General features: G+C 35.8%; 1 long non-coding RNA gene and 1 pseudogene across 1 annotated transcript; both read left to right on the top strand.

Annotated features, from left to right (window-relative positions):
* Positions 1-5,720: 5,720 nt before the first annotated feature.
* Positions 5,721-13,171, top strand: LOC107973724 (uncharacterized). Its single transcript, XR_001716118.3, has 3 exons — positions 5,721-5,883; positions 10,782-10,845; positions 11,156-13,171. It is a non-coding gene; the product is annotated as an uncharacterized LOC107973724 (long non-coding RNA).
* Positions 13,172-14,387: 1,216 nt separating this feature from the next.
* LOC134808033 (uncharacterized) lies at positions 14,388-50,853 on the top strand (annotated as a pseudogene).
* Positions 50,854-72,089: the final 21,236 nt, after the last annotated feature.

Here is a 72,089-nt window from a genome sequence, read left to right as displayed (position 1 = left end):
TTTTGTTGATTGTTTCCTTTGCTGTGAAAAATGTTTTTGGTTTGATATAGTCCTGCTTATTCATTTTTTCTTTTGTGGCCTGAACTTCTGATGTGATATTCAAAAAAATCATTGCCAAGGCCAATGTCTAGGAGCTTTTAATATGTTGCTTTCTAGGAGATTTTTTAGTTTTTGGTCTTATATTTAGGGCTTTTAAGCATTTTTATTTGATTTTTTAATGTAAGCTAAGGGCCCAATTTCATTCCTTTGCATGTGGAAATCCAATTTTCCTGGAACCATTTAGTGAAGATGCTGTTCTTTCCCCTTGTGTCCTCTTGACTCCCTTCTCAAAAATTAGTTGACTGTAAATGCTTGCATTTATTTCTGGGCTGTCTATTCTGTTCCACTGGTCTGTATATCTGTATTTATATCAGTATCATACTGTTTTCATTACTATAGCTTTGTAAAATAATTTTAAAACAGAAAGTGTGATGTCTCTAAGTTTGTTCTTTCTCAGAATTGGTTTAGCTGTTTGGGGTCTTTATGGTTCTATATGTATTTTAGGATTATTTTTCTGCTTATGTGAAGAATGCTACTGGGATTTTTATGGGGATTGTGTTGGATCTGTATATTGCTTTGGGTATTATGGACATTTTAACAATATTAAGTCTTCTCATTCAAAGTATGGGATATCTTTCTAATTGTTTGTATCCTCTTCAGTTTCTTTCATCAGTGTTTTGTGGATTTTCTTGTAGAGGTCTTTCACTGGCTTAGTTAAATTTATTCCTAGGTATTTTTTATAGCTATCATAAAAGGGATTGCTTTCTTGATTTCATTTTCAGCTAGATTATTGTTTGTATATAGAAACACTACTTATTTTTGTATGTTGATTTTGTATTCTGCAACTTTACTGAATTCATTTATTAATTCTAAGAGTTTTTGTGGAATTTGTGTGTGTGTGTGTGTGTGTGTGTGCGTGTGTTTTAAATATGGCACAATGCTATATGCAAATAGACATATGTTTCTTCCTTTCTGATTTGGATGCCTTTCATTTCTTGTCTGAGTGTTCTTGCTAGTACTTCCAGTACTATGTTAAATAGAAGTGGTGAGAGTGGGCATCCTTGCCTTGTACTGAATCTTAGTGGAAAAGCTTTCAGTTTTTTCCCATTGATTTTAATGGGAAATGATATCTGTGAACTTTTCACAAGTGGTCTTTATTACTTTGAGGAAATTTTCTTCCATACCTGACTACTGACGGTTTGTAACAAGAAACAATGCTGAACTTTGTAACATGTTTTTTCTGTGTCAATTAAGATGATCATGTAATTTTTACCTTTCATTCTGTTAATGTGATGAATCACATTGATTGATTTGGATGATTAAACCAGTCTTTAATGCCAAAAAGAAATCACACATGACCGTGATGTATAATTTTTTCTGACGTGTTGTTGGATTTGATTTGCTGATATTTTATTGGGGATTTCTACATAAATTTTCATCAGAAAAATTGGCCTATATTTTGTTTGTTTCTTATGACGTTTTTGGCTTAGGTATCAAAGCAATATTAGACTTATAAAATGTGTTTGGAAGTATTCCTTCTATCTCTATTTCTTGAAATAGTTTTAGATGCATTGATATTATTTTTTCTGAATGCTTGGTGGAATTCAGCTGTAAAGCTATAAAGCTATTGGTTCTGGTCTTTTCTTAGGAGGTTTTTGACTAGTTGTTCAGTCTATTTATTAATATTTGTTATTGGTCTATTTAGACTTTCTATTTATTCTTAACTTGATCTTGGTAGGTTGTATTTTTCTAGGAATTTCTCTCTTTCCTCTACATTTTTCAATTTGTTGGCATACAATTGTTCATAATAGTTTCTAATGATTCTTTTTATTTCTGAGACATCTATTGCAATGTCTTTACTTTCATTTATTTTATTTACTTAAGTCTATGTCTTGTTTCTTAGGCTAGTTAAGAGTTTGTCAATTTTTTAAAAACTATTAGTTTTATCGATTCTTTCTATGGTTTTTCTGTTCTTTATTTGACATAATTATCTCCTTATTTTTATCATTTATTTTCTTTTTCTGATTTTGGGCTTAGTTTATTCTTCTTATTGTAGTTCCTAGAGGTTTAATGTTAGACTATTTAACTGGGATCTCTCTTCATTTTTTGTTGTTGTTGTTGTTGTTGTTGTTTTCACTGCTTCAAGTTACAGATTACAAATGTATCTTTTCACTTATGGGTGGTTTTCTTGGTATAGTTTGGTTTTTAGCTATTTACCACTCTAAATTGGTCTGCTAAATAGAGAAAACATAGTTTCAACTCAAATCATAAGCAAAGGGATAATTTTCTTTTTTCCTTTTTTTTTTTTTTTTGAGACAGAGTCTTGCTCTGTCACCCAGGCTAGAGTATAGTGGCACAATCTCGGCTCACTGCAGTCTTTGCCTCCTGGTTCAAGTGATTCCTCTGACCCAGCCTCCTGAGTAGCTGGGATTACAGACACGTACCACCACGACCAGCTAATTTTTGTATTTTTAGTAGAGACAGGGTTTCTTCATGTTGGCCAGGCTGGTCTCAAACTCCTGACCTCAAGAGATCCCCCCAACTCGGCCTCCAAAGTGCTGGAATTACAGATGTGAGCCACTGTGCCTGGCTGATAATTTTCTTAATACATATAGAGCTTTTCCAAATCAATGAGAAAAAGAACAACGGCTATTTAGAAAAATGAGCAAAGAATATGAATAGATAGGTCACAGATAAGGAACTACAAATGACTCTTGTAAATGTGAAGACACACCCTAATTATTAGTGGAGAAACACATGTTGAAGTTATTATATAACTTTTTTCTATGACAAAAATGGATATTTGTCAATATTCACTTCTGTTTTTTCTTTCTTTTTTTAATTATACTTTAAGTTCTGGGATACATGTGCAGAAAATGCAGGTTTGTTACATAGGTATACATGTGCCATAATGGTTTGCTGCACCCATTAAACCATCATCTGCATTAGGCATTTCTCCTAATGCTATCCCTCCCCTAGACCTCTACCCGCCAACAGGCCCCAGTATGTGATGTTCCCTTCCTTGTGTCCATGTGTTCTCACTGTTCAACTCCTACTTACGAGTGATAACGTGGTGTTTAGTTTTCTATTCCTGTGTTAGTGTGCTGCGAATGATGGTTTCCAGCTTCATCCATGTCCCTGCAAAGGACATGAATGCATCCTTTTTTATGGCTGCACAGTATTCCATGGTGTATATGTGCCACATTTTCTTTATCCAGTCTATCATTGATGGGCATTTGGATTGGTTCTAACTCTTTGCTATTTTGAATAGTGCTGCAATAAATATACCTGTGCACGTGTCTTTATAATAGAATAATTTATAATCCTACTTCTGTCAATTCGTCAAGCTCATTCTCCATCCAGTTTTGTTCCCTTGCTGGCAAGGAGTCGTGATCCTTTGGAGGAGAAGAGGCATTTCCATTTTTAGAATTTTCAGCCTTTTTATGCTGTTTTTTCCTCATCTTGATGGATTTATCTACCTTCGGTCTTTGATGTTGGTGACCTTCAGATGAGGTTTTTGAGTGGACGTCCTTTTTGTTGATGTTGATGTGATTCCTTTCTGTTTGTTAGTTTCCCTTCTAACAGTCAGGCCCCTCTGCTGCAGTTCTGCTGGAGTTTGCTGCGAGTCCACTCCAGACGGTGTTTGCCTGGGTATCACCAGTGGAAGCTGCAGAACAGGAAAGAATTTTACCTGTTCCTTCCTCTGGAAGCTTCATCCCAGTGGGGCACCCACAAGATGCCAGCCGGAGCTCTCCTGTATGAGGTGTCTGTCGACCCCTGCTGGGAGGTGTCTCCCAGTCAGGTGGCCCAGGGTTAAGGGACCCACTTGAGGAGGGAGTCTGTCCCTTTGCAGAGCTTGAGCACTGCTTTGGGAGATCTGCTGCTCTCTTCAGAGCTGGCAGGCAGGAACATTTAAGTCTGCTGAAGCTGTGCCCACAGCCATCCCATCCCTTCCCCCAGGTGCTCTGTCTCAGGAAGATGGGAATTTTATCTATAAGCCCCTGACTGGGTCTGCTGCTTTTCTTTCAGAGATGCCCTGCCCAGAGGGAGGAATTTAGAGAGGCAGTCTGGCTATAGCAGCTTTGCTGAGCTGCAGTGGGCTCCACCCAATTCAAACTTCCTGGTGGGTTTGTTTACACTGTGAGGGGAAAACAGCTTACTTAAGCCTCAGTAATGGTAAATGCCCCTCCCACCACCAAGCTTGAGTGTCCCAGGTTGACTTCAGACTGCTGTACTGGCAGTGAGAATTTCAAACCAGTGGATCTTAGCTTGCTGGGCTCCATGGGAGTGGGATCTGCTGAGCTAGGCCACTTGGCTCCCTGGCTTCAGCTCCCTTTCTAGGGGAGTGAACGGCTCTGTCTCACTAATGTTCCAGGCATCATTGTGGTATGAAAAAAAACTCCTGCTGCTAGCTCGGTGTCTGCCCAAATGGCTGCCAACTTTTGTGCTTGAAATCCAGGGCCCTGGTGGTGTAAGCACCTGAGGCAATCTCCAGGCCTGTGGGTAGCAAAGACCATGGGAAAAGTATAGTATCTGGGCTGGAATGCACCATTTCACATGGCACAGTCCCTCAAGGCTTCCTTTGGCTAGATGATGGAGTTCCCCGACCTCTTGCGCTTCCCAGGTGAGGTGACACCCCATCCTACTTCAGCTCACCCTCTGTGGGCTACACCCACTGTCTAACCATTCCCAGTGAGATGAGCCAGGTACCTCAGTTGGAAATGCAGAAATTAACCCCCTTCTGCCTTAATCTCGCTGGGAGCTGCAGACCAGAGCTGTTCCTATTTGGCCATTTTGCCTACCACCTTCCTCTACATTTTTAATGTAGGCATTTGTTGTTATAAACTTTCTTTCTTTCTTTTTTTTTTCTTTTTTTTTTTTTTTGAGATGGAGTCTCACTCTGTTGCCCAAGCTGGAGTGCAGTGGCGAGATCTCAGCTCACTTCAAACTCTGCCTCCAAGGTTCAAGCAATTCTTGTGCCTTAGCCTCCTAAGTAGCTGGGATTACTGGCACCCACCATGATGCCCAGCTAATTTTTTGTATTTTTAGTACAGATGGCATTTCCCCATGTTGATCAGGCTGATCTTGAACTCCTGATCTTAGATTATCCACTCTCCTCAGCCTCCCAAAGTGCTGGGATTATAGGCATGAGCCACTGCGCTCAGCCTGTTGTTATAAACTTTCTTTTTAGGTCTGTTTTTGAAGCACATGATGGGTTTTGGAATGTTGTGTTTCCATTGCCATTTGTCTCATGACATTTGGCTCAATTTCCTCTTTGAGCCATTGGTTGTTTAGGAGCATGTTGTTTAATTTTCAAATATTTGTAATTTTCTAAGATTCCTACTGATATTGATTTCCAGTTTTATACTATTGTGTTCTGAAATGATACTAGACATTATTTTAATCTTCTTAAATATTCATGGTCTAACATATGGTCTATACTGGAGAATATTTCACATGTGCTAGAGAAAAATGTGCATTCTGCTGCTGTTGGGTGAAAAGTTATGTGTATGTCTGTGCTATGGATTAAATATGTTCTGCCAAAGTTTTTAAGATTTTGTGTTGAAAATCTAATTCCCAATGTAACAGTGTTGAGAGGTGGGACCTTTAAGTGATGATTAAGTCACAAAGGCTTTCCCCTCATGAATGGGTTAAGTTGTAATCAGGGGAGTCAGAGTCTTATTGTGGGATTGGGCTCCTGATGAAAGAATGAGTTCAGCCCCTTTCCTCTGTAATGTATGCACATGTTCTCTTGCCTTCTGCCTTCTGCCATGGAATGATGTAGCAAGAAGCCTCTCATCAGATGCACGCCCATCAGCCTTGTACTTTCCAGCCTCTAGAACTGTAAGAAATAGATCTCTGTTCTTTCTAAGTTACCCAGTCTCAGGTATTCAGTTATAGGAGCAAAAAAATGGACTAGGACATTCTGTTAGGTCCATTTGGTCAAAAGGGCAATTCAAAATTAGAATTTTCTTATTTTTTTTTGTCTTGTTGATTTATTTATTTTTAAAAGTGGGGTACTGAAACCCACTACTATTATTTTATTTCTATTTCTCCCTTCCATTAATATTTGTTTTATGTATTTAGGTGCTTCTCTGCTGGGTGCATAGATATTTATAATGGTTATTTCCTATTGACAAATTGACCCCTTTATCATTAAATAATGACCATTTGTCTCTTGCAATTTTTGACTTGAAGTCTTTTTATCAGATATAAGTATAGTCACCCCTGTTCTCTTTCAGTTACCATTTACATGGAATATCTTCTTTCATCCTTTTCCATTCAGCTCATGTGTACCTTTAAAGCTTAAGTTGGTCTCTTGTAGACAGCATATCGTTAGATTTTTTTTTTTTTTAATTCACTCAACCATTCTGTCTTTTGATTGGGGAATTTAATTCATTTCAACTCAAGGTTACCTTTGATAGGTGAGGACTTACTACTGCCATTTTATTATTGGTTTTCCAGTTGTTTTGTAGATCCTTTTTCCTTTCTTTCTCACTTGTTGTGTATGTTATGTTTGTGATGTGATAATTTTCTGTAGTGCTAACCTCTTATTCCCTCCTCTTTATTACTAGCTTTTGTAGGTTTTTGTTGTTGTTTTGTGATTAGCATGAAACTTCTATAATGCCTCATGATTATAATCTACTATTTTAAGCTGATAGCAACTTAACATCTGTCACATACAAAATCTCTAGGCTTTTACCCTACCCTTCCACAATGTATGATTTGATGCCACAATTTACATCTTTTTATATTATGTATTCCTTAACAAGTAATTGTAGCTTTAGTTATTTTTGGCCATTTCGACTCTACTAAGAGTCAAAACATATCTTCATACTAGAGATATATATGATCTATTCACCAACATTACAATATTTAAATATTCTGGATTTGATCACATGTTTACTGGTATTAGTTAGTTTCATACTTTGTGATAAACTCAAACATGTATTTAAGATTTAATTATGTATAATTCACATGTATTTATATGTATTTGTGATTATTATCCTTTTATTTCTACTTGAAGAACCCCCTTAAGCACTTCTTGTAAGGTAAGTCTAGTGGTAATGAATTTCCTCAGTTTTTGCTTGTCTGTGAAAAGCTTTATTTCTCCTTCATTTTGGATAATTTTGCTGGGCATGGTATTCTTGTCTGATAATTTTTTCTAACAGCACTTTGAATATTTATCTCATTCTCTCTTGACCTGTAAGGCTTCTGTTGAGAAATCTGTTGATAGTCCAATTGAAATTTCCTTATATGTGGAAAGGAAAAGCATTATTACTTAATTATTTTCCCTTGCTATGTTTAAAGCTCTGTCTTTGTCTTTGACTTTTGAAAATTTGAAAAAAATGGGCCTTGGAAATTGCATCTTTAGGATGAATCTATTTAGAAACTTTTGAGCTTCATGGACCTAAATATTCATTTATCTTTCAAGACTTGGAAAGTTTTCATCTTTTTTTATGTTAAATAAGCTTTCTGAACATTTATCTGTCTCTTCTCCTTCCATAATTTTCATAATGTGAATGAATATCTGTTTGCTCAATGGTGTCTCATAAGTCCTCTAGGATTTCTTCACTCTTTATCATTCTTTTTTCTTTTTATCCCTCTGACCAAGTCATTTCAAAAGACCTACCTTCAAGTTCACAACTTTTCCTTGCTTGATCTAGTCTGCTCTTGAAGCTCTCAACAGTATATTTGTTTTATTAATTAAATTATTTAGCTCCAAGATTTCTGCTTTTTTTATGGTATGTACCTCTTTGTTGAGTTTCTTATTCAGATGATGAGTTATTTTCCTGATTTTAATGCATTATCTATTTGTATCCTTTTATATCTCACTGAGTTTCCTTATGATTATTAATTTGAACTTTTTTTCAGGCAATTCATAAATTTCTATTTTTGGGAAGTATATTACTAAAGAGGTATGTGTTTCTTTGGTGGTGTCAGGTTTCTTTCCTTTTTATATTTCTTACATCCTTTTGTTGATGTTTGCACACCTGATGGTGCAGTCACCACCTCCTTTACAGAGTGGCTTTCATTGGAGAAGACTTTCACCTGTAGTTGGCCCTGAAGGTGCCAGTTGGGCAAGGTATGGTTGCTCTGGTTCCATGTGGACACAGTAGTATGTCTCTGTGTAGTTTCTTCCATTAGGATCAATGTTAACAATGCACATAAGTGCTTCAGTGACCTAGGCTTCAGGAGTTTGTGGCAGTGGCAGTGGCTGGATAGGTTATAAGGTCAGGGGCTTTAGGGATACTCCTGTTCTTGTCATCCTAACAGTGTGGCTTCTTAGCTGAGGGAGTCTTTCTTGGTATTGGATCTGACACAGCCTATAGGCAGCCATAATGGCACTGGGATCCCAGGCACAGGTGCTCAAAGCAGCTGTGGAGTGGGTTCCTAGGCTCAGTGTCTTGAAAATTACTATAGCACCTGTGACTTGAGGCACATATGTACTCTTTAAGGTATGAGGGGATGCAGTTCTTCCACTAAGCTAGGGGTCTATTGTTCTGAGGCCCACTTCAGCAGCTCAGGCCCAGGGGGGCTGGAATGTAGCTTTGGTTCTGACCTGCAGTGGGAGGCACAGCACTGCACAGTTCTGGGGAAGAAGGAGTACACTGGAGGCTAGGTCCCTGGGAGCAGGGTACAACTGCAATTTGGGACCCAGAGCCATCAGAACATAGTGGCAGCTCAGGCTCTGGGGGATGAGTGGTGACTTTGGATCCTGAGATGGTGGGACATGACAGTAGACATGCTACTGGTGGGACCAGGTTCAGGAGTAGCAAGGACCCAGGAATGACAAAATGCTACTGTGGCTTATGCTCTGGGAGTGTGGGGAGCAGCACAGCAATGGCTCCACTCCCTAAAAAGGCACAGTGCTTCAGTAGCTTAGCCTGTGAGGTACTAGTCTAGTTTTAGGTAGCCGGGGCACTGTGGCTATTCAGCCTGAGCTGAGTGTCATAGCTCAGCCTAGGCTCTGATTCTCTGAGGCATAAAGCACAATGTCTTCTCAGTCACCAGAAAGCACATCTACATGAGTCAGCAGAGCTTCTGGATCCCTGGAAGTGGGGCAGCTGTGGTGCTGGGAGGTGAAAGTGCTCCAGTGTGCCAGAGGCTCAGAGCTCCTGACGGGGAGGTGCTGCCCCACCTATGGTGTGGGAAGGTGTGACTACTCTGGTGTGCCAGAGGCCTGAGGTCTTTCAGGAGTGGGGCACTGCATCTGTTTTAACCTAGGGGGAGGATGTACCAGTGCCTGGAAGGATGGACTGGCTCTGCAGTATCTTGGCCCTAGGATGTAGGTGATAGTAGCAGCTACGCTTAGGGATAGCAGGCTACCAGGTGCATGTGGTGCAGTGGCGCTGAGCCTCAGGGATGGAGTGGTGCAAGCCTACTTGACCTGGAGCAGGACGCATTCTAACAGTGGCTCCAGTTCCAAAATGGTGCAGAACAGTAGCAACACGGGCCACAGCAGGGTGTGAGGGTGGGGGTAGTGAGGCAAGTCACAGTATCATCTCCTTCTCTGCGGCTAACTCAGAATGTAGACTCTGGAGATCTCCCTCAAGTGGGCCTCAGAACCTGTGAGGACTGCAGGTGTCTCCAGTAGCAAAGACTGTAAGTGTCCATGGTGGTGATTGGGTCTTCTTGCTTACCAGAAAGTCCCTCCTTGTTCTGAACTAATTCCAACTGGGAGAATGAGGTGGTGTAGGCAAGGTGTTTCATTTCTTCTCTGCGGAACTACTGTGGGTTTCTGTGCTCTACAGGATTTCTGCTGCTTCTTTGCTATTCTCTGGTGTTCTCCTTTAGTTCTTTTGGTAAAATGCAGTTTATTTGTTATTTGGGTTTTTTCATGGGGAGAAAGAGTACTAAAAAGTTCTAGTCAGCCATCTGGCTATTGTCACTCCTATGGGCCTTTTTAAATTTCTATGGAGATTTCTTTGACCCATGGGTTATTTACAAGTATGTTGTTTGACTTCCAAGCATTTAGGATTTTTCCAGTTACTTTTCTGTTACTGATTTCTAGTTTAATTCCATTGTGGTCAGAGAAAATAATTTGTATGATTTCAATTCTTTTTTTGTTCAGATGTGTTTTATTGTCTATGTGCAAGGAAGTTCTATGTGAGCTTGATGAAGAATATGTATCCTGCTATTGTTGAATAAAGCATTCTGTGAATGTCAAGTACATCAAGTTGATTAATGGTGCTATTCAGGTCACCTACATCTTACTAATTTTCTGCCTGCTGGTCTATCAATTACTGATAGAGGAATGCAGAAGTCTCCATCTATAATAGTACATTTGTCTGTTTCTCTTTTCAGCTCTATCATGTTTTGCCTCATATATTTGGGTCTGTTTTTAGATGTATACACGTTTTTATTGACCTTATCTTCAAGATCACTGATTTGTTTACTTAGTTTTGTCAAATCTATTGAGGAGTGCATCAAAGTCATTATTCATTTATGGTTTTGATTTCTGGTGTTTTCTTTTTTTTTTTTTTCTTAGCTATTCCAACTCTCTGCCTACATTATCCATCTATTCTGGCATATTGTCTACTTTTTCCAATCCAAAGGACATTAGAACTTTTAACATCCTGTGTCGGGACATTCTTGCATTGCTATAAAGAAATACCCTAGGATTAGTAACCCTCAAAGAAAAGAGATTTAATTGGTTGACAGTCCTGCAGGCTGTACAAGCATGGCACGGGTATCTGCTTGGTTTCTGGTGAGGCCTCAGAGATCTTTTCTCTTGGCAGAAGGTGAAGCAGGAACAGGCACAACACATGGTGAAGCCAGAAGCAAGAGAGAGCAAGGGGGAAGGTATTACATACTTTTAAACAACCAGATCTCATGAGAACAAACTATCATGAGGACAGCACCAAGGGGATGCTGCCAAGCCATTCATATGAATTCCATCCCCATTATCATATCACCTTCCACTGGGCCTCACCTCCAACATTGGAGATGACAATTCAACATGAAATTGGGGGGGCAAATATCCAAACTATATCACATCCTAATTATAATTCTTTAAAATTTCCTGTCTCATAATTCTAACAGCTGTGTCATATTGGAGTCTGTTTGGATAATTGCTTTGTCTCTTCAGAGTGTGTTTTCTTCTTTCCTTTAGGAATGACTTGCAAATTTTGTTGAACCTCTCACATGTTTATCAGGTAACAGAAACTGAATAAATAGATCTTTATAGTGACAATTTATATTAATCTAGCTGGTAATTTGACAGTGTTTAATGTTTGCTTCAGTTACAGTAGTATCTTAGTTTTTGCCTTATTTCTTGACTTTAGGCTTCCTTAAGTACTTCCCCTCAGAAAGTCTGCATTTTGCAGCTTTTACAATACTAATCACTGTGATTATGCTAGAGCCCTGTTGGCACAGTGGTAAGGTAAGGGTGAAGAAAACATTCTATAATCTTCCAATTAAATTTCAATCAAGATAGGCACATGACTTTCATAAATTGTTTCTACAATGACATACCTTTTCCTTTCTATTTTATCTTCTTTTTTAACTCCCTCCCTTAGCTGCAGCATTCTTGACCTCTTTACTCAAACCACTAACACCTGTGACTGTGACTATGTTTGTGTCACCATCACCACCACCCCAACCCTCCCCCCACCTGCCTAGAGAGGCAAAAATGCTAGAGGGAGATAGTGCAGAAGGAATTTTCTTCCCTCAGTTAGCATAAGACTCTGGCAAAGTACTTTTCCCTATAAAATAGGCCTTTGTTGTAGAGAAGGCTCAGTGCATTTCATAATTATTACTCTTCTTCTTCTCCTTCCAGAGCCCAGAGAGGATCTTTCTCTGGTGTTCACAATGTTCACAAAAGTGGGCTTCCTGGAGGTAAAGCCCACAAAATAGTGGAGACTGGCAGAAATTTCTCACTCTAACGCTATTCCTCACTCAGCCTCCAACAATTTACCAAATTTGCCATTGAAATGTTCCAACCAGCTTATGGCTCCTGTGGCTTCTACTCCAAGTAATCAGACCTTGGTCCTGATGTTCTGGCTTTGCCTGTGTTTTCGGATTGTGGCACAGTGGTTTTTCTTGCAACCCCAAATCTCTGAGGAGACAAAGAAAAGCCACTGATTGTCAGTTTGTCCAGCTTTTGCTTATAAGGATGGAAGTTACAATTTATAAGCTCTTTACATGTCAGAGCTGAAAGTAGAAGTCTAACGTGTATTTTTTATATAGATTAGATATATATCATTTGTTGATTAGATATGTATAGATATATTCTTTAATTATAGCTAAACATTTTATTTTTTAATGTACTTGGAATAAAGAGAACTGTCTAATGTTAATATCATACAATTAGTCTTTCCTTTATTAGTATTTTGTGCATTTTCTGTCTTTCTTTCTTTTTTTTTTTTTTTTTGAAACGGAGTTTTGCTCGTTGCCCAGGCTGGAGTGCAATGGCGCAATCTCGGCTCACCACAAACTCTGCCTCCCAGGTTCAAGGGATTCTCCTAACTCAGCCTTCCAAGTAGCTGAGATTACAGACATGCACCACCATACCAGGCTAATTTTGTGTTTTTAGTAGAGATGGGGCTTCTCCATGTTGGTTAGGCTGGTCTCGAACTCCTGACCTCAGGTGATCCACCTGCCTTGGCCTCTCAAAGTTCTAGGATTACAGACGTGAGCCACTGCACCCAGCTTGTGCCCTTTCTAATATGGCTAAATATTATGAAGATATTCTATGATCTCATCTACAAGCTTTATGGTTTAGCATTTCATATTTAAATTTACAATGCCCCCAAAATTGATATATGGCATGAGATAGGGTCAAGACTATTAATTTTTCCATAGGTTATGTAGTTGACTTGGCACCTTCATTGAAAGCACAGTGCTGTCCCCGTTGGTCTGGTCTTAACTTAATTGTCCATATAAGTGAGAGTGTCTTTCTGAACTCTATAATCTGTGATATTGATTTGACTATTTGTGTTTGTCTAGCATGTTATTTTAACTACTCTTATAATAAAGATAGTTAACTGCTTAGCTACTTTATAGTGTCTTGATATTCAGTAGTATATGTGTCCCCTAATTTTGTTCTCCTTTAAGATTGTCTAGGTCCAGAGTTGCCGAAGCTTTTCTGTAAAGGGACAAATAATAAATAAAGGTGATATTGTGGGGCACACAGTATAGTTATGCTGTCATAGTTATTCAACTCTGCCATTGTAGCTCAAAAGCAGCCATAGACAATATGCAAAAGATGGGTGTGATAGATTTACAAAATAAACAGCAGGTCCAAATTTGGCCCACAGACTGTGGTCTGCATAACCCTGGTCTAGACCTTTTTCAAATCTCTTGCTATTTTAAATGGGATTTTAATGAAGCCATTTAAAAAATATGAAGGAGAGGGTTGAATATTCCAATCCATGAGTATGGAATATCTCCATTTATTTACATATTTTTAAATTTAAATTTGCCATATACTATTTTATGGTTTTTCTGTCTAGATATTTTGCATATCTTTTATTGGATTTTTTGCTACAGATTTGAATAGGTACAAATAATTTTCTATATCTGTTGAGATTACTATAATTTTTCTCTTAATATATCAGACTATAATGACTGATTTAAGAAACGGGTTACCAATGGTGTTTGGAAATTTCTTTGAGGAAGATTTTTTAATTATAGAATTAATTTCCTTAATATCATATTGGTATATTTTCATGCTACTGATAAAGACACACCCAAGACTGGGCAATTTATACAGGAAAAAGGGCTTAATGGACTTACAGTTCCACATGACTGAGGACACCTCACAATCATGGCAGAAAGCAAGGAGGAGCAAGTCTCATCTTACATGGATGGCAGCAGGCAAAGAGCTTGTGCAGGGAAACCCCCATTTTTAAAACCATCACATTTCATGAGACTTATTCACTATCATGAGAACAGAACAGCACCCCCATGATTCAATTACCTCCCACTGGGTTCCTCCCATGAAACATGGGAATTGTCAGAGTTACAATTCAAGATGAGACTTGGGTGGGGACACAGTCAAACCATATCATTCTGCCCCTGGCTCCTCCAAAATCTCATGCCCTCACATTTCAAAATCAATCATGCCTTCTCAGCAGTCCCCAACATGAGTCCCCAACTCATTTCAACATTAACTCAAAAGTGCACACAGTCCAAAGTCTCATCTGAGACAAGGCAAGTCCCTTCTGCCTATGAGCCTGTAAAATTAAAAGCAAGTTAGTTACTTCCTGGATACAATGGGGGGGTGGTACAGGCATTGGATAAATATAGCCATTCCAAATGGGAGAAATTGACCAAAACAAAGGGGCTACAGGCCCCATGCAAGTCCAAAATTTAGCAGAGCAGTCAAATGTTAAAGCTCCAAAATGATCTCCTTTGACTCCTTGTGTCACATCCAGATCACACTGATGCAAGAGGTAGGCTCCCACAGCCTGCGGAAGCTCATACCTGTGGCTTTGCAGGGTATAACCCCCCTCCTGGCTGCTTTCATGGTCTGGTGTTCAGTGTCTGTGGCTTTTCCAGGTGCAAGCTGTTAGTGGATCTACCATTCTGGGGTCTGGAGGATGGTAGCCCTCTTCTCACAGCTCCACTAGGTGGTGCCCCAGTAGGGACTCTATGTCGGGGCTATGAGACTACATTTCCCTTCTGCACTGCTATAGCAGAGGTTCTCCATGAGGGCCCTGCCCCTGTAGCAAACATCTACCTGGACATCCAGGTGTTTCCATACATCCTTTGAAATCTAGGCAGAGGTTCCCAAATCCCAGTTCTTGACTTCTGTGCACTCGCAGGCTCAACACCATGTGGAAGATGCCAAGGCTTGAGGTTTGCATCCTTTAAGGCCGTGGCCCGAGTTCTCTGTTGGTTCCTTTCAGCCACAGCAGGAGTGGTGAGGATGCAGGGCACCAAGTCCCTAGGCTGCACCATTCAATATGGTAGCCACTCCCCACCTACATGCAGCCTAGGGACTCTGGGCCTGGCCTGCAAAACCACTTTTTCCTCCTAGGCCTCCAGGCCTGTAATGGGAGAAACTGCTGTGAAAACCTCTGACATGCCCTGGAGATATTTTCCTCATTGTCTTGGTGATTAACATTCAGCTCCTTGTTACTTATGCAAATTTCTGGAGTCTGCTTGTATTTCCCCTCAGAAAATGAGATTTTCTTTTCTATTGCATGGTCAGGCTGCAAATTTTCCAAACTTTTATGTGGTGTTTCCCTTTTAAAACTGAATGCTTTAACAGCACCCAAGTCACCTCCTGAATGCTTTGCTTCTTAGAAATTTCTTCTGCCAGATACTCTAAATAATCTCTCTCAAGTTCAAAGTTCCACAAATCTCTAGGGCAGGGGAAAAAAGTGCTGCCAATCTCTTTGCTAAAACATAACAAGAGTCACCTTTGCTCCAGCTCCCAACAAGTTCCTCATCTCTATGGGAGACCACCTCAGATTGGATTTCATTGTCCATATCATTATAAGCATTTTGGTCAAAGCCATTCAGCAAGTCTCTAGGAAGTTCCAAACTTTCCCACATTTTCCTGTTGTCTTCTGAGCTCTCTAAACCGTTCCAACCTCTGCCTGTTACCCAGTTCCAAAGTTGCTTCCACATTTTTGGGTATCTTTTCAGCAGTGCCATTTTAATGGTACCAATTTAAATACTTACAAGGCTATTCAAATTTTTTATTCCATCGTGTGTGCTATTTTTTTTTCATTCTGGAAATGTATACATTTCATGAAAACCTTCACTGTCCAATATGAAAGTATTAGCTATTTAAATATAAATTATTTAATAATTTAGAAATTGTGTTTTTTAGTCATGTTAGTCACATTTCAAGTGCTCATTAGCTAGCTACAGGTGGGGAGTGGCTACCATATTGAACGGTGTAAATTATATTTCTTCACTGTGGAAGTTTCCATTGGTTACTACTGATTTAACTGTTCAAATTCAATGACATTTAAGAAATAATACCTTCATCTTTTTTGGTGATATGAATCAGTTTAATTGAAAACTACTTTGGAGAACAATTTTTCTTTTGTATTTTCAAATTTCTATTGCTGAACCTTGTTAGGAAATTTCTGCGGAATGCAAGATACGTCATTATAGATATCACTGACTTTAAAATAGATAAGTGAGATATCGTCTTCTAAAAAGTCAATGGCATCTATGATGATATATCTTACATACTACTGATATTACTAATTTACTCATTATCACTTGTGTCAGGGTTGCTGTATATTCTAAGAATCAACTGTCAGCTTTTTTTTTTGGATCTCATGTATGTTTGTTTTCCTTAATCCTATTAACTTATCTTTATAATTATTGATCTCTCTATTTCTCTTGGGTTTCATTAGTGTTTGCTTCCTAACTTCTTTAGGATCAGCAATTAGATCATTATTTTTCAGTGTTTGTTATTTTCTAATATATGGATTTGAAGCTACCCTTTTTCCTCTAAAAACAGCCATATTCCACAAGTTATAACATACTGTATTTTTTCATAAGCATTTAGTTCTAAATATTTCCAATTTTGGTTGTGATTTGGTTTGTTATTTAGAATTATATTGTTTAATTTAACTATTTGTGTATCTTCTAGATTTTTTCTAATATTGTTTTCTAGATTAATCCAACAATGGTCAGAGGACATACTCTTATGTGATATGAGGCCTTTAAAATTTGTTGAGGCTTGCTTTCTAGAAAAGATAAAAGTCATTTTGATAGATGTTTTATATGTATTTAAAAGAGAATGTTTATTTTGCAATTTTTGGATACAGATTTGTATATTTTTATTAAGTCAAATCTATTAAATATTGTTATAATTTGTATATAAACCAACATTTTCACGAACATTGACATATTGATTCACATTAGTATGTCAGAAACAAATAGGAAATGAACCAGAGCATTACCCCTCTTCTTTCCTGAAATCTTGTATTTTCAGACTTACCACTTTTAGACTACATCTTAACTCAAAAAGTAAGTCTAATGATGGGAATTTCAGACACAATCTTGTAAGTGAAATGATAATTTTAGACTTATAATAGCTAAAACAGCTAATAATTGTGGCTGAAGGGAAACGTTGAGCATTTTTAATTTTTTAAGAATGATTCCCACTTGATCATGGTGGATAAGCTTTTTGATGTGCTGCTGGATTCGGTTTGCCAGTATTTTATTGAGGATTTTTGCATCAATGTTCATCAAGGATATTGGTCTAAAATTCTCTTTTTTGGTTGTGTCTCTGCCAGGCTTTGGTATCAGAATGATGCTGGCCTCATAAAATGAGTTAGGGAGGATTCCCTCTTTTTCTATTGATTGGAATAGTTTCAGAAGGAATGGTACCAGTTCCTCCTTGTACCTCTGGTAGAATTCGGCTGTGAATCCATCTGGTCCTGGACTCTTTTTGGTTGGTAAGCTATTGATTATTGCCACAATTTCAGCTCCTGTTGTTGGTCTATTCAGAGATTCAACTTCTTCCTGGTTTAGTCTTGGGAGAGTGTATGTGTCCAGGAATTTATCCATTTCTTCTAGATTTTCTAGTTTATTTGCGTAGAGGTGTTTGTAGTATTCTCTGATGGTAGTTTGTATTTCTGTGGGATCGGTGGTGATATCCCCTTTATCATTTTTTATTGTGTCTATTTGATTCATCTCTCTTTTTTTCTTTATTAGTCTTGCTAGCGGTCTATCAATTTTGTTGATCCTTTCAAAAAACCAGCTCCTGGATTCATTAATTTTTTGAAGGGTCTTTTGTGTCTCTATTTCCTTCAGTTCTGCTCTGATTTTAGTTATTTCTTGCCTTCTGCTAGCTTTTGAATGTGTTTGCTCTTGCTTTTCTAGTTCTTTTAATTGTGATGTTAGGGTGTCAATTTTAGATCTTTCCTGCTTTCTCTTGTGGGCATTTAGTGCTATAAATTTCCCTCTACACACTGCTTTGAATGCGTCCCAGAGATTCTGGTATGTTGTGTCTTTGTTCTCGTTGGTTTCAAAGAACATCTTTATTTCTGCCTTCATTTCGTTATGTACCCAGTAGTCATTCAGGAGCAGGTTGTTCAGTTTCCATGTAGTTGAGTGGTTTTGAGTGAGATTCTTAATCCTGAGTTCTAGTTTGATTGCACTGTGGTCTGAGAGATAGTTTGTTATAATTTCTGTTCTTTTACATTTGCTGAGGAGAGCTTTACTTCCCAGTATGTGGTCAATTTTGGAATAGGTGTGGTGTGGTGCTGAAAAAAATGTATATTCTGTTGATTTGGGGTGGAGAGTTCTGTAGATGTCTATTAGGTCCGCTTGGTGCAGAGCTGAGTTCAATCCCTGGGTATCCTTGTTGACTTTCTGTCTCGTTGATCTGTCTAATGTTGACAGTGGGGTGTTAAAGTCTCCCATTATTAATGTGTGGGAGTCTAAGTCTCTTTGTAGGTTACTCAGGACTTGCTTTATGAATCTTGGTGCTCCTGTATGGGTGCATATATATTTAGGATAGTTAGCTCTTCTTGTTGAATTGATCCCTTTCCCATTATGTAATGGTCTTCTTTGTCTCTTTTGATCTTTGTTGGTTTAAAGTCTGTTTTATCAGAGACTAGGATTGCAACCCCTGCCTTTTTTTGTTTTCCATTGGCTTGGTAGATCTTCCTCCATCCTTTTATTTTGAGCCTATGTGTGTCTCTGCACGTGAGATGGGTTTCCTGAATACAGCACACTGATGGGTGTTGACTCTTTATCCAATTTGCCAGTCTGTGTCTTTTAATTGGAGCATTTAGTCCATTTACATTTAAAGTTAATATTGTTATGTGTGAATTTGATCCTGTCATTATGATGTTAGCTGGTGATTTTGCTTGTTAGTTGCTGCAGTTTCTTCCTAGTCTCGATGGTCTTTACATTTTGGCATGATTTTGCAGTGGCTGGTACTGGTTGTTCCTGTCCATGTTTAGTGCTTCCTTCAGGAGCTCTTGTAAGGCAGGCCTGGTGGTGACAAAATCTCTCAGCATTTGCTTGTCTGTAAAGTATTTTATTTCTCCTTCACTTATGAAGCTTAGTTTGGCTGGATACGAAATTCTGGGTTGAAAATTCTTTTCTTTAAGAATGTTGAATATTGGCCCCCACTCTCTTCTGGCTTGTAGGGTTTCTGCCAAGAGATCTGCTGTTAGTCTGATGGGCTTCCCTTTGAGCAACCTACTCATCTGACAAAGGGCTAATATCCAGAATCTACAATGAACTCAAACAAATTTACAAGAAAAAAACAAACAACCCCATCAAAAAGTGGGCGAAGGAAATGAACAGACACTTCTCAAAAGAAGACATTTACGCAGCCAAAAAACACATGAAAAAATGCTCATCATCACTGGCCATCAGATAAATGCAAATCAAAACCACAATGAGATACCATCTCACACCAGTTAGAATGGCAATCATTAAACAGTCAGGAAACAACAGGTGCTGGAGAGGATGTGGAGAAATAGGAACACTTTTACACTGTTGGTGGGACTGTAAACTAGTTCAACCATTGTGGAAGTCAGTGTGGCGATTCCTCAGGGATCTAGAACTGGAAATACCATTTGACCCAGCCATCCCATTACTGGGTATATACCCAAAGGACTATAAATCATGCTGCTATAAAGACACATGCACACATATGTTTATTGCGGCATTATTCACAATAGCAAAGACTTGGAACCAACCCAAATGTCCAACAATGATAGACTGGATTAAGAAAATGTGGCACATATACACCATGGAATACTATGCAGCCATAAAAAATGATGAGTTCATGTCCTTTGTAGGGACATGGATGAAATTGGAAATCATCATTCTCAGTAAACTATCGCAAGAAAAAACCAAACACCCCATATTCTCACTCATAGGTGGAAATTGAACAATGAGATCACATGGACACAGGAAGGGGAATATCACACTCTGGGGACTGTTGTGGGGTGGGGGGAGGGGGGAGGGACAGCATCGGGAGATATACCTAATGCTAGATGACAAGTTAGTGGGTGCAGCGCACCAGCATGGCACATGTATACATATGTAACTAACCTGCACAATGTGCACATGTACCCTAAAACTTAAAGTATATAAAAAAAGAAACCTTTCTTTCTAGTTATAAGCATTCTACATAAAATGTAAATAAAAATAAAAGATTAAATTGTTAAAAAAAAAAGAAAAAGAATGATTATACTTCTAAAACCTATTCTGTGGTTGATATAACACATATATTACATATATTTGTGCTGTTAAATGCTATGAAATGCTTCATAATAATACATTCTTGCTTATATTCTGATTAAAATCAAGGTATTCTCTGAATAAGATTTTATTACATGACTGTTATTAATAATTCCATAAACACTAGTCAGTTCATTAAAAATATGTTTTTCCCCTTTCTAAATTATTGATGAGGTTCGGATTTGTGTTTTCTAGAGGGGTCTTTTTTTTATCCTAAGAGAATCTAAAATTTGAATTATCACAGATTTTCTTATGCTTAATTCCAATTATCTACAGTTTTATAAAATAAGTTTCCAGATATTACCACTCAATGATTGAATAAGCTCTAACCATGATTATCCAAAAGTTTAGTTATCCAAGATCTTCATTTGTTATACCCAAATACCTGTTACTTTAAAACATTCAGAGCTGAAATTAGGTCACTCTTTACTTTTAATGTTATTTTGTTACTTCTGCTGAAAGATTTGTACAGATGGGATTTATATCACTACCTGACTTTATTGATTTCTCAGGAAAGCAAATAATATCCTAGAGGCCGATTTGGTCTACTAAGGCTAGACATACTGAAAATATGTTCTCTGGTAAAAATATAGCAGAAATTGATATCCTGACTGCTACTTTGAGAAGGAAAATATACATTGGCTTTCCTACAAAACACATACCAAACAGCCAATCTCTCCCTAGCCAACAGATGTATTGTCCTGGAGATAATGACTTAAATCAAGCAGCTGGAGAAAGCAGAAATGCTTCTAGGCATAAAAATATGTTTTAATTGTCTTGCTAATATAAATGTGAGACCTATAAACACTTTGTTCAAGGAATCAGCAGGTGAGTTGTCTCTTTCTTACTTTCTTTGTAGCTTTTATCACAAAGCTCGTTCTGCCAATTGATCTTTAGAGAAAAAATAACAAATGAAGCCAGGTTCATCTTGTTAATGGTTTATATTGTGAAAGAGTTTTTAGAGAAACAGTATTATATATACATAGAGAGAGAATATGTGTATATACATAGATATAATATGTATATACATATGATTTATAATAAACCTGAACATTTATTAATTATAACAGCTATGCCACATTTTCTGTACTTTCTCAAGCTGAATTGTGTCTAACGATGTCAAATTATGTAATGGGAAGAGAAAAATAAATTCAGGCACCCAGATACAGGAACATGATAAACTTTTATTTTATTGGAGTTTGTTATATAAACTAAGACTGACTTGTGTCCATTCACACATTTTGTTAATGTAAATATATGGCCAATATTCTTAATTGGAATGGAAAAAAGGGGTATATGTCCACTTCTTTATTCCAAAATTGTAATGAGTTATTATAGGCAACTCTTTTGGTAAATGATTCAATATGGAAGAAAATCTTACACAGAAATCCCACTATACACTGTGATACCAATTCTGCTCCTAGATCATTATTAATCTACTCTTGTGAAAAAATCTTTGTTTGGAGATCCAGTAAATCTAGAAATACCACACATTTGCTTTCCTTGTATGTGCCATTGTATGACCACCTGGGCACTCCCAACCATTACTGACGATTTTGGCAATGAACTTATTCTCCTTTTTCTCTTCAAGTATCTCCATCATCTTGTGGGACTTCAACATCTACGCATCTAATATTTTAGTTTGGGTACCTTTCCAACATAAACACTCTTCTCCACTTGAATGACCTGTTTCCATACCCCTATATTGGATTTTCTCATTCCTTGGAACCACTTTGCTTTGAAATTTTAAAATCAACTCAAATCTTATATAAAAATCTCATTTCCATTTCAAATATCCTATCTGGTATTCCCTCTCATTCCAATTACCCTGGCTTATCAATCTGTTATTCCATTGAACTTTCTGTTCCATATCTCTCAACCTCCTCTCATTCATAAAATGAAAATTTTACAATTTTCTCATATTGGAAATGGGAATAATACCCTATGTACCTCACTGAATTGGTGAGTACACTGAAAATAATTCACATTTATCTTAATAACAGAATAAAGAAAAAAGATATACTGATTTCAATAGAGACAGCAAAATGATTTGACAAATATCAACACTAATTTATTATTTTTAAAATGTCAGTAAATTAGAAATAGGTGGGCATTTACTCAATTTAAGAAAAAGAACACTTATGGAAAACCTAGAGCTAACACATCATTTAATTATGAAAGACTGAACTCTTTTCTTCTAAGATCAGCAACAAGGCAAGGAGATTTATATCATTTTTATTTAGTGTTACATTAGAGGCACTTGCCAATGCAAGAAGGCAAGAAAGTAGAAGTAAAATGCATATATTTTTTAAAGTATCTCTATTAGAAGGTGGTGTAATCATTTACATGGAAAATACTAAGGAATTTATAAAACAACTATTAGAACAATAAATAAATTTAGCAGAGTGGCAGGGTTCATGGGTTGGAAGACTGAATTTTGTTAATATGTTAGTTATCTTTAAAATGATTTATTGATTGAATATGATCATAATAACACTAATGGTATTTTAAATAAAAATTGGTAAACTGACTCTAAAATTTATGTAGAAATACAAAGAACCTAGAATACTCAAGTAATCTGAAAAAAGAAAAAAGTTGGAGGAATTTAATTGGCTTCAATAATTATAGTGTGGAACAAGTATAAAGACAAAAAATAAATAAATAGATCGAGGAAAGAGAATACAGAGCCCAGATTCCAGAATATAATGTCCAGTCATTTATGTGACTTATATGTCTTATATAATTATCTAATTTTTTGAAAAACACAACAGCAATATTTTAAAATACATGTATCTATATACTTTAATATGTGCAAAAACTAAAGGAGTTTCAAACAGTGGTACTAGGGCAAGTAAATACCTTAAAAATAAAGAAATTCTATCACTACCTCAAAAAATTCCAAGTAAGATGAATCAGAGACCTAAATACAAAAACTAAAACTCTAAGGCTCATAGAAGAAAATATAAAAATACTTTATATTTCTTTGGAAGGCCGAGACGGGTGGATCACGAGGTCAGGAGATCGAGACCATCCTGGCTAACATGGTGAAACCCCGTCTCTACTAAAAATACAAAAAAAATTAGCCAGGCGTGGTGGCGGGCGCCTGTAGTCCCAGCTACTCGGAAGGCTGAGGCAGGAGAATGGCGTGAACCCGGTAGGCGGAGCTTGCAGTGGGCCGAGTTGGCGCCACCGCACTCCAAGCTGGGCGACGGAGCGAGACTCCACCTCAAAAAAAAAAAAAGTTTATATTTTTATAGCCTCTAAAAGCATTAAACTACAAAGCAGTAAACAGAAGTAAAATTGATAAATTTAACTACATCAAAATTAAAATTTCTGCTCATCAAAAAATACCATTAAGAAAATGAATAAGCAAGTTACAGACTGGGAGAAAATATTCTTTCTCCCTCTCCTTTTCATTATATATAGATATAATTTGAGTTTTATGTATATGTATTATGGAGATACATATACAAGTAGTGTATATAGAATATATTGTGAGTATTTTATATATAGTGAATACATGCACACGCACACATTCACGCATATATTTTAAAAGAATTGGCTTTTTGTATAAATAAAGGACACCTATAATTCAATAATTCAAAGAAAAAAATGGTAAAAATGAGTAAACTATTTGAACCAATACTTTGCAGGTCATCAGGAAAATGCAAAAGAAAACCACAATAAGATATACACTCAATAAGATAAAGTACAATAAGATAAAGTAACCCTGAAATCTTAAAAAAATACAGTTTTTTAAGTAGTATTACCATGTTGGAAAAAAAGGTCTAGCAATTTATTGAAAAGATGGCAAATATGTTATAAAGTGTCCTTTATAATAGTAATGATGAAAACCTTTTCACTCATTAATATATTTTAAGCGAATATTTTCTCAAGAGCATGGTGAACTAGAAATGTTGGAAATCCCTAAGTATTTACCAAGTTATTTCGTGGCAGATGAATGAAACTTAAGGTCAATATTAAATATTTTAGGCAATACAGAAAAAGTAAAATAAAATTTTTATCATTTGTCCTTGAAGTATGAAATAAAAGTTATTTATATTCTCATTGGGTTATAATTGAGCATCTGTCAAATTATGTATGCTTCAATGTTTCCACTTAACTTAGTCTGAATGAGTGCTGGGCTGGAAGTGTCTGATTTCATATCCTTCCTTATTTAGAAGAAAGTTAGGAATATTGTTGCCATGATATTAACACAGTGATATTCAGGCATTGCCTTTAACTGTGTGTGTGTTGGGGGTTGGAGGTAGAAATTATTCTTAGATACAGAGTTGGCATAATGATCTGGGGTCTACTCAACCAACTGCCTTCAGTACTGGATCCAAGGATCCACTCCTTCCTGAGTTTTTTCCCCCCTAATTTGAATTACCCATGTGCCTTTTATAACAACACACAAAGCTCATTCCACAAATTTATTGCCTCTAAGTGTTAAGTCAAATTCCACCATAATTTCCAGCACCTACTGCTCAAACCTATGAATGTGGAAATAAGAGAAGTCAAGGCTTATGAAACTCATTAAAAAAGAGTCCAAGGGTGCAGAGGACTTAGGTGAAAGACAAACAAAATAATTCTCAGAAAGGAAAAGTCCAACACTAAATTTTAACATACTGGGCACAGGTTGGGACTTGATAGTGTGTGGAAGGGGCTTAAAAGTAAGTGGAGACTTATAGGTTACCGTTTTTAGGAATTATTGCTGGAAAAGATTCATATTACAAGGACAAGTGGAGATATGCCTTTGTGATGTTTCTATACAGAGAAAGAAAAAAGAAAAAATGATAATCCAGCAAGAACAATTGAGAAACAAAGCATGCAACCTTTCTGCCTGCAACACTATCTTTCCCAGAAACTGCGTAAAAGATGACAGAACAGATAAGGCTTTTTTCAAGTGAGAAGAGAAAGTAACTTTTATCTGAGGAATGCAAGTTCTTTTAATTATCAAGCCCAGAGAGACACCCCTCCTTCCTGCCTGCTTTGAGCTGTGTACTCATCTCTTAAAACTACATTCTGTTGCCACAAGTAGCCATAAATTAACCTAATAATGCCACACCGGACACGACAAACCACGCTGGATAACTTAACAGTGTATAGCTAACCACCAATCAATGTTATTTCTGCAAGCCAATGAGAATTCCTGACAAAAAAACTTTGTTATCAGCTCACTCCCTTTCCCCCTTTTTTTGCCTTTAAAAATCCCCTTGTAATTGCTGCTAATCAGAGTGTATATTCAGAGCAACTTAAATCTATGCTCCCGGGTTGCTATCCTCAAGCTTGGCCTAAATAAGCTCTTTATTTGTTTTATTTTTGCCTCACTTTCTTCTAATTAGGTAGACATGAGTTAGGAAAAGTCTTCCCCTCATAAGACAACAGGAAGCAGGAGAAAACTGAACCACCATATCCCATAATGAATTAAATAGCTCCTGAACAAGCTTTTAGGAATATGAGAAAATTCCTTGGCTCAGAAATACCCAATATTTTCATGTTTGAATTCTGTGAGTTGTTTTCTCTCCTTGTTGATTATTTGCTTTTTTTTGGGGGGGGGGGTAGTGGGAGGAGGAGCAAAATTTGCTACTTGTCCTTTGATTTTTAAGTTTTAGATATTATCTGTTATCTTTCTACTCCAGAAGATAATTTTGAAGATTAGACATTATCTATTGTCTGCTATTCTGTAAGATGAAGACATAACACTTTCACAACAAAGCACATCCCTGGGAGGCCCCTCAGGAAGGGTGTGTGCATCTAACAGAATGTTCATAGTAAGATCAAACAAATACCTACTTTCATACTTGGATTCTTTGCGCGTGTTTTTTAACTTTTGTTGAAATTCTCTTTCTTCTCATCTCAACCTGGTCGATACCATTCATTCTTCAAAATCAAGGCTTAATAACATTTTCCCCATAAATATTTCCTGAATCTCCCATGAACTATAATTTAAAGCTATAATTGGTAATTTTGTAGCACTTTGTGCATATATTATCACCATATATTTCTTAACATAATTTTTGTCTGACTAGTTCCAAACCCTCTAAGATTTAATTTTGAAAGCATGACTTCCTCCTGAGATGACTTCCTCCTGAGATCTTTCTCAATGTTCTTTCCTGGCCTCCTTCTACCCCCAGTCCAAGTTATGTCAGCTGTCCCTCCTGAGCTCCCAAAGCACCCTGTGCTTCTCTTCATTATTGTGTTACAAACCTGGTGGCTTTCACTCCAAGTAGATAATAAATTTCTGGAACAAAGGCTATTGTTCTTAATATCCAACCCTGGTGCTTAGCCCTGGGCTGGAAATACAGCTAAGGCTTAATAAATAGATGTTATTCTACTACGGTCATTATTACTTTTCTAGATTCTGAAAGTAAATGGTACATATATTTAAGTCTGGGACGGGGTCTCATTTTAATTTCAGTATCAAAAAGACAGCCTATCATGCACCTGATATTTGATAAACATTTCTTTAATGAAATAATTTTATGATACCTATATCTTGAGTTAATCTGACGATTTCATCTAAAGTTAATTGCAGCCGAAAAGAAAATTAAGCTGCTCTATCTACACCAAATTACCCACTTGTAGCACAAATTAAAAGCTTCTGCTACTAAAATCAAAGTCATAACACCTGTGTCCTATAAGGACTGGAAAGCAAATGACCATGTATCGTATTGTATTCTTGGCACTGTCTTAAGTTTTCTGAAGTGAACTTGTTAGCAAAATTTGACATGTAAAAACCATTAAATGCTACTCCTCTAGAGTTTTGACAACGGTTTTTTCCTACCTTGTGATCTAGAAATTACTACAATTAGAAAGTGAATAAATCGAGAATCATATGGCTACTAAAATCAGAATCAACTGACAGTTTACATCCAGAGGGATAACTCAGCCAGACAAATAGACACACACAGTTAAATTGGAGAGATGTTATATGTCATAAGGGTTGAATATTAGTGTTTGGAATAATTTTTGAGTTCCTGTAGTTGGTTTCTATAGTTTTCAGGGTGCAAGTCATTAAGAATTGTTTGTTGCAATAAATGGCTGTCTGATTGCCTACTTTTGTGGCTACCCACAAAAATATGGCATCGTGTCATTTTATGAATAGTCATCACATATTTCAGTAAATAATCTATGGGAAAATACAAATTTCACAATAACTTGCAAGCAATATTCTTCAAAAACTTTCCAAATGTCTGAAAAATTTATTATTTATATATTACATGTAAAAGTTATATTTATATATAAAAAATTAATATGTACTTTACTTCCATATATATATACATATATATATATATCTTTATGTTTTAAAATAGTAAATGAAAATCCAAAAGTTAAAAACTAGAATTTGTATACACATGCAGAATTAAAATTTGGAAATAGTTTCCATTGTTAACTATGCAAAACGAAATAATCTGAAATATTATTCAGTGAATATTTGTGATTATATATTTAATGTATGAAAGTCCACTAATGGTTTGGTTCATAATTTGGCCATAATTATGTTACTCTCATATAATTTATGAAAAGTAAGGGAAAGTAGAGATCATTTGATCTCATAGTTATTAATTAGAATATGAGAAGATGAAGATTTTTCAAAACATGCCCACTAGGACACTGTCCCTTCATGTTTGATTCATAAGGTTTGAGATAGAAATATACATGTGTATTCCTGTTGTATGCTCCTGGTTCACACCATTGACAAGGCAATTTCTTCCTTTTAGAGTCAGATACATTGACTATTAGAGAGATTAAATAATTTGACAAAGTTATAGGTATAAATATGAAAAAGTTACATTACAATATGCTTATATTAGAATGGTGTTTAATTATTAAAAATATGAAATATGGATTAGTGGCTCTAAATTCCCAGAATCTATTAAAAATCCATAACTTACTTGAAGATATAAATTCTGGAGGTAAGAAAATCAGTACGCTCAGATGAACACATGGATAAAGTGCTCTATAAATTTTTTAGATTTTATTAGAATTATTTTCTTTGAGTGATAATGTTTCTTTTCATTTTGAATAGCCAATTTACTTTGCATCTGACTGAATAGAAGGACTCATTAAAATATTAACTTTTTAAAATTGTGGTACAATTTAAATAATGTAAAACTAACCATTTTAAAGTAAACAATCTAATGACATTCAGTGCCTTCACAATGCTGTTCGACCGCCACCTCTAGCTAGTTCCAAAACATTTTTACCACCTCCAAAGGAAAAATCCATACCATTTAGCAGTTGTTCACAATTTCCACACCCTCCCAGTCCCTGGCAACCACCAATCTGCATTCTCTCTCTATGAATTTACCTATTTTGGATATTTCAAATAAATGAAATCATACTTTTATGTCTGTTTTTTTTTCACTTAGCATAGTATTTTTGAGGTTTATCCAAATTGTAGCATGTGACAGTACTTTATTACATTTTATGGATAGACAATATTCCATAGTATCAAGGTACCACCGTTTGTTTGTCCATGTATCCGTTGGTGGACATTAGACTGTTTTCATCTCTTGGCTATTGGAAATATTGTTACTATGAATATGTGTGCACATGTATTTGAGTACCAGTTTTCAATCTGGGGGGATATTTATAGAATAACTACCTTTATGGTAAATGAAATACAAACTTTTAAATGAGTTTTTACAGATCTAAAATGAAAAACAAGATATTTAAAGAAATACTAAAGCAAAGGTTTGTCACGCTGGACAAGTCATAAGTGGACAAATGCAGTGATGTTGCCTTCTATCTCTGAGTCCCTCTGTTTTGATTCCCTTCATCCCACCTACTTCACCATTTTACCTTCTACCATCCCATCTCTATCCCCATGACACATGTTATTTTATCTAAAGAAATGAATAAAGGCAAAATATTAATAATTTATTTCATTTGTCAAGATATCTTTCAAATTTATTTTAGCCTATCAAGACACAACATCTCTGATTTTATGAGACATAGTCTTGTTTATTTTAGCCAGATTACTCACAAACTCCTAGTACAATGCTTTGCCAAATAAATGAATATATGGATAAATGCATTTTAAATGTAATAAAAGGCACTGTATTTTATGGCCATTTGCAACAATACTAGCTAAGCTTCATCTAAATGAGATATAAAAAGCATGTACCCCTCTTTTTTAATGAACTTATGTAATAGAAAAATTGAAATATAGCATGTCAGACACTGTTTTTACTATATTCTGGAGTTGACTTCACTGAATTTGTGGAAACAATTGAAAATACTGTATCAATTTATCAGTGTGAGGTCTAATTAATAACCATGGAATAATGATGGTCTCTGTAAGAAATTTTAAATGCTCATAAAAGTAATAATGCTTAAACCATTCTAGGATATGAACATTAAGGAAAGCCTGAGATATTATCTTTCTGAAAACAAAGTAGTATGGAAAACACAACAAATACTTCATATTGTAATGCATTACTCCTTTTAAGTGGAAGAACTAAATGGTAATCTCTTAGCTTTACATTTTCAGCCCGATTCACTCTTCTGACTTAAAGTTATAGACCTTGTTAACATCGAAAGGTTTTAATAATTATATAATTACAGTTTACTTCTTATAATATGTTGTACAGGCATGGTGGCTGACACCTGTAATCCCAACACTTAGAGAGGCCAAGTTGGGACGATTGCTTGTGGCCAGGAGTTTGAGACGAGCCTGAGCAACATAGCAAAACCCCAGCTCTACGAAACAATTTTAAAAAATTATCTTGAAATGGTGGCATGGGCCTATTTCTCAGCTACTGAGAAAGCTGTTAGAGAATCACTTGAGCCCGGGAGAGGTAGAGGCTAAAGTGAGCCTTGATTGAACCACTGCACTCCAGCCTGGGTGACAGAGTGAGAGCCTGTCTCTAAATTTAAAAATGAATAAATAAAATAAAATAAAATAAAATAAAATGTGTGTCTGGCTTACTAATCTCATTCACAAAACATAGTGTTTAATTTTTAGTTAAACATATGTTCATAAACATGAGTAAACTTTTCTACTTTATTACTTCCTTCTTAAGTCATTCTCTTAGATTACGGGAAGAATAAACCTTCATGATTTACATTAGGTTTTCTTTCAAAGAAAGAAAAGTTTACCATCAAAGCAGTTTTCCTTCCAAATTTTATCAATATTATGGCTTCTGTATAATTTACTTGATATGGTCTCTGTTTCAACCTGAAGCTCAGCAAGAACTAAAGTGGGGAGGGTTGCCTACGTTATAAATGGTACCTCTGATGGCAAATGGATTGTTAAAATAAGCATTGCTTAAAGTTAAAGCAAAATATATTTCCCTACACTTAATGATTTGTTTATATTTTTGTTTTAATCTATATACTAAGTACTAAATTATAATAAAACAATGTATCAATTATATATATTATTTATATTACATAAATAAATTTAAAATAGCTCAGTTTAATAATTTTCCAGTCTTAAAATATACGAGTCAGGGTCATCTCCTTTTTTTTCTGTATTTTTTCTTCACCATTTCAATTTCAGTCTGGATTTTATTATAGAAAAATAACTCTTTTTTCCCTAATTTTTCTAGCCTGCCCCATGTGATGAATGGTGCTCCTTTTACTTATGATATCACTGCAGTCTGAAATTGAGAGACATAGCACATGTTGTAGACTTCTGCTTTTCTACTTACCAAAAGCCAAAATACACTAGGTAGTATTTAAACACAACTAAGAAGAGAACTCCTATTAGGTCAGAAAGCAGGAAAGGGAGGCTTAATGTTGAATTTACCAGTTGGAGCTATAAAACCCCAAGTACGTTTTGTGATTTCTGCACGTCTTACCTAGGCCCAAGTAGGTCTGACAGAGAGCCACGGAGCACACATTCCCTGTCTTAAGTCAACGTTGGGCCCAGCCCCAGAAGCTCACAGTATTACACTGACTATTTCCAGACTTTGGCCAGTACTAAGCCTCATCTCACCGACACATTCCTAGACTGATTCTGTGACTTAGAAATGCTGAAGGTGTCTGGGTTGTTCAACCAATCTAAAATTTACTGCTGAGAGTGAGAAATAAGTGCTCTGTCACCTGGGCCTGAACCACATAGACACATGGTCTAAATGCAGGGGCATTCAGTTTCACACAATCTATGTTTTACCTAGTTTTGCAGAAACATTAGTTAAATGTGAAATGTTTCTCTGGGAAAAAATGGTTTCCAAAGTCTTGTTATAAAAATTCAAGCCAAATAGGAATTTAGTCATTGGGAATCAGGAAGGACATTTCAACATTTAGGAAAATCCTTCACAGAAAATTACGATTCCCCCCAGAGTTTTGGAAAAGCACACGATGGTTACTTACTTACCATGGTAGGAAGGATCCCAAAGTCAACTTAATGTCTTTGAAGAAATGAGTTAGAAAATGAATAAATAAGAAGACCTTAGTTAAGATAACCACAGTTAGTCATCAAAATATTTTTCTGCCTATGACATATCAATGTGGTTTAAAATTGTCTAGTAACAGCTATATTTTTTATACATATGGTTTTCAATTTTTTTCATTAAACCCGACATGAGACTATTTTAAAAACTTACTTCATTCATAGAGCTATATCATCTAGTACCAGAGAAATCCATCAAAGCACAAATGAGAATTCTGCACTGTCTTATGAAAAATGCCTTAAAAAAAACATACCAATCATTTTTTATTAAGCAGCAATTTAACATCATTTTAATTTTCTACTGTAAAGCAAAAAGAGAAAAATAATATTGTACTTCATCTGCACTTGCTCCCAATAATCTCCCGTGCTCAGCAAGAAATAAATATTGAGATAATTGCAGTACATTTGATTTATAAACAAGGTAACAGAGGCGCCCTTTTTCCACAGTGAAAGGTCCTCAACAGCAGCACTATTGGACCACTAAATACTCTCTATTCAGTAGGTCTTCATGATGCTTCCATTAGAGTATGGTGCATCTGAAAAGTTCAACCTTACCTTGGTTTAGCACTGCCTCTCTCATGTGGCTGGTTCTTATAGCCTCAGTGTAAAGGCTGCCGAGGAATTCCTTAAGCATCATGGGGGATATCGTGGCCATTATAAAAGAACTATGTTACTAACTTTTTCAACATATGTGGATTTTAGTAACTTGGAAAGCAAAGAATGCGGTAATATTTCAATTAAATTCTGTGAATATAAAGACTTTACTCACTTTTGTTTTGCTTTATTTTATTGAATGAAGTTGCCAAGTTTATAAACCCGTAGTACATCTTGACCTACCTTACACAGCTCAATAAGAACTTTCTGCCAAGCTGCTGAAGTACGAGGCCACACAATACTGACTAGTCTCTGTGTGCTGCTCTTTGTGACGAGGTAAGGGTAAATAGCATGGAAGATAAGCAGTTATAAAGATGGTCTTCAGTTCATGATGGCATCATTTGTCTTTTGTTAGTATACTATTTTCATCCTTGGTAATGGCCCTTCTTTCCCATCAAAGTGTTTACTCTTTCCCTGTTTTCTAGCCTGCAGCCCCAATCTAAATAGCAGTGGATCTCTGACCAGTTGTTTGAAATAATTATTGATTTGCTGGTTTATTGTACATCAATATGAATAGGGAAAATTTAAAATAGGGAGCGAGGGAGGGTGATTTACTTTCTTTATCACATTAATCATTGATCCAATTGATATTTTCTGGTCTTCAAATATTCCCTAAATAATAATTTTCAACTTCTGTTATTCTAAAACTTATCTTTGTATCTGCTGTTACTTTCCTCCTTTGGTAGCACATTATTTAATACTTTTTCTATAATTAGAACATACCTTTTAAAATTATTGAAGTTGCATTATAACAGAAAGTTATCTAAGACAAACTTTAACTGTCTTTGAGATTTTGCTTTTAAAAACATGGGAAAAGATGAAATGTAATTACAAGAAAGTTAATGGAGAAAATGAGTTTATTGCATGGTTTTCATAGTACCTTGCTTTTAATATTAGCTTCCCTTTTGTAGATATATGGGAATCCAGACTGTGTACCTGGGCTGAATTAATATTTTTACAGAGCTTGACTAAATAAGGGAACAAGAAAGACATTTACTTATGTGAAAAGAATGGAATTAAAGGTGATTCAGGGGCAAAATCAAGTCCAGACATTTTTTCCAACCAACTCAGCCATCAGAAAAAGGCAGAACTGGAGAAACTGAGTATGAGACAAATGAAGTAGAACAGGATTTGAGTGGCCTGAAAAGGAGCCACAATTATAAACGTGGCCTCCATATCTCAGTGGCTGGAATTAGCTGTTAAGAACACAACCATCAGAACATTGTGTAACACCATGACTCATAAAATCTCATTTAATTTTCATACCAACCCACTCTGAATATGTTGCTGTCTGGATGCTTCTTTCAGACTTAATACCACTGCTGACTGAAGAGCATCATTTTGGTGTTATCACCATGGCCTCTTGCAGAATTATATGTATGTTCCAGTCTTAGCACAGCTAGCTCTTGATTCAAAGTCTGAGGTGTGTACATTTTATTAGTGGACCTAGATCATGGGTTTGCACCTTAGCTCCAAGTGAGACTGGGAAAGCAAGCAGGCATCTTTAGGTTTCATAAAGAAAAAAGGAGCACTCTACTTGCCAACAGTACTCATAAAATGAGGAGTTCCCCCAAAACATGACGGAGAGTTAGGACATATAGCAATATTTTTTTCAAATAAAGAATGGCAAATGTCTATTAAAGTTCATATATTTGGCTAATAAACATCAACATGTATCCTTTCTCAGGTACAACATAAAGTATTTTTTGCCTATATCATATATGACAGACAAGACAAAGACTTCAGAGTTAGCGCTTTCAAATACAGGTCCAAGATTGCTAAGCAAAAATAAAATGTTTAATCTAGTTTGGTAATGATTCAGATATGTCTTAACTGATACATAAACTGTAAAATTAGCTACTACTACCATATGGTCATGTAATGGCAGAGAAAAAAAGAGAGAAAAGGAGAGTATGAAACTTAATTAGAATACATAAGTGTTTATATGTCACAGGAAGAAAGACTTTAGAGACCTTGTTTCATCAAAAAGTTATGAGGTTGTAGTTGGTATTTATGACTTTCCTCTTCCACTCCATTTCATGATTCTTTTGTTGTCAACCAGCATCATAGCTGGTTGGGAGATTTTACTAAGGGGGTGACAAAATACTTGGCAGTCTTATCTGTATAGCATTACTCTAATCTTTCTACAGTTTTTATCGTGACATATGGCAGTTCTAGGATGTATTCCAGGGAACACCCTAAGTTTTAGTCATTCTTCTTCCTGTTCCTATTGTATTAACAGAAATCTGTTCAATAATCTTTTAAGATCTAACACCTTGCAAAATTACATCCTCTTTTTCTTTTCTTTCTTTCTTCTTTTTCTTTTCTTTTCTTTTCTTTGAGACAGTGTCTCACTCTGTCTCCAGGCTGGAGTGCAGTGGCGTGATCTCAGCTCACTGCAACCTCCACCTCCTGGGTTCAAGTGATTCTCCTGCCTCAGCCCCCCGAGTAGCTGGGACTACAGGCGTGTGCACCACACCCAACTAATTTTTGTACTTTTAGTAGAGACAGGATTTCACCATGTTGGCCAGGATGGTCTCGATCTCTTGACCTCGTGATCTGCCCGCCTCGGCCTCCCCATCTTTTTCTTTTAACCAGTGTCAGTTGGAGGCAGACGCAGGCTGAAATTGAAGTTTCCAATGGAATTACAATATCCTTGTTCTTAATATCTCCAAACTGTTAGAACATACAGTGATGAGAGTAGGAAGTAAAATATTATGAGAGCAGCTGTAATAGTTAGAGATATCCTCATATTCAATCCAGAACCATCCCAGAATTTTGATTAGTGGAGAAACAACAATATTTATTTTTAGTTCAGGATTTATATCACACCACATAAAATTCTACCTCTATCTCCTCAAGTTTTGTCTCCCAGGTGGCACAGTAATTGAGTCTTTTTTTGTTATTTCCTTGTCCCTCGAGACTAGCTGTTTCTTGGTAATAGTGTGCATGGTAAGTAAAATCCTTGGTTATTAGCCAGATATGTTCTGTGGAATACCACCAAGTTGAATAACACAACCAGTAAGCACATTGATGGAGGTACTAGAAGAAATCTGCAAATAGGGAAAGAAAAATAAAAAGCAGCCATATATAGTATAAGAATCTATTTTAGTGATAACAAATCACAACCTCCTCCATGATAATGAAATTCTATATAATCTACCAAGAGGCTGATAGACCTTCAGGTGGTGGTACCAACACAGAGGCTAAGAATTGTTCATTTCTTATAGAAAGTTGCTAGCCAAGTCAGCCTTGCTATGGAAGATCAGTATGGTTGAAACCATGAATGAAATCTCTTACTACCATGAGCACATAGATTTAGGACTGAAGTGAGGGAAAGAGGGCTGGTCAACATGCTTATAACAGTTCTTCATTTCCATTTAGATATTAAGAACATCCTTCACAATGGATATTTGCATATTCTGAACCTACTTTGAAAGGCTACAATTCATAAATTGACAATTCCTAAATTGTCAATGAATACAAATCTTAACCTCAACTCATCTCAGGCAAAATGTAAAAGTATTTTGCAAGGTGTTTGATCCTAAGATTGAGATATGCCACTCAAAATTTTGCCAAAGCAAATGTTTTCTAGTTCCATTATCCTTTAGAACCCATCTAAGTACAGTTTTTTACTACAGAATTAAACTTCCAGCTGCTATATGCATATGGCATGGAGCCCTAAAACAGATTAAAATATTTTTCTCTTTAGTCAACTGATGGTAAGAAATTCCCTAGGAGGTCATTTGTGATAATAAGTTGAGAGAATGGTAGAACTGGAATAAGAATTGGCCCATTGGGAATGTGAGTCACCAGCTCGTGCAAATTATATATGCTTCCAGAACTGTCTTGGAGCAAATTTCATCTATTAGACTTCCACTAATGTTCATACCAGGCCTTGTGGGTAGATGCATCAGATAACCCATACTTCATGAGCAAAGGGAGTTTGACCATCTAATAGTCTCATGGTTAGGCATTCAGTCCTTCAGTTAGTTTGATTTTTAAAATAGACTTTATTTTGTTAGAGCAGTTTTAGGTTCACAGCAAAATTGAGTGGAAGTTACAGTACAGACATTTCCCATATGTATACTGCCTTATGCACAGCCTCATCCATTATCAACGTCCTCCACCAGAGTGACACATTTATTACAATTAATAAACCTACATTTGTTAATTTTTTTGACTGCCTAAACAAAGACTTTATTTTTTAATTTTTTTTTAAGTTCCAGGGTACATGTGCAGGATGTCCAGGTTTGTCACATAGGTAAATGTGCCATGGTGGTTTGCTGCACCTATAAACCCATCACCCAAGTATTAAGCCCAGCACGCATTAGCTCTTTTCCCTAATGCTCTTACCCCCAACCCTCCCCTAACAGGCCTCTGTAAGTGTTATTCTCCTCCCTGTGTCCATGTGTTCTCATTGTTCAGCTCTCACTTATAATCATCCACAGTTCATCGTTTACCTTAAAGTTCATTCAGTATTGTACATTGCATGGGTTTGGACAGATGTATAAAGGCATGTATCCACCGTTAAAATAGCATATAGTCTTCTCACTGCCTTAAAAATCTTGTGTGCTCTGCCTATTCACCCCTCCACAGATCTTTGTTTAGAATGTTTAACTATGACACTTTCTATTATATACAAAAGGAAGAGAATGATATAACAACTCCTCATGTACCTATGTCCCAAGATATTCATTAATTAATATATAAGCATTCTTGTTTATCTATGCCTATCCGCTTCACCACCAACTAGATGTTATCAGTTTAACCATAAGTAATTCAGCATATATCTCTAGAAGACAAGAAATATTTTTGAAAATTATATAATGATAGCACTATTGTATCTAATAATTCACAATAATTCTTTATATCTAGCAAATTTCAAATTTATCTTACTGCTAAACATGTACATTTTAAAGTTGGCTCATTAAAATCAGAATCTTAATCAGTTCTGCATAGTACATTTGAATATATTCCCTGTGATTTTCAATCCACAGTAATCACTTTCTTTTCTATAGTCTTTAATTTGTTGAAGAAACCAAGACTTTTGTCCTGTGGAAGTTCTCATATTCTGGATTTGTCTGTTTGCCCTTGCAGTGTTTCCCATTTGTTTGAGACAGGGTCACATTCTTGCCCAGGCTGGAGTGCTGTGGCATGACTAAGGCTTATTGTAGCCTCCACTCTCAGCCTCCAAAGTAGCTGGGGCTACAGGGGAGCACCCCCCATGGCTGGCTATTTTTTTATTATTTTTATTTTTTTCTCACTATGTTGCTCAGGCTGGTCTCAAACTCCTGACCTCAAGCAATAATTCTGCTTTGGCCCTCCAAAATGCTGAGATCACAGGCATAAACCATCATGGCTGGCTGCCTACAATGTTTTTTAATATATTCCTCATTCTCCTGTATTTCCCATATAATGGAAGGTACTCAAATACAACGATATTCAATAGAAGAAAAAAACACAACTCTACTGCACTTTAAAAAAAATGTTGCTGTCATAAAAAAGACAAAAGAAGACTGAGGAACTGTTACAGATTAAAAGATGCTAAAGAGACATGAAAACTAAAAGCAATGCATAATGAGAGATTTCATTTTGCTATAACGGACATTATTGAGACAAATGACAAAATTTGATAAAGTCTGTAAACAGTTCATTCTATTATATGACTATCTCCTCTTGGTTTTTATCATTGTACTGTGGCTTAGTAACAGAATGTCCTTATTTTTAGAAAAACACACTGAAATATTTAGGGGGAAAGTGTCATATCTATAACTTATTAACTGGTTTATAAAAAATGCATATATGTGTGAACGTATATAAATATATACTTATATGTGTATATAGACACACAGTCACATACCACGTAATAATGTTTTAGTGAATGATGATATGCAACGGTGGTCCCATAAGATTATAATGGGGCTGAAAAATTCCCATTGCTTATTGACATCATAGCCTTCATAACATCATAGAGCAATATATTACCTTTTTATGTTTAGATATGTTTAGACACAAAAATACTTACTGTTGTGGTACAATTGTTTACAGTGTTCAAAACAATAACACAAGGTACGGGTATGTAGCCTAGGAGCAATAAGCTTTACCATATAGCCAAAGTATGTAGTAGGTGGTACTATCTAGGTTTGTGTAAATACACTCTATGATGTTCACACAATGATGAAATTACTTGAAGACACATTTCTCAGAACATAGCCTTGTCATTAAGCTATGCATTACTGCATGTATTCATACTTAAAGAGAGAAAGAGAAAGAATGAAGAAGAGGAGGAAGAACAGGAAGAAGAAAGATAAATATGGCAAAATGTTAATATTTGGGTGAGCTGGATGAAAAGTGTATGGAAATTATTTGTACTACTCTTGCAACTTTTCTGAAAGCCTGTTATGTCAAAATAAAAGTTTAAAAACATGACAGATCTGGTACTTTATGAGATTCATGTTCAACAATTTGGCAAGGTCATTTCATAGGAAGTTCATTGAGCTTCCTACTGCATCACATCAGGAAAAACCATTATGTCTAGTTGTCCCTCTTTTAAAGTGAAGTTAAGGTTGATAGGTAGGGTTAGGTGGTTAGGCTTATCCTCTTGTAAAGATGCCATCAGCTTTTTTACCTAATAGTTTAAAGTAGCTATTGATAATTGCCTAGGTGCATCAGTTTATTAGGGATTGGAGAACAATTATATTCTAATTTTATCACTTTCTGCATTTCTAAGCTAGGATTCTCCTACAAATAATTTTTATATATCCACTATTTACATTAGCTTATAGTGTTCATTTATTAAAGATAACATAGATGCCATCTTTCCTTTTCTATAATAGTTTGAGAAAATGAGATGGTGCCAGTGAAATAATATGATGCCACACCAAGTTTCAAAATTAACCAAGGGGGTTTCACTGGTATACCTAGAATGTAACCTATCTAATACATTTCAGTGTTTTGCTGTTCACTATTTTTCTTGATATCAAATTTTCTCATATCTAACCTATAGACGGCCTTCAAGTTGATTCCTATGTGCTGTTTTAACAAAACCACCATAGTTTTTTAGATTATTTGCTTTCTGGTATGAAAACATGTTTAGCATTATCTAGTATATTTCTAGTATATTTCTATATGCAGATCTGAAACCAGTCAATTATTAAAGGGTTCTTGGTTCCTCTTAGTGATAAAAAGTATTTCGAGTCTATAATAGTTTCCTATTTTTGTGTGACAAATTTCCACAAACTAGTCTCTTAAAACACACACACACACACACACACACACACGTGTCCATAATTTCTGTGGGTCAGAAATTTAGGCATGACTTATCTCAGTCTTTTTCTCAGGGTATCACAAGGCTGAACTCAAGCAGTTAGCTGTACTGAATTTTTATCTGCACGCTTGACTAGAGAAGAATCTGCTTCCAAATTCAGTTAGGTGGGTGTCAGAATTCATTCTCTTGTGGCTGTGAGACTAAAGGCACAGCTTATTATCAACTGTCAGCTGGAGGCCACTGTCCAGTCTTGGATGTCACATGCAATTTCCTGCCACACGACCCTCTCTCCTAGGTAGTTCACGTCACAGCAGTTTGCATCTTCAAGGCCAGCAGGAAAATCTTTCTCACTAAAACCTGCTCATAGAGAGTTTGTAGTTAATCATGAAAGTGGCACCTCATCATCTTTGTTCATTCTGTTAGCTAGAGGCAAGTTCTGCACACACTCAAGGGGGAGGGGATTATATAAGGGCATGATTCATTGGGGGTCACTTTAGGTTTTATCCATCACGAGGATTCATACCTGGGGACTTGTGGTAATCACTGCTTCTGATTTAGACATTGCTTTTAGGCCTTTTCAGTGGCATGAGCTAAAAAGTACATTTCTTTAAAAGGGAAAAATACATCATAAGTTTATTTACTATATTTACTTAACTTTTTAAGTTTCATATTGTGATCTTTTTATTCTTACTTTGAAAATCTTAATTCCTAAATATTTTATTATAATTTACTAATTTTCTATTATATACATATAGGTACATATGTGTATATATGTATACAAACATACATGCATATGAAGTTTAAAATATTCTGTTTAATATAATACTTACTGTATTAGGGTTCTCTTACAGGGACAGAACTAATAGGATATATATATATGAGTTTATTAAACATTAACCCACATGATCAGAAGGTCCCACAGGAGGCTTTCTGCCAGCTGAAGAGCAAGGACTGCCAGTCCGAGTCCCCAAACTGAAGAACATGGAATCCAATGTTTGAGGGCAGGAAGCATCCAGCAAAGGAGAAAGATGGAGGCTGGGAGGCTAGACCCATCTCACTTTTTCATGTTTTTCTGCCTGCTTTATATTTGATGGAAGATGATTAGATTGTGCCCCCTAGATTAAGGGTGGATCTGCCTTCCCCAGCCCACCGACTCAAATGTTAATCTCTTTTGGCAACATCCTCACAGACACATCCAGGATCAATACTTTGTATCCCTCAATTCAATCAAGTTGACAGTATTAACCATCACAACTCCACCTCTTGTCAACTTGAACCCATACACATCTCCTGAGATCATACATAATCTTCAAATAAAGACAGTAATAAGGTCATAATTATAGCTAACATAATACAACTATCCTTCCTACAACTGGAAATGCACCAATCCCCAAACCAAATACTATTACATAAAGTTAACAATACTTAAATGTTAATATGAAGTCAATAAATTTTATGCCACATAATAAAGGAAAAGGAAATAAAATGAAGATTTTTCTTAGTACAAGGGTATACATGTACAAATATGTTTTTAACAAACGAAGGAGGAAATACTAATGACAATTACAGTCCTCATATCTGCAGCTGGTCATATAGTCGTAGCAGGTATTGATGACTACTTTCTTCTTCTACTTATTCTGTATTCCCTTTGCCTTCAGTAAGCACCTCAGCAGGTCATGGTTTTTTCCTGGTGAAGTGACCCAAACCTTCATTCCTGAAGGGTCTGGGCCATTTGTAGTCCTGCCTGGATTGGGCTATTGTAGTTTTCCATTGACCTTAATTACAAGGCATGCTAATACTGAGAGATGCCCTAATGGATGTCCTATATTCGATGCTTACGTCCATTGTGGAGTAGCAGACTGATTTCATCTTGATAGTCTGGGTCAATCACCCCAGCCAACACTGTAAGTCCCTTCTTAGCCTGTTGACTTAAATGTAGGAGGAGCCCCAAGTCCAAAATGTTCAAGGGCATAGGCTTCCTATCAATTTAACTTCTAGGAACACCATAATTAATTAGTCAATGCCAGAGTTGTACATGAGTCAGACAATTCTGATTGTTGTTTTGCCTCTGCTGTTAATTACAGTAGCTATACCCACCTTGCCTTTGACAGTTGAGTGCTATCACTTGGCCCCTACCACCTCGGGATGCAATTATTCCCATCATATTTAAAATTTGTAGTTGAGTGACTGTGGTTCCCATTCTTCAATCTGACATACAGAGAAGAGCAATTATAGGTGCTCTTCAAAGACGCAGATGCTGCCTTCACAAATCTATTTCACAGGCATTGGTCAAGGGTATATCTTCTGGACCCTCCCAGCTGGGATGAGTAGGTCTCAAGTGACTAATCCACTCCACCATCCCAGTCTCCTTAAGCCTTTGGATCCCTTCCTCTACATTAATCCAAGGGAGATCAGGCATTTCCAGTTTACTCACAGTGGGCCATCTTTTAATCCATGTTTCGGCTAACCAAGCCAACAAACTATTAGAAACGTTTTTAACTCCCCAAGCTGCAACATTAAAAGCAGAGTCTCTACTTAGCAGGCCCAAATCATTAAATTTAGCCTGATCCAACTCTACATTCCTTCCACCATTATCCCATACTCTTAATATCTATTCCCATGCCTGTCCTCCAGATTTCTGTTTATCTAAATTAGATAATTCAAACAGTTGTTTTTAAGGGTAGCACACTACCTCATGGGTCACACTCTCAGCCTCACCTCTAGGGGCCCACTGGGACTTTAGTCTAGTTATAGGTCTAAAAGCAAACAGAAGTGTTGGGGGTGGCTCCTGAGGAGAATCGACATTACCTTGCCTGCCAACTGCCTCAGGAAAGGCCATCACTATTGCCTCAGGCACCACAGGGTTTATCTCCTCAGACAAAGGTGGAAAGGCTGATGGTAACATGGGTGTGGGAGAGGATGCTGCCCCTACTGGGGATGGGAAAGCTGTTCCTTCTGGCAAAAAAATGTTCATCAGAGTTTACAAACTCTGTGTCCCAGCTTCATCAGGGTCCTCCCACACGTCCCTATTCCAAGTTGCATTGTCCCATTCTTTTCCAATCAATACCCTCACTTTAACAGTAAACACCTGGTGAGGCTGTGCATGCATCTTTTGTTGCAAATCAGCTATTCTCATGATAAGAGCTTGTGTCTGTTTTTCCACAATTTCAGCTCTTTCTCTATAGGAGATAAGATTCTCACAGAGGGCAATCTTAACAGATTTGAGGCTCAGTATCTGCTTCTGAAGCCAGGAGACAGAATCCCTGAGTTCATCATTTTCTTTCATCATTTTTGTCCACTGAACTTAAGAGCAAGCAATGAGCTTCATTATGTTCCCTGGTTCTTCACATATGGTCAAAGGTATTATGTATAGAGTCACTAAACTCCTTGCCTCTCATGAGTGATGAATCAGGAGTGTCAAATGCATTTATTTTGTACAACTTTCTAAACAGTTCATGCCAAGGACTATCAGTGTTCTCCATACTATTGGAAGTAGAGTCCTTAGCATTTTTGAGTCTAATCATATTAGGCAGCCAACTCCAGAAACCCCAAGACCAGTGGAAGAACTCCATCCTTCATATTCTGTTTCTCTAGAACCAATCCTGGTACCAAAATCTGTATTAGTCAGGGTTCTCTTAGAGGGACAGAACTAATAGGATATATGATTATTAAATATTAACTTACACTATCACAAGGTTCCACAATAGGCTGTGTGCAAGCTGTGTGCAGAGCCAGTCTAAGTCCCCAAAATGAAAAATTTGGATGTTAGAGGGCATGAAGCATCCAGCATGGGAGAAAGATGGAGGCTGGGAGGCTAGGCGCTTCTTGGTTTTCTGCGTTTTTCTGCCTGTTTCATATTGGCTGGAAGCTGATTAGATCGTGCCCACCAGATTAAGGGTGGATCTGCCTTCCCCAGTCTACTGACTCAAATGTGCATCTCTTTTGGCAACACCCACACTGACACACCCAGGATTAATACTTTGTATCCCTCAATCCAATCAAGTTGACACTCAATATTAACCATAACACTTACATTGCAAGAGTAATGCAATATATTTATATATTATGTATATTTATATAAAATATATGAAATATATTTTATATATTATATATACTATATATTTTATGAAATATATTTTATATATTATATATACTATATATTTTATAAAATATGTAAATATATATAAATAAATATAAGTAAATTTTATATAAATATATAATATATATTATATATTAAATATATGTTATATATTTTTATATATTTTTCTGTAAATATATTTGTTAGATACAGTTCAGGTTTTCAAATCTTTGAATGTATTCCAGAGTCTAATTCCTGTGTTTTAAAGTGACTAAAATAATTTTTCTCTTTCTGTATTTATGGGTGTTTTTGTTTTAACAGTTTTAGATAACTTTTGGTTTTTATTTGATTTTGTTTTATAGTCATATAGTACATTACACATGATTCCAAAGTCAAAATTTTAAAACAAGGTTCAGAGAATAGTAGTGTTTATTTCTGATCTCTTTTTTATTCAAACTCTCATGTGTAATATTTTCATTAGTTTGGCTGATCCATTCATCCATCTTTTTTTAGCTATATAAGCATATGTGTGTGAATCTATCTATCTATCATCTATCTATCTATGTATCACTCTCTCTCCATCCATCCATCTATCCATCCATTTATCCATCCATCCATCCATCCATCCATCCATCCATCCATCCATCTATGTATCTTCAAACACCCCCTTTTTATTTGTAGAGAATTAGATTGTGTCCAGTCGTTTGCTATTACAAGTTTTTGCTCCTTTCCCCACACTTGTCAAGGTATCTAGCCAGGAGAGAATTCTACCAATCTGGCTTTCCACCCTAAACTGCACTCTTGATCTCTCCCAGGGATTCAGATTCTTCTACAAACACTGAAAAGGAATCGTTTTAACTTTCCAGGCTTACTATTGCTCCATGGTTTGACAGGGGAATAAAAGTTACATAGTCCATGCCTTTCTCTTTGGTTGCACCAAGCACTTCAACCATTGAAATCTAACAGATCCCTCAGGGAAGTGGTGAAATGTCACAGCTGATTGGAACCTAACCGATGCCAGAATGTGGCTACAAGACTGATCAGTCAACCGTACCCTCAAATTCTTTTTTTTTTTTTTTTTTTTTGAGACGGAGTCTCGCACTATCTCCCAGGCCGGAGTGCAGTGGCGCAATCTCGGCTCACTGGAAGCTCCGCCTCCCGGGTTCACGCCATTCTCCTGCCTCAGCCTCCCGAGTAGCTGGGACTACAGGCGCCCGCCACCATGCCCGGCTAATTTTTTGTATTTTTAGTAGAGACGGGGTCTCACCGTGTTAGCCAGGATGGTCTCGATCTCCTGACCTTGTGATCCGCCCGCCTTGGCCTCCCAAAGTGCTGGGATTACAGGCATGAGCCACCGCGCCCGGCAACCCTCAAATTCTTAAAAGTGATTATTAAAGCTGTCATTATTTTCTGTGTTGACATTGTGCATCCTCTTATATAATGACTTCAATATTTTCTTTTGGTGCTAAAATCCTTAGGCCGTTCCTAATACTAAACAAGCATCCTTTACCCATATCTCAACTACCATATTTAATATTCACTAAAATTTTCAAATATACTCATATTTATTTGTAAGCACTCTATAATACTCAGCCAAAGGCGTCCTGTTTACTTGTTTTCCTGTATATTTTAGCTTTATCTTATAATGTTTTTCAAACATTTAGAAAGAATAGAGCATTATATAATTAAATCAATAACCCATCAGTCCAACAATTATCATTATTCCACACATTTAGTTCTTCTATCCCTCATATTTTTCCAGAGTATTTAAAAACAAATTGCAGATATCATAGAATTTCAACTGCAAATACTTGAGTATACATTTGTAATATATCTGGAAATTTATAAAATATAGCCACAATGTCATTATCACATCCAATAGAATTACAAATAATTTATTGATTTATCTAAAACTCACCATATTTTCCCTAGTTGCATATCTCAACAGGACATACATATGTGCTTTGATTGACATGTCTCTTGTTTTAAATTTGTAACATCCTTTCTTCCATTTTTTGTGCCGTTTGAGTTGAAACTGAGATATGTTTCCAACAGTGCCTCTGATTTGTAATTTCGTTGATTGTATCTTCATGAAGTCATTTAGATCCTCTTTCCCTTGTATTTACTGTAAAGTGCTAAAAACTTGTTTATATTTAGGTACACAATTTTAGCAAAAATAACTTTACATGGATACTGTTTATTTCTTATTGCTTCACATTAGGAAGTGTTTAATGTTTGAATATTCGCTTTTAGTGATTCTAAGATTTATCTGGGTTCAGGTGTAGTCAGCCTGACTTTTTGAAGAGTTTGCCATGAATCTGTCTCCCAGTGGTTTAGCAGTCATTAGGAGTATAGCCCATCATTTATTTTGGTATTTTAAAATGATAATCTTCTAATGCTATCATTTCTTCCAACTCCATTAACTGAGGCTCTTCCATGTGGGGAAAAAAAAAACTTTCTCACACTATTTGATTTGTCTGAAATATAAACCACAAAGGAAGGATAGACTAGATATTTGAGCTTTTTCCTTTCTAACAATGAGTTCCAACCATAGCAACCTCTAGAAATGTCCATGTATGAGCATATAGATTTTTGATATTTTATTTCCATCCATTAACAAGACATATTAGGCTAAACTTGTGCATTTTTTTTACCGCATATTTGTAATCTGACTTTTTCCAAAGAATCCTGGTTTGTTTTCGTAGAAAACTGTATTTAAAGAACACAATATAAAAGTTAGTTTCCTTTGGCATGTTGTAATATTAGCCTTTACATTTTTTTCTGTAAATATAGTGGGTATGTAAAAATAATAAAAGTAAGTAGAGATGTGTTGTGTGTGTATCTATACATACAAATATATGTGTGTGCATGTGTATCTATACATACATATGTGTTCATGTATGTATAATTTAAGAAATAGAATGCATTGCTAAATTATTTTACAAATATTGCAGTACCGCAACATTTACTCCAAATATTATAAAAATAAACTTTAGATAGTCAACAAGGAAAGGGCATGATATTTATTCTAGTTCATTTATAACACAGAAGCTCAAGGCTTGCATTTTTCTAGACGCAGTTTCTCCAACTGTTGCTTATGTTACACAGCTGTCTCTAGAATTTTTCATTTTCTATAGTACACCACGAAGCCAGATATTTCCAACAGTTCCATTGTTCATGGCTCCCTAGTGAATATACAAACATCCTGCAAATGGCGTGACCTAGCATATTGCAAACACATGGATGAAACAACTACTAAAAAGCTGCTATATCCTGACTCATTGTTTATTAATAATTTATTGCCAGTAACAAATGTGGGTCACCACGTGCATGAAAAGTAATAAAATTAAAGAGAGATACATCATTTAAACAAAATGCGTGGGAGAAGAGGAAACATTTCTGAATACGAATAAAATTGGTGGTGCTCTACAGTTTAATATTTGAAGGAAATTAGCAACTTTTCAGGGATTGCTTTCCACTATCTTCTTTTATTTATTCTTTAAATGTGAGTATATATGGGAATATCTGGAGGATTACATCTTCTAAAGTTAAGTTTTAAATTAAACGTAAGATTAGTCACATATTATATTAGTTAATATGTTTATTTCCAGTAATAGTTTGCAGGATTTAAGGGATTAAGGTATCTGAGATTGAGAAGTGGATGTGGAAGAGATATCTAGGGAGTTACCTTGGATAACAATAAAAAGGGAAATGGTATCACAAAAAGTAGCAGTCATAGGGCATATTTATTCATCACTTAATATGTGTTAGATTTACTACTGAGAAGTTCTTGTGTGTTAATTAACTCATATTTTTCTCATGAAATCCTCTGGGATGGGTATGACTTTATTCATATTTTATAGGTAAGGAAAGTGAGTTGCAGAGAATTTGAGCATTTTGCACAACTAGCAAGGAACAGAGATAGGATTCAAATTCAGATATTCAAATTCCACAACGTGTATTCATTATGCTACAGCTATCTTCAAGGACACCCATGACGAATTATTGGAATATGGCAGCAGAGTTCTTAAGATATCAAAAGACACAATCTATTTCATGAGTGTTTGTTGGACAAACTTACTATAGAGAACCAGAATATAACTGAAGAGATGTAGGTCCTATTAGTCAAGGAACTCAGCTAATGTCTAGGAATCTCATAAGGCAACACAGAAACTGGTTTTAGAAGTTAAAATCTATCTTTTTCAGGATTTATGTGGTAGGCAATGCCTGAATTTATTAACTCACTGTATATTCATTGAGTATCTTCTGTATGTTAGGCACCTGGGGCTGGGATGGTGAATAAGACAGACATTGCTCATGTCCTCATAAGACTTGTAATCTAGTAGCTCTTTCCAAAAGAGGAAATCAACTGATATATGTACTGGTTTTTAAATTATTCAACAAATATTTATTGAGCCTCTACCTGCACCAGGCAATAATATAGGTACTTAGGCCTGAGAAAAAAAATAATAAAATAAGATCAAAACATGCTTGGCAACATTTATGGGCCATGCATATGAGCACATGTGAGAAGGTAAGTAGATAGGTAGATAAGTTGATAAATAGATGAACAAGAAAATAAATCAAAAGGCTCTTCTTTATTATCTCTGTCTTCTCTGGCACAAATCCAATGTATTTCACAATGTTACTTTTGCCTAAACATGACCTTTGCATTCAAATAATTTTTCATATGTCACATTGATACCTAAAGTCTCCATATGTGCTCAAGTCTAGCTACTGTGAATGCAGTATTTTATTTTTTAAAAGCTTGCAGCTTGATTCCTGATTGTGTATTGTTAGCAGCCATTTTTTTCACTTATTTGGAAGCATTTGAAATAAAGTTTCCCATTAATTTTTCTCTCACTTTGATGTAAATGTCTTTTAAAATCCCTCTACTTTTTCATTGGAATTTTGCTTTATTCACAAGTTGCCTGGCATCTAAACTGACAGCATTACTTAACTAATGTTTCTGTCACTGCCAATTGTTCTCAGAAATGTTTGGATTTTACTTACTTAATGGTCTTTTTTTCCAATGTTATACAGTAGAGATATTTCAAATCTAACACAGTGTATGCAATTTAAAAAAGTTTGAAATATGCAATATTGAATAGTATATATAAGTGGGCTTATGGAAAAAATAGAGTTGTGCAAACAAAATTTGTTTGAATCCAGAGCACCAACAAAAATATAGCTATCTTATTTAAAATATTAGTACAGCTTTAAAGACTTTACATTCTAATAAGTAAAGAGAAGTTATTGCAAATATAAAGTTTTGCCTTTTAAAAAGATGGTCATGGATAGATAAAAGATGGTGTGAAAAAGGCTTGAGCCTTCTGATGTAAGATAAAGGTACAATGTAAATAACCAGAGAAAACTGTACAATAAGCACTTCAAAACATGAACACATGATCAAACTGAGCCAAGATAAAAAATCAGGTGTGAAGGGGCTTCTGGACAGTACTGTATTCTTCTGTGGCCTAATGCATTTAATTCTTCTACTTTGCTTTCAACTGCTATTTCTTTATGACACACAGATTGATGCATTAGAAAAAAATCCATATGGACCTACATGAATTCTGTATTTTACTGACATCACTCCCAATTCCCCAACTGCACACATTTTCATTCATCTTACAGAAACACACGTCATAGAAGAGCACAGTGAGTTCAGTTATCCATATGTATTAACCATATGGACAGTTTAATGCTTGGTTTCATCTTTTCCTGTAGCAGATTTTTACATGTTGAAGATTTTACACTCCTATGATGAAAATAAATAGGTCTAAGTACAACTTTTCATTTGTGACAAAATAATTTCCAATCTAGCATGTTCTTATAATAATGAGATGTATGATATTATCTTTGGGTAGTCATTGTGGGAGTATAATCTATGTCAACAGAATGTCTCTCTAGCCAGCCTAGTAATGAAAATCTTCCAGCGTGCACCTGCCATATGATGAATTGCTTTCTTTGTATTAAATAAACTTTTGTTAAATGGATGAATTACGGAACGGCATACAATAATGACTTACAAGCCCAAAACATATATATTTTTAATTATCATGTTCAAGGTGACATTTTAATATCATTTTTTATAAAATAGATGGAATGAGAGTCTTAATTTTTAATCAATAGAAAAAATATATTAAATTTTTATTAAAACATCAATATGAGTATGTTAAATTTCTTAATGGTGGAGTATTAACTGGCATAATTTGGTGAATTTGAAGCCACAATAACTACCTGGCGAAATATATTTCTTCAAAAATGTTCAGAAGCACCACCTCATGAAAAGTACTGCACTCATGAACAAAGTGGATGGACCAGACAAGAACTACAAATAGAAGGAGGGGAGAAAGGTCAGAAAGCCAAAAATAATGTTTCATTTCCTTACTGACCTGTGAATGATGTAGAGGAAGTTGAAACAAGAGGTAGGCTAATGGATACTATTTGACTTTGCAGTACCAATTTTCTGCCCACCTTTAATAACAGTTAGTTATGAATATCAGTGAACTCTCAATGAGCACAAACGAATGAGAATGTTAAAGCTGAAGAGAACATGGTTAGGAAGTGCAAATATTTTGTCTTAAAATATGGCAGGTCACGACTGTAATCCCAGTACTTTGGGAGGCTGAGGCGGGCGGATCATCTGAGGTCAGGAGTTTGAGACCAGCCTGGCCAACATGGTGAAACCCTGTCTCAACTAAAAATATGAAAAATTAGCTGGGTGTGGTGGCACACACCTGCAATCCCAGCTACTCTGGAAGCTGAGGCAGGAGAATAGCTTGAACCCGGGAGATGGAGATTGCAGTGAGCAGAGATCGCGCCATTGCACTCCAGCCTGGGTGACAAGAGTGAAACTCTGTCTCAAAAAATAAATAAATAAATAAATAAATAAATAAATAAATAAATAAATAAATAAAAATGGCAGGTATATTAAATGAGTATGCTAGATTTTTGTTTTGTTTTGTTTTGCTTTTGTCATAAGCTTAGGCAATCTAAACTTAAATATTACTAATACCCTAAAAACAAAGAACCAAGGCTGCAAGCATTTGTTTCTTTGTTTGTTTTTTGTTTTGTTTTGTTTTTTTCAGATGGAGTCTCACTCTGTCAGCCAAGCTGGAATACAGTGGTGCAAACTCAGCTCACTGCAACCTCCGCCTCCCGGGTTCAAGCGATTCTCCAGCCTCAGCCTCCCGAGTAGCTAGGACTACTGGCACGGGCCACCACGCCAGCCTATTTTTTTTTTTTATTTTTAGTAGAGATAGGGTTTCACTATGTTGGCCAGTCTTGTCTCGAACTCCTGACTCGTGATCCACCTGCCTTGGCATCCCAAAGTGCTGGGATTACAGGCATGAGCCACTGCGCCCGGCCCAAGCATTTGTTAAATGGTATATCCTAGATCATTATCACTAAACATGTATATAACAACTTACTTCTTGAGAAATGATTTTAAAAATAAAAATCATTGTAATGAATGCTAAGGAAGATAAAGCATATTAATTTTTCTTCTCAATTTTTAGGGATATCTTTTCATTTACTGATATTCCCTTTCAATAACATTAACTAGAAGAAAAATTTATGCAAAAATATATTATTGAATTATATTACATAATAAATTTAATTAAAAGGAGGTAGGAAATATTAAACTTGTTTTTAGTCCTTTTATAAAACCAAGATAATTCTTGTGGTCATTGAACTAGCTCCATCTACATCCATCTATCTATCATCTATCTATCCATACTCCACTTCAATAATTATTTAGGATCTTTCAAAATATAAAAATACAACTTCCACATAAAATAAACAAACACATAGAAATTATATGTATATCCCAACAATTACTCTGATAAAATCAGATGTATCTTTCCAAATGATAAGATTAAGAAAAATTGAATTGTACTAATCCCTGAATGAATGTGGCATACATGTCTAAGGTGGTTCAAAACCTTCTGCTGGGATACAGAAAGAACATACTGGCTATTCTTCTATCATCTCTTACAATGTGCCAGTTCAAGTGCTTTATAATTTTTTAATTGTCTGTATTTTATTATTGAGCTGTATAAATTATTTATACATTTTGGATTTGAATTGTCCAATATATGCATAGATATTATTTTCTATTGTTGTCTGTCCTTCTTGTCCCTTTTCTTAAGTGTATCTTTGATTAACACATGCATTTAATTTTTATGAAGTCTAATCAATCTTTTTTTATTGCTAATTCTTATTGTATCCTTTGTAATACATCTTTACCTATCCAAGAAAAAAAAAAAGATTTTATAATGTTTTCTTCTTTGGTTTTCAGTTCAGTGTTTAATTCCACTATATATTCAGAATAATTTTTATAAGGTAAGGTTTGACATTCATTGAGGTTGCATATGGATAGACAATAGTTATGGCATCATTTATTGAATGGATTTTTTCCCCAGTCCAGAATGTAAGACCAACACCTTTATTCTTGTGTTTTAAGATTGTTTAATTAGTACACTTCCTTTGATTTCACATATAAATATAATCACAGTTTCAACTTCCAGTAGAAAAGCCTTGCGGAAATTCTGGGTAGCATAAACTGAATCTATATTTCAATTTGGGGAGATTTTACATGTTAAAAATATAGAACTTTTAAAATCCATGACCGTGGTGGGCCTCTCAATCTGTTTATATCTTCTTTATTTTCTCTCAGCAAACTTTTGCAGTGTTTAGTGTATAGGTAACATCTCTTGGATTTTTTTTTTTTTTGAGACGGAGTTTCGCTCTTGTTGCTCAGGCTGGAGTGCAATGGCATGATCTCAGCTCACTGCAACCTCCGCCTCCTGGGTTCAAGCGATTCTCCTACCTCAGCCTCCTGAGTAGCTGGGATTGCAGGCATGTGCCACCATACCTGGCTAATTTTGTATTTTTAGTAGAGACGGGGTTTCTCTATGTTGGTCAGGCTGGTCTCAAACTCCCGACCTCAGGTGATCCACCTGCCTCGGCCTCTCAAAGTGCTGGGATTACAGGCGTGAGCCACTGCTGCCAGCCAAGGGATCTCTCTGAATATTTAAAACTTCGGAAGTAGGTTGTAAACCATTCTGTCAGCTGCCAAAGGAGAAAGGTTTTTATGGTCCAGCTACAGTATCACAGAATAGGACAAAGAAGTGTGGATTTGGAGCTGAGAGGCAATAAATCAATAACCTGGCACATGCCACTACTATTTAACTTTGTAATAGAGGTCCTACACAGTGTAATGAAGCAAGACAAAAAAAATAAAATGTGTAAATATTGAAAATCATGGAGCCAAATTTTATTTACTGATAATTGACCTGTTTCCTGAGATATCTACCAAGAAAAAAACCTACCTAACTAATAAGTGAATTTGACAAGTTTTCAGGATACTATGGTATTAAATTGAATTTTATTTCCATATACAAGCACCAAATAATTGGTCATATTAAACTAAAATAATTCCACTTTAAATGGCATGCACAACTGCTAAGTAAGACACCTGAACCAGCTAACTAGTAAATAAGACCATGTGGAGAAGAAATCAGTCATCCACATTCTGTATAAACTTCCTACATGTGAGACCAACAGGTGAATTGCTCAGACAACACTCCCTTTTCCCCAACTCCAACTGTGGAGCCATAGAATTATGAGCAAAGAATATGGTTTTTATTTTAAACAACTAAATTTTGGGGTGGATCACTACACATCAGTAGATAAGTGATAGAATTCTTTCAGCTGTTTTCTGCAAATTCTGATTTCTTCTTTGACTCTTGGGTTGATTAGGAGTGCATTGTTTACAAATAATTGGGAGATTTCTAACTTTCTTCCTTTGTAGTCAGGGATTGTACCATGAATGATTTATGTTGTTGAAATTTATTCAGACTTGTCTTATGGCTTGAAATATATATTTTTAGTGAATTTTTTTCTACTTCAAAAGGATATTTATTTTGTAGTTCTTTGTATTTTAATTAGTTCAAGTTTATTGTGTTGTTAAATTATTTTATATCTTTACTAATTTTGGTCTACCTATTGTAGAGGTGGTATTTACATCTCTGATGATAATTTTACAAGTTTATCGATCATCTCTTTATTTCAATAATATTTTGCTTTATATATTTTAAGCGCTGTTATTCCATACAAATATGGAAGTATCAGCCCTGTACTTTTTAGGTAAATGTATAATAGAAAATATTAAGTAAGTTTAATTATTGAGATATAAATACTTCAGTCTGTGCTGTTCTCTCTTTTTCCTGTTCAACTACTAAAATCAAAATAATAATACAATAGTCACTATAAACTGCCAGTCTTCTTTGTGTCACATATTTTATACATTGTTTATAATTATTACATTTAAAAATAGATATTACCCTTCCTATTTCATAACGTAGTCAATTTATGACATGTAATGTAAGGTAAACAATGTTACAGGGATTTGAGTGAGTAAAAATTTGTCTGAATCCAGAAGTCTTCTCTCAATGTCCATGACTACAATTAGTTCCATTGTATTTTCCAATGCATGTTTAAATATCTTACATTCAGCCATCATTGACTACTGTTGAAGTTGATTTTTAATCATTTGTTGCCTGAACTTCAGAAATCCTCTTAAGATTAATCATCACCGATTGTCTAGACTGAGCTCTAAATTGCCCATGCCTATCATAGCATGTTTTCCAATTCATCACTTCCTGAACTGTCACAAACTATAGTATTACGAAAAGTGTTGTATTTCATTGTAAATGTGTGAGCTAATATGTTGGGTTTTAATATGTCACGAGTTTTAGCTTGGGGACCAGTTTGGCACACACGTAAAATTTTACACAGATGTGTTAATTCCTCTAAACATTTTAATTTATTCCTAAAGCTTGTATTTGTCCACAATAGATTTTCTCTTAAAACAATGTTTTTAGTATCATGCCAAGTGTTAGCTTTAAGGACAGCCAGAAAAACAGAAAATAATTACGTAAACTAAATTTCAACAGCATTTCCCTGCCTTTTGAGATCAGTAAGATTGATTCAATGTATTTTCCACTGAGTTCAGCCTGTATCTCAAGAATTTTCAAATTTCATCAGAATTTATGATCACTTTCAGCTCTTAAGTCCTGCTTAGTGTGAATCAGTTTAGGGATAATCTAAATGTCCAATATGTATTATTATGTTTTGCATTATATTGTTTTAGATGTGGATCACTATACTTTTTCTTAGTTATGCCAAACTACTTATAGAAACTCTTATATGTGTAAAGGACTACTGAGTTATAGGGGATGTAGAGATTTATACTGCCAAAAGGCTCAAGATGTAATATTCTATGTTAGATATTGATGTTCCTAAAGTTCCCTCTCTCCTTCCAAATCTTGGGCTTCAGATTCCAATCATGTAGGTTAAATCATCTTTTGTTGATTACTCATGTTTTTAGTTTCTCTCTCCAAATTCCTGTTGATTTCTAATACAAAGCAGTTTAGTTGTGTCTCTTGACATGGGCAGAGTTTCTCTTGCCCTTAAGGTCTTACTTTCCACTTCTAAATACCTTCCAAGATGTTTTCCTCCACAAACACAATATCTTCCTTAAAAGATAGACCCTGCATCAGTTGTTAAGCTAACATATCTTTCTCCTCACTACAAATGTATCACTATTGAATTTCTCTCCACAAGTGTGAAGATGGCTGGAGTAGAAATTCTGGCATTGCTTCTCATCACCAGAAGGAAAAATTCAGGTGAGCTCTGTCAAAATGGTGGGTTGGCAATGGCACTCATTTCTCAATCATAAGATTTTAGGCCAGGACAGTCTACTCTATTAACATAGTCTGAAGAAGTGATCTTTCCTCTTACATTTATAGAGTCTTTTCTTACTAGTGATAATAGACATGCTGTAAAGTACCTCATATCCTAAAACCTTTAGTTTTAAGTATACAGCGAACAACTTAATTTAACTTCTATACAGCATAGACAAAATATATGATAAGTGACGATGTCATTTACATTTAATGGATTGGGAAATGTTATTTTATTTAAGGAAAGTTCTTCTGTAAAAATGTGTCTTCTTTGACATTGTTATGTGTCAGCTAACTCACATTTTCAAAGCTGGAGTGCAGATATTTCTGAGTATATATACATATGTGTGTGTATATATATGTGTATATATACGTATATATATGTATATATGTGTATATATACACACGTATATGTGTATATATACACGTATATGTGTATATATACACGTATATATGTATATATACGCATATATACGCGTATATATGTATATATACGCGTATATATGCGTATATATATATATTTGGTTACACATAATACTATTCCTGTCATTTTCTTCAAGAGTTCAAAACTATTGTGGAGTATTTTTATTTTATTGTGTGTACTTCTAAATTCTCACTAGAGTTTTACTCTCATGACAGTCATAAATTGCTGGTTCTTTTTCATGGGAGAGGGTAAGATTTCCACAGGGAATAGCTGCCTTAAAGAAGTATTTTACATATTAAGAGTTCTTAAAGTAATTTTAATTAGTCCCTCCAAAATTATTTTTCCTTGAAGCTGTTTGTTTAGAAAAATTTGGTTCTTGCTTTTTAGCATTAAGCTGTATAGATTTTTAAAATAAACCAAACACATAAACTTTTTTCTCTATCTTTCTTTCTTTGTCCCTTTTATTATGAAATGCATTCTGTGCCTATCCAGCTGTGCTGGCTGTGTGTCAGTAATGTGAGTCACTGACCAATGTTCTCCCACACATGAACAGGAACTAACACAAAGAAAAATAAAAGATACAGCTCTTGGATTTTGCTTACAGCCAAACATTAGGGAAGGGAGGTAATTGTGTTATTTCAATGAAGTTTGATTAGACATATTTCTTTGTATTTGTGAATGACATTGCTATTTTCAGTTAGTTGTAGGAGATTAATGCGATGGAACTGCAATTAGAAGAGAAATGACACTGAGAGATCTTTTGATTATATTTTAGCTAGGAAATCCCTTGACAATATCAGCAAACATTTTTACTAAAATGACATGAAAACAAAACATCAGTGATAAAGTGAAGACTGAATATGGGTTTCTTAAATCCATAAATTCTTACAATAGCTGACTTAATAAATATTCGTCTACCTCTTTCTGTTTTTTCATGTCTTTCTATGTGTTGATTAGAATTACAGGATCTGAGAGCTGGGTGTAGAGCTGGGTGGGGTTATATGGTGAAATATTTTAGAAATAATAGTCCTAATTTTTACAGATAAGAATATCAAGTTCCAATAATCTTAAAAGATTTGGCCATTCCCATACAGATAAATATTGTCAGAATCATCAAGTCTAGCATTTAGTCTCATGATCTTGTCTACTGTGATTTCCAGTACACTCCCTTTATTACTCCCCTCTCTTTTGCTCTAATTATTAGCAAAGATCCTTAACTCAGTGAATTGATGGTGGCTGGCGTTTAGCTATTCCTAACTTGTCTGATAATTAAATAAAATTGTCATTTGACCCATGTCACCAATTTGCACTTGCATTGGAGGTAGATTAAACACCTGGGTTAAACCATATTTATGGTACACAGAAGGTTCTAATTAAAGAGCAATTGCACTTCTCACTGCCAAACAAAAAAGAAACAGATTCACAAACATATTCTCATGCCTCGTAGATGAGAAAGCTTTAATAAAGTCAGTTGGCTGAAACAGTACTTTTGTTTCCCCTGTCTCCCTAAGGAGGAGAAGGGTGAGAAAGAGTCCAAGGGCAAAAGTGAATCTGAGGATGAAGATATGCCACGTTAGCTCTTTGGAAACACACACACACACACACACACACACACATTCATTTCAGATCTCAGAAAAGCAACACAGACATAAATCCTATTCTAAAAGTTCAAAAAATTTACCTATCTCTGCAAGAGTCTCCAAAGTATAAGTTGAATTTTTCTACTTACTTTAATTACTTTATGAACATTTTTGAAAAAAACGATAGTAATTTTGCTTCTCATAATGTGAGCAATGCTGCCTAGAGGCAGAGCTACTTCTGTGTGAAGAAAGGGGACATAGGTCCATTATGACGTCTATGTAGTTATGTAAAATCAGATATATCCATGACGCATACTTTGTATGTCAATGAGTTTAAATCAATGTAGAATTCTCCTTTGAGAAGAACCTAGCATTCCTGCAAGTGACAGGTATTAAAAACCTTGTTACAAACCCACTTTTTCTGAACATGTTATGAACAGTGAAATGCCTGCTCTTTATCTTGTGAGCTCAGACGATTAAGTATTGTATAAATATTGTTGACCACGTGACTACTGTTATTTTTGACTCTGACTCTGCAGAGCTCAAATGCTAACTCCATTTACTGAAGCCTCTTCTGGTAAGGGTTCTGGAAAATTTCAAGAGCATGCAATAAAAAATAGTGATGAACTTCCTTAGGAATGCAGTTTTACAAAGTTGTCATGAAAAAAGAAAACCTATCGGAGCTGGGAAAATGTTGTAAAGTGTGGTATAAATGTCTATCCTACGGAAGAAAAGAACAATGAACATTGCAGCCTTCCTTTTTGTTCTCTTTAATCTCAATTTAAAACCACGTGTTAGGAAACAGAGAGTGGAGAAATGGGAAAAAAAAGAGAAATGGACAGAGACAAAAAGAAAAACTGGAGGGATCTGGGGAAACGGGGAAAGAGGAGAAAATTCTGGAGCTAAAAGTAGCCTTTTGTGATTGCAGCTTTTTGACCTGGGGTATTGCCTTTTGATTTGGAGATCACTTTGGCTTGGGAACTCTGACAAATGAAGTTGGTACACAGAGATGGAAGCAAATGGATCACTGCCAAGGATTTATTTTCAACTCTGGGCTCAAAGACAAAAAGCTAGGAGCCTGTAGATATGTTCATATATTTGTTAGCCTAGTTATTAATGACAAGGGCGCTCAAAGCTCTCAGTATAAAGTTTGGGTTTGAGTTTCCCCTGTGTCAAGTGTAATTAACTAACTCCTCTCACTCAGACCAATATGAAGTTTGGGTTTGCGTTTCCCTTGTGTCATGTGTAATTAACTCCTCCCAGTCGGGCCAGTCCTTCACTTCCAAGTGACTCACTTTTATTTCAGATGATTTCCTGGCTACCATTCTTGCCCAGAGAAGATTATCATTTCTTAGAAATTCTGAGTAGAGAAATAGAGATTATGCAAACACAGAAATGCAAATTCATGTCGAAAGAGGAGGGAAAAATGTAAATTAAAAAATCGCAAAGCATTGTCTGTATATTCTTTCCATCTTATGTCGTGACAAAATTTACTTCTGGTGAATGTTGTTCTTGTATTTAGGGGAGTTAGTAGGCTTTTCAGTTACAGAAAGTGAAGCATCTACAGGGAAAAGTTAAGAAAATACACAAATTCCCTGGATAGTGAAGTAAAAGGTATTAACCTTGGAGAGAGAATGTTTTGGTTTTGTTTGATTTATTCCACAAATTACTGTTTAGTGGGGTGGGGAGTAGGGATGTCGAGCAGTGGGCGTCGTTCAGTTCTGAGTGACCAGGCCCCAGAGCCACCAGAGGAAGCTTATACCTAAGGAGAAGGACAGGCACAAAAGAGCTCTCTTTTATGGGCATGACCAGAAAGCTTAAGAAACATGATAGCTATACCCAGCTTTAGATTATTTCATGTCCTATATTGTGATTCTCCTCCATCATCTCCAAAGGCTTCAGTGCCATCAGACACACACGATAGCTGTGTGTTAATAGAGCCTTAGGGACGGTTTACGTTCCAACTTGGGACCAAGTGGTATAGAGAGAGGACAACACCCGGCATGAGCAAATGAGCAATGAGGCAGTGGTGATTAAAGAAAAGCCAGAAGTTCAGAAGAGAGAGGAGTGAACAAGAGAAAAAATATGTATCTCCGTAATCCCTGGAATTACGGCCAAGGCTTCTGGACTTGATACAATTACATTAGATGAAAGCAAGAGGATTTGGAACATTTGGGTTACATAGGAAAATATATTATCCAATCATTGAAGGATGCTTGGAAATTAAAATTAGAACCCCTAAATATTTATAAATTGTGTTTCTAGGGTAATATACTTTGAGTAGTTTAAAAAGCAAATAATTGTAATCTGAGAAGACCTAGAAGATGGAAGAAGAAAGAAGGTGACCAAAGAGATAAGGTGGTCTCTGTTGCCCATCTGATGTGATCATGGTATGGATGATTATGTTGCTAGGGGAAAAATTAAGGGCTGGTTTATGTCAGTCTCTGAACTTCAGACATGTGTTTAGTCATCTAAAAGTGATGGCTCGGTACTGTCCTCAAGAGTATCATTAAAGGACTACACATATTTTAGACTTATTTCCCAAGTATTAAGCCCAGCATCCATTAGCTATTCTTCCTGACTCTTTCCCTCCTCCCACCCCCAACCCTCCAACAGGCCCCTCTATGTAACAAACCTGCACATCCTGCACATGCACTCCTGAACTTAAAATTGTAAATAAAAAATTCAAAAAAAAATTCATTTTCATGTCTTTTAACCGTTCATGGATATTGAATAACTGAGAAATATTAGAAATGTGAATCTTTGATCTTTAAGAAAAAAAGAATAGCTGGCAATCAAACTTTATAGAGCTCTATTTGTTATGAACAAAGAATCAAATACTATATTATCTTTATATATCTAGTTTAAGCGAGTAATTATTTTAGTGTGATTTTATGTAGTTGATTTGAATAGGCTATAAGTTTCTAGAAGCTGGCTATATATTTATCCTCTTGGAACCCTAGATTGTCTTCTGTTTAATAGGTTATTGAATAAGTTTATTAAGTTAAGAAATTCAAACAGAAATCTTAACATTTGAATTACTTGAAATCTTAAAAATATTATGAAAACTTAGAAAGATATATTTGGATTATGACACTTTGATCAATTAATGTAAAATACATAAACTCTTAGGCACATATTTTCATTATGGGTCCTAAGAAGCATATACAACATTACTACCTCCAGTAACCTCTAGGATTGCTCTAGAGTGTCAAAGAATATTTTTGCATTTGACTTTTATTCTCTGATGATTTTTATTCCAACAACAGTGAAATTCTCCAGAATTAGAGCCTGAGTCAGTGAGGCCCCAGTTTCCAGTTGGCTTTGTCGGTCAGAACCTGAAGGGGAGCACATCACATCTCCAAACCTGAAATAGATGTTTATTTTCAGGGAACCAATGTGCACATTAAAGCCAGTTAATAAAGTAGTTGTACACCAAGATATCTCATGGGCAAATGGGGTCTCTCTGTTTTCTTTTATTGTAGTTACTTTGTCAGATAGAATATTGCAGGTTCAGCTGAGTCAGACATTACATCATTACAAAAAAATTATATTTTGATTTCTGTTAGAGATTTCCTTTAAAAAATAATTTCACTACTTAAGTCTATTTGCATCCACACATAATCCTTTTGATCTTAGCTAGAACTGAGGGCCATGAGAACTAGAATAAGCATGTGAGATGTTGACTTTTGGATTGAGAGTTGTGTTATGTGGCACAAAGATAACTATATTAGTCAGACCAAACTGAATTCCTTTATATGAGATGTTGAATTTTGTCCATGGTCATGCTGAAACATGACTATATTAAAAAACAGTACTCTAGGCATTATACCTCATATTTCCAAAAATGATATTTAACATCCACAGATCAATTTACTGGTCAACATCAACTTTTCTATCTACTGATATTATCATATAAATGACACCCAGCAAGGCCGGGTGCGGTGGCTCATGCCTGTAATCCCAGCACTTTGGGAGTCCGAGGCAGCAGGGGTATCACCTGAGATCGGGAGTTCAAGACCAGCCTGACCAACATGGAGAAACCTTGTCCCTACTAAAAATACAAAATTAGCCAGGTGGGTGGTGCATGCCTGTAATCCCAGCTACTCGGGAGGCTGAGGCAGGAGAATCGCTTGCACCCAGCAGGCGGAGGTTGCAGTGAGCCGAAATCTTGCCATTGCACTCCAGCCTGGGCAACAAGAGCGAAACTCAATCTATAAATAAATAAATAAATAAATAAATAAATAAATAAATAAAATGACACCCAGATTAGTATGAGTGTCATTTAAAGGAGAGATGGGAACAGCAAAGAGTATATAAAATGTTACACACTGTCAAAATTGTAATTAAATAAAGCTTATGACTCCAGGATATTCTGACAGGAAAAAATACAACAGAATTTTCTAAGTAATCTGTTATAAATATCTAGAATCACTTTGATATTTGGTAGTTTATACTTTGTTAGCAAAAAAAACCTCTTTTTAAAAAATCAGATATTACCGCATGATTAAATTTACAAACTATTGGGAAGTAGAAAACAACAGTCATATTTTCCTTTTCTCATTCATCTCGGAATGAGTTGGGGTCTAGTTTAAATTAAAGCCAATATAATTTGAAGTATAAAAAATAAAATTTTTAAACAATGATAAGTATTACTAAAAAGAAGGTTCTAATATAACCGTGTCCTGGTAAAGAAAGTTTATTATGGAGCTAAGTATGGGTGTCATTTAAAGGAGAGATGGGAGCAGCAAAGAGTATCATGATTGGGAAAGGAAGGATGGAATTTCTAGTGGGGTTGAGTAACAAGAACTGTGACTGAGTCCTAATGAATTATATGCCTTTCTCTGCAATCTTTCTCCAAGGCATATTATTTCTTGCCTCAGTTGGAGTGGCAATAAGGGCATTTGGAAGATTCACTTTCATTATATCTCATGGTCTAATGTACTCCTTTCTTACTACTTCCAGAGCTTGGTCTCAAACTCAAATTTCTTCTATTTATGCTCTAGGCTAACACAAGAGGAAAGAAGACAAATATACTATAAATGTATCCAGGAAATTATGTAGTACAGTCTGGCAATCATTTTACTTTCTGGAAAAAAATAAAACACAACATTTGGATATTTATAATGTAATAACTTTAAGGATTATTGTGGGACCAAGGCATAATTCCCTAACTTTTATGTTTTATTGTAAACTGAAAAGCTTTCTCTCTAGTTAAAAGAATTTTAGACAAGAGGGTGTAGGTAAAATGAGTGGGATTGGGAGTGGTGCCAAATGGATGAGAGGGATCAAGGAGACCTCTTTGTTGCTGAAATCTGGAAGAAAAACTGCTCTTTATTTTTTTAAGAGGTTAAAGATTGCTCAGCTAGCTCCATCAAAAGGTGTAGACCTTTTGCTCTCTCTCACTAACCTGAATCTCTCAGCTCCTGTTCCTCTTCCCCTTAATCTCTGAATTTCAAGAATCCATATTAGTTTCATGATGCCCTCTCATTTTTCCTTTTCCCTTGACCTTGGCCTAAGTCTTAGCCCTAGTTTACTCAGTGTTTTGTGCTACTCAGTCATCAGGTGAGAGATTCTGTGGTGTCAGGGCTCTGGATCTAAGCTATTATAGGAATGCAGGGATGTGGCAAAATAGTTGGAAACACAAAAGTTTAGAAATAGATCGAATTAAATTTCTTTTTACTCAGTCATGCTACACCAAAGACAAGTCAATATATGTATCTGAGGACCCACTCCTTTTTTTTCTGGTAAATGAGATCATTTTTTAAAATACTTAGCACAGTTCCTGGCCCGTAATAAGCATTCGTTAATTGTTGTGGGAGGTGATAAAGGAATAAAGCCATTGCTAATAGTATGTTATGATGATTATTATTTAGATACTATCCAATCCAATCCCTCACGCAATGAAGCAATCTTTTCTACAATGTAACTGCCAGATAAATATCCTTTCTTTTTATAAAATGCTTTTATAGTTAACAATTTACGGCAAAATTTGCTCTGCCCAACTTACACTCTTTGGTACTACCCACTGATATTACATAGAATTGATTTATACATTCATTTATCTTAAAACACATACCCACTCACCACTTACTTAGTGCTAAGTACGTCCTTGAGAATAAGCTGGATGCTGGGGATACAAAAAAGTGAGACAGACATGATATCTAAAAGACGCTTATAAACCAGTAGTCAGAAAATAATATGTTGCAGATACTAAGAAAGGGCATATTGAAAGGAAAGAGTGGTTAACTATCACAAAGTAGCTCTTAGAGCAGGTAGTGATTAAGTTGCGTCTCCAAAGATAATAAGGATTACTTTAAGCATACTAAGTCAAGAATGAGGACTGGAACAGAATGATGAGGCAAATCCTGGAAGAGGATGCACTATGGTAAAGACATGAAGAACTGAGACAGCCCGGTGTGACAAGATAGTATGTCATGACTGGTGTCCAGGGTGAGAGGGAGCAGGGGGAATGGACATAGATAAGGCCAGGAGATTTAACAGGAGTCTTACCGGAAGGGGATGTGTATGTCATGCTGATAACATGGACACTTTTGCCTACAGTATTAGGGAACCATGGGCTGATTTTAAATTGGAGAACTTCATATGCAAATTTCAAAATGTCATTCCATGGTTGTGGAAAATGAATTAGAGGGGACACTAATAAGACAGGGAATCATTTTATGACTTTGAAAGTTGCTGCAGTGATTCTGGCGACATCTCGTTTCTTGAAATAATGACCTCTGTTCTCAACCTGACTACAAATGCAACATAAACTTTCATTAATTTTTAAGCAATAAAATCACACTGTTCACTAATAGGAAAGCAAAAATCAACTCACACTCTAGCTATTTTTTTATATGATTAGCAAATTTAAAACTCACGATTCTGTCCAAATGGAATTATTTAGCAATCTAAATATCTAGATTTACATACAGTATTATCTTCTAACTTAAGTCTACTTTTCCTACCATCAAGAAATGTTTTTCTTAATTGTCCCTAAATTTGAAATTATTCAAATTTTTCAATGATTTAATCTATCACTTTAAATATTATTATTTTACTGTTAATTTAGCACTTATTAACCTTCTACAAAAATATAAACTGAGTGAGGGGAGCTGTTATTACCCAAATTCATGCAACTAAATGTGGCAGAAGAAAACCAGAATTCAGATCTTCTGACCCAGTCTCTGCATGCCTTCAACTACGTGACAGCTTTTAGTCAGTGAGCATTCCCACACAGATGCATTATTTGACAAGAATACCTAATTTTCATACTGTCAGCCAAAAGGAAAGGAGTTTGAAAACACATAAATGTAGACTATGAAGAATTAACATATCATGCATTTCCCTAAGGAAAACTGTCTTCATTTTTAAGTAAAATAAACTAATCTTTTTTCTCAGTGGAAAAATATTAAGTTCATTAGTAAAATTTGAATAGTCTAATTTGTCAGGCATAAAAGAAAATCTAAGCTAAAAAGCTAGGAAGGAAAAAGCATTGGACATGTAATACTGACCACATGCAGTCCAAGAAGCGGCCTATTACATTATCCGTTCATGATAAAATATGTGTTCCAGACCTGATATATAGAGAGAACAAATGAACTTGGATTTGAATACCCAATGGCAAAAGATTCGCAAATTATATCTTAGAAGTAACACCTTTTATAGACTTCTAACTTTGTTAAGAACTATTAAAAAATGGACTGTGCCGGCAGGGCGCGGTGGCTCACGCCTGTAATCCCAGCACTTTGGGAGGCCAGGGCGGGCGGATCACAAGACCAGGAGATCGAGACCATCCTGGCTAACACAGTGAAACCCCGTCCCTACTAAAAATACAAAAAATTAGCCGGGCATGGTGGCAGGCGCCTGTAGTCCCAGCTACTCAAGAGGCTAAGGCAGGAGAATGGCGTGAACCCGGGAGGCGGAGCTTGCAGTGAGCCGAGATGGCGCCACTGCACTCCAGCCTGGGCAACAGAGCGAGACTCCGTCTCAAAAAATGAATAAATAAATAAATAAATAATAAAATAAATAGTTAAAAAATTGACTGTGCCAACTTATTATGGGACTAAATTGATACAATGACTACTTCTCACTTGGGCCAGTAGCATCTAGCAGCTTTTCATTAAGACTATAATAGCAGTAGCAAAGGGAAGTTTATAAGATTGTTATTTTTCTCTTGTTTGCCCCATTTGTAACCATTCTCATTAACCACAGACTGCCCATCCTCCCAACAAAACAAAGACTATCCTGTGTGACTTCCTAGGCCTTCAGACTGAATAGAAGACTATCTCCTAGCATGACAATTAATCTAATTCCCAGGGAGGCCAAGTGCATGCAGCAGAAATTCAAGGCACTAAATATGTTTTTGAAATAGTTTTATTTTTGGTACTTCAAAAAACTTGAAGTAGTTTTCGGCTGGGTGCGTTGAATTCCAGCACCTTGGGAGGCTAAGACAGGCAGATCACCTGCGGTCAGGAGTTTGAGATCAGCCTGGCCAACATGGTGAAACCCCGTCTCTACTAAAAATATAAAAATTAGCCAGGTGTGGTGGTGGTGTCCACTTGCTTCTGTAAGCCCACCTACTCAGGAGGCTGAGACAGGAGAATCGCTTGAACCCGGGAGGTGGAGGTTGCAGTGAGCCGAGATCACACTACTACATTCCAACCTAGGTGACAGAACGAGACTCAGTCTCAAAAAAAACAAAAAATAAAAAATAAAAAATAAATTGAAGTAGTTTTCATGAAAAAATTAGAAAATTTTGCATTCTTTACAAGTTACTTCATCTTTTTTTATTTTAAACCAAAGCAGGGAAAACGATAATCTTTTCAGTGCTTAGGGCTTCAAAACCTCTTTCTGGCTCTGTTTCATTTTCTTATAATGCTATTCAAGTTATTAAAAAATGACTAGATGTGATTGTCATTTTAAATAACAATGGTAATATTAATTCTTGAATTATTTTCAAATTCTGGTAAAAATGAAACTCATAGGCAAAACTTAATATTCTTTACAATTTATAATTTTATGGTTGTCCATGAATAAAACGTGTTTTAAACTTGTCACTGCTTTTAATCTCGGTCAGATATTGATTGGCATAACTGTAACTTAATAGAGGCACTTTTTCACCCTTGACTTAAACTTCTGTTCACTTTTGTAGGTAGATTGAGTTTAATGGGAAGATAAGCTTCTCCTGTTCACTTTTGTAGGTAGATTGAGTTTAATGGGAAGATAAGCTTCTCCTTAGAAATAGCAGCATTCACCATCTAAGTACCTCTGTATTAGTGAAACCAAACTCCTAAGATGCAAATTATTGACTCCAGGAGGAACATACCACGGAAATCATTTTCTGCAGCTGGTTCTATGTTCTTGTGGTGTTGATTATTAGAATAAAATCAGAATTTGGGAATAAAATTATATGTCTTTGCAAATAATAGCATCTTACAAGTAAATCTGTACTCAGCCTAGAAAATTCATAAATAGATGTCAAAATAATGGTTTCTTATGCAACCACTTTCATAGAACAATGTGATTTACTAAAGGTTCAGGGAAATATCCAAGAGATGACTAGAACAGAACCTCAAATAATAACAACGTTTAAGGGACTGACTGCAGGATTATTCTACAGAATTTAACTATCTGTACTCAGGGTGGAACTGCAGTGAAGGAGTAGTGTGCCTGTTGCTATTTTTATAATTTAACCCTACATTCCCAGTTCATGTGTTATAATGCTCAAGAAGTAACATTATAAATTTAATTTCAACTTTAAAACACCTTTAAGGTTATTTTCCAAATCTCAAATAGATCCAACAAGAGTTTCAGAAAATTCTTTTTAAAAATGTCCTTCCATTTTTATGCTGTTTTTTTTAAAAAAATAGTCATACGATATCATATAATTTATTTAGAAATGCTCCCATATGGATGAATCATTTGAATTAAGATTGCAGGGAAGAATAACTTTTTTGAGTAACAATGTTATCTCAAAATTTAGCTTTAAAACTATAATTCCAGTTTATAAAAACTATATAAAATATTTAATAGTCTAGGTTGGTAAATACATATGTAAACCTCAGAATCTAAAGCTGTTTGAGTCCTACTGCTACTTACGACTTTGGTATACTTAAGTAAATTCTCTGTACTTACATGCAATCAAAGTGATTTCTAGAAGGTTTGCTTAAAGAAATCAGGTGCATTTCTTGAGGTCACAGAATGAGTCCTCAACAGGCAGAAGGTGGAGATGGAAACTAGTTGTGGATATTTGCTAGCAATGATGAACAAGATTGTAATCCCTGCAGTCAATTCTAAAGTACATATATAAGGAACACATTTTCATTCAGGGACACTTAATTTGTAGATCAATAGCAGAGTTTTGAATTATTTTTTTTCCACATTAGTGCCAAGTATTTTTCATCCTGAAGTAAGGCACTGAACATTTGTTCTCCAACTTCAGAATCAACCACTGCTTTTTTTTTTTTTTTTTTTGAGACGGAGTCTCGTTCTGTCGCCCAGGCTGGAGTGCAGTGGCGCCATCTCGGCTCACTGCAATCTCCGCCTCCCGGGTTCATGCCATTCTCCTGCCTCAGCCTCCGGAGTAGCTGGGACTACAGGCACCCGCCACCACGCCCAGCCAATTTTTTGTATTTTTAGTAGGGACGGGGTTTCACGGTGTTAGCCAAGATGGTCTCGATCTCCTGACCTCATGATCCACCTGCCTCCGCCTCCCAAAGTGCTGGGATTACAGGTGTGAGCCACCGCACCCGGCCCAACCTCTGCTTTTATAAAGCTTAGAAAAAAATCCCTACGTTCTTTCTCCTGGTTTTCAAGATTTTCCCATGGTTTGTCCATAACATATTCTCAATCACATTACTCCTAAAAATTAGAGTCAAGCATATGTATTATCTGATATTTATGTGTATTCTACAAGTTTCTATCTCTTTGCCTAACAATGTTTTCTCTGATTACTTTCTGAATTCCAAGAGCATTACGCACATCCAATTCCAAGAGCATTACACACTTGACATTCTTTTCAAGTGCACATAGAATATTTTTTCAGGATATGCCATATGATAGCCACAAAGCCAGCCTAAATACATAAAGAAAATATAAAAGGATTGAAATAATCCTTTAAAGGATTATTTAAATTAAGGAAATGTGCTCTCTAGCATAAATGAAATAAAATTACAAATCAGTAACAAAGAAATTTGGGAAATTTATGAATATGTGAAACATAACACAATCCTAAATAATTAGTAAGTCAAAAAAGAAATCACAGAGGACATTAGAAACTATCTTGAGATGAATGGAAATAAAGACACAACATGCTAACATTATGGAATGGAGTTAAAGCAGTGCTTGGAAAGAAATGTATAACTCTAAAGACTTACATTAAAAATATATTAGTTCAAATTACCACAAATTTAGTGTCTTAAATTAATACGAATTTATTCTATTACAGTTCTATTGATTGGAAGTCTCACTGAGTTAAAATCATAGATAGTGCCAGCAGGGCTGTGTTCTTTTCTGGAGATTCTACAGGGAAAATTTTTTTTTTAAACCTTTTCCAGGAAATAGAGACTATCGCATTCCATGGTTCATGACTTTCTTTCTTCACCTGCAAAACCAGCAATGGTGGATCCAGTCCTCACACATCATTCAGACCTCCTCTTCTTTCTCTTGCAGTTTTAAGCACTCTTGTGATGATATTGGATTTTCCTGATAATCCAGGACAATCTTCTTATTTTCAGGGAACTGATGAACAGTCTTAATTCTGTCTGCAACTTTAATTCTCTTTTCTAGGTAACCTAACACATGCACAAAGAAATTAGGGCATGGATATCTTTAGGAACAAAATAATGACTTCCCATGAGATGAACCTTGAAAACATGCTAATAGAAGCTGGTCACAGAGGGACACATATTGCATATTTCCATTTATTTAATGTATCCAGAATAGACAATTCTGTAGAAGCAGAAAGTATGTTAATGCTTGCCTAGGCTGTGGGGAGGAAGGATATTGGAGGAGAGACAGCTAACTGGTAAGTTTCTTTTGGGGGTAATGAAAATGTTCTTAAATTGATTGTAGTGATGGTTATACAAATCTGTAAATTTACTAGAAACTATCAAATTGTCCATTTTAAGTGATGGAATTGTATCATGTACATATCAATAAAATATAATTTTATTGATTATATACATATAATAAAATTGTGTATAAATGTAGAATTACATATAAACACATGTCTTATCTTCCATAGTTTAAAAAGGAGTGATGAATAATGAGTCCAGGTAGAGTGGCTCACACGTGTAATCCCCAGCATATTGGGAGGTCACTTGAGCCCAGGAGTTTCTGACAAGCCTGGTCAACATACTGAGACACTGTCTGTACAAAAAATTAAAAAATTAGCCATACGTGGTGTCACACACCTGTAGTCCCAGTCACTCAGGAGGCTGAGATGGAAGGATTACTTGAGTCTAGGAGGTCAAGAATGCAGCGAGGTATAATTGTGTCACTGAACGCCACCTGGGGTGAAAGAAATATCCTGTATCCCCACAAAGAAGGAATGATGAGCAATTATAGTTTCATAGTCACTCAGTAAACTACAGATAACGTCTTCACTAAAAAAACAGTAGCATCAGTACCTGTTTGTTGTTAAAAATAAACTTCAAGGACGGGCACGGTGGCTCACGCCTGTAATCCCAGCACTTTGGGAGGCCAAGGCGGGCGGATCAGGGGGTCAAGAGATCGAGACCATCCTGGCCAATATGGTGAAACCTCGTCTCTAGTAAAAATACAAAAAATTAGCCAGGCGTGGTGGCAGGCGCCTGTAATCCCAGCTGCTTGGGAGGCTGACGCAGGAGAATCGCTTGAACCCGGGAGGCGGAGGTTGCAGTGAGCTGAGATAGCGCCATTGCACTCTGGCCTGGGCAAAAAGATTGAAACTCCATCTCAAAAATAAAAATAAACATACATAAATAAATAAACTTCAAACATTGAGATAATTTTAAATTTACATGCAGTTGTAAGAAATAATACAGAGTGATCCCATGCACACAGAAGCAATACAGAACTGTAGTACGAGACATGGCCAAGATACTGGAAATAATGTGGTGAGGATACAGTGGAGATTTACTCATATTATTCATTTTTTGTCCTATTAATATTTATTGTATCTGGTCTGTAGTAATAGGCCCTGTTTCATTCCTGATATTAGTATTTTTTGTCTTCTTATTTATTTGTTTTGCTGGGGGTTTGAATATTTTATTAATAGTTTTAAAGAACAGGCTTTTTGTTTCATTGCTTTTTCTCTTTCTTTTTTTCAGTTTCACTGATATCTGCTTTTATCTTTATTATTTCTTTCCTTCTAGTTGTTTGGGGTTTATTTTACTTTTCTTTTTCTTGATTATTGAGCTTAGACTATTGATTTGCAACTTTTCTTATTTCCTACTATAGTCTTTTTAATCTTACAAATTTTCCTTCCAGCACTGCTTTTGCTGTGTCTTAAAAATTTTGATGTATTTTCATTTTCATTCAGTTCACTGCATTTCTTGATTTCCCTTGAGACTTCCTTTTTGAGCCATGAGTTATTTCATAGTATGTGGCTTAGTTTTCAAATGTTAAAAGATTTTCCTGTTATCTTTCTATTGATGACTTCTTGCTTGATTGTATTGTATTTGGAAAGAACATTCCATATTATCTCAGTTTTTAAAAATTTGTTGACATTTGTTTCATGGCTAATGATATGACCTGCCTTGGTATATGTTCCATGAGTACTTGAAAAGAAGATGTACTTTGCTGTTGTTGAGGAAAGTGTTCAATAAATGTCAATTAGATTCTGTTTAGAAGTGGTGTTGTTAGGTTCTATATCCTTGTTGTTTTTCTGTCTAAATGTTCTATCAATTGTTAACAGAGGAGTGTTAAAATCTTCAACTACAATAATTAAAGATTTATTTATTTATTTATTTTTCATGTGAATCATTTTTGCTTCATACATTTTGCAATTCTGTTGTATGGTACATAAACATTTAGGTTCACTATGTCTTTTTTGTAGATTGACTATTTTAACACCATACATTCATCCCTTTATATTCATCAAGGATTGGTTCCGGAACCCCCATGGGTACCAAAATACAAGTCCCTTATATACAATGGCATAGTACTTGCATATAATCTAGGCATAGTCTCTTCTATACTTTAAATCATCCCTAGACTATAATACCTACTATAATACTAATGCTATGTAAATAGTTGTTATATTGTATTGTTTAGGGAATAATGACAAGAGACAAAAAAGTCTTACATGTTCAATAGAAATGCAATCATCCTTTTTTAAAATAAATATTTTCTATCTATGGTTGGTTGACTCCATGGATGCAGAACCCACTGATATGGAGGGGTAATTGTATAATGTCCTTCTATCTCTGGTAATTTACTTTGAATTCTACTGTATGTAATATAGGCATGCATCTCTTATTACATACTTTCTGAGAAATGAGTGATTAAGCAATATCATTATGGTGCAAACATTGTAGAGTATATTTGCACAAACCTAAATAGTACAGCTGACTAAACACCTAGCCTATATTATACATCCTGTGGCTTTTAGGCTACAAACCTGAACAGCATGCTGTGTGCTAAATAGTGTAGGCAATTAGGACACAATGGTAAGTATTTGTGTATCTAAACATAGAAAAGGTACAGTAAGAATAT

Source organism: Pan troglodytes, chromosome 13 (assembly GCF_028858775.2).
Source record: "Pan troglodytes isolate AG18354 chromosome 13, NHGRI_mPanTro3-v2.0_pri, whole genome shotgun sequence".
Taxonomy (NCBI): Eukaryota; Metazoa; Chordata; class Mammalia; order Primates; family Hominidae; genus Pan; species Pan troglodytes.
Note: the sequence above shows the minus strand (reverse complement) of the source record. Positions and strands in the feature narration are given on the sequence as shown.